Raw genomic sequence first — 72,089 nt, 5'->3', positions numbered from 1 at the left:
AAGAAATGTTCCAAAACAATGAAACATATCCTTTATTATTATTTTTCAAGGCATATCTAATAACATTTTATTATAACTACTGTCTGGAATATAAATAATACAGGATTATAAATTTGTTTTGCAGTGAAGAATATTCAGAGTGGCAGTAGATATGTTCAGCATTTGCACTCTGAAAAACTTGCTAGGTTGATATAAAGTCACTGGAGAGAGGAAAGAAAATGACACTGGAGAAAATAATAAGAAATGTCCTTGTAGAGTTATCTCAATGATATATTACAGCTGCTCTAAAAATTCAGACTGTTTTATGATGTCTGTAAACAAAATCTAGAAGTGTTGATTTTAAATTATACAAAATTGTCAAAATAACAGTAATCTTGATCAGTTAAAGGGAAAATTGGGTTAGACATTTTCACACCTGGTAGAAATGTCAAAAAGAATAGATGAAATGATAATTTGTAGAGTGTTTTATTAGAATTACACGGCTTAGACAAGCTCACTTCTGGGCTAAAGAAGTTGAAATGAAGTACATTGTCTGAGAATAAAATAACCCTATAGAATACAGACAACATTTTAATGTATATGAATATTGTGTAAGGTTTCCTAAATAACTCAGGTAGCTTGATAGGTTTAGTTGATTTTATGTATCCAAATACCTACTGTGATTTATAATTAACCAACATTAGAGAACAACGATGGCTTAGACTAGAATATTTCCTTTTCTTTATAAATATAGTACCCAGATATTAAAAAAAACAACAGCAATGATGGAAAGAAAAAAATTGACAAGTTTTGCTCATTGTGCTTCTTTTTATCACAATTCATTCTAGGACATATGTGCTTATTATATAAGTAAACCCTGAAGAGACAGAACATTAAGGTTATTTTCAAAATAATTTTTACATCAGTGTTATATACCAGCATGTTGCAGATTGTTTTATACCTTCTAATATCAGGATTTATTCAAAAATCTATCAAATTTATGTAACAGTGTAGTTGATGTCTCCCACCTTCAAATTTAGTTTTTTCTTCTATTATCAATTAATCAACATTGCTGAGTTTCTAGCTAAATTGTAAATCCTCAGCATAAAATACTACATATTAAATGGTATATACTTAATTGCAACACAGATGAATAAATTTATTGTAAAATTATTTATCAAGCACTCAATGTGCATCTCTTTAAATTGTTATGATATTGGAGTGAAAGAGGAACATCATAAATAAAGTAAGTCATGAAATTGATCACCATAGACACAAAATGAGAAAGTATTTTTATGTGTTTTATTCATATTTTATTTTATTTTTTTATTGCTCTATAAATAATACCATTCAAAATTTCCCCTTTCTCCCCTACTCCTATTTTCCTCCTCCCTCTTCCCCCTTCAGTCCTAAGGGAGGGCAGGATACCCTGCCCTGTGGAACTCCAAGGCCCTCTCCCCTCCCTCCTGGCTTAGGAATGTGTGCATCCAAATATTCTAGGATCCCAAAAAGCCAGTTCATGCAGTAGAGACAAATCCCAGTGCCATTATCTTTGGCTTCTCATTCAGCCCCAATTGTCAGCCACATTCAGAATTCACTTCGATCACATGCTCGTTCAGTCCCATTCCAGCTAGCTTCGGTGAGTTCCCATCAGATCAGGCACACTGTCTCAGTGGGTGGGCACACCCCTCTTAGTCCTGACTTCCTTGCTCATGTTCTCCCTCCTTCTGCTCTTCATCTGGACCTTGGGAGCTCAGTCTAGTGCTCCGATGTGGGTCTCTGTTTCTATCTCCATCTGTCACCGGACGAAGGGTCTATGGTGGTATTCAAGATATCCATCAGTCTGAATACAGGACAAGGCCAGTTCAGGTACTCTATCCTCTACTCCCCCAGGACCTAGCTGGGGACATTCCCATAGACACCTGGGAGCCTCTCTAGAGCCAAACCTCTTGCTAACCCTAAAATGCCTCCCTTAATTAAGATACCTTCTTCACTGCTCCCAGATCCATCCTTCCTACATCTCAATCATTCCACTCCCCCAAGATCTCCCCAATTCTCTTCTTGTGGGGGTGGAGAGGGGGAGAGAAAATATTTTTAAAGGCATGTTAGAAAACAGAGAACTTCGGGGCAATAAGTCAGTAAGATGGAAAAAATGACTCCACCCAAAAGCCTGATGCATGATAACACAGAACTATTTCAGAAACATAAACGTCTTGTTTTCCTTAGGGTTTCTATTGCTGTGATGAAACAACATGACCACAAACAAGTTGGAGAAGAAATGGTTTATTGGCCATATACTTCCAGATAACTGTTCATCATCAAAGGAAATCAGGAAAGGAACTCAAACAGCACAGGAATCTGGAGGCAGGAACTGATGCAGAGGCCAAGGAGGAGCACTGCTTATTGGCTTACTCCTCAAAGCTTGCACGACCTGTTTTCTTACAGAAGCCAAGGGACTGTACCTTCTGCAATGGGCTGGTACCACTACTAATCACTAATTAAGAAAATGCCTTACTGATGGATCTTATGGAAGCATCACTTCTTTTGAGATAAATCTAGTTTGTGTGTCAAGTTGACATAAATAAAAGCCAGCATATGTCCATACATCCACAACTTAATTATCTAAATCGTTTCTCTCCTATCAGGGCAATTGTCTTCTTGAAACTTGTTAAACTATGGAAAGTGTCTGAATGATATGATGGTACAATACTGTTTTTCCTTCCAAACTTTTAGTTTCTAACATAACTGACTGAATCTTGACTCCCAAATTTGGGACAACACAGAAATTCTAGTAATTGCTCATTAAAATATGTTAAGAAACGATTCATGTTTACAGGAAACAAAAGAAATTCTCATCATTGCAAGAGTTGCAGAGATCTTCATGAAGAAGTCCTTGAAAAGTTAGTAGAAAAAATATAGAAGGGAAAGGATCTTTAGTAGTAAGAGAACAATGTTTAGTGGGTAAAGAAGTTACTAGAAATGTGTTCGATGTATATACTATTGTAGTTAATACTGAGGTTTAAATGTTTAGGAAATGTTAGCATCCTGAGAAAATTAGGATCCTAAGTCAAGGTCAGTTCAGCTGACTTAGTACAAAAGCTGTATTGATTTTTCATGTTAGAATAAGGTATTTTAAGAGAGGAACAGACAGGAGCCAGTGTTTTAGTGTCTCAGGGATGGAATAAAATCTTCTTGGTGCCAACAGCTAAGGAAATGGTTGAGCTGCATTGTGATTCACACTAATAGGTAAGGATTTTTGCTATTAGGCCTTTGAGCAAATGATCCAAACGGTTGTTGAGAGTACAAATAATTCAGGAAACAATGGAATAAAAAAAAGAAAGGACTTAAGACTTAACTCACAATGTAAGAAAAAATATATCATAGAGTAAATAGACTGTGATTTTAAATATGCAGACACAAGCAACAAGAATTGGTATTGTATCTTCTTTGCAAGTGTATTAGTTACATTTTAATTGCTGATCTAAAAATAAGAGATGATCAAGGCAGTTTCTGTAAGAAAGAGTTTATTTGGATTTGCTTCCAGAAGACACTTCCAGAAAGTGTCTTTCTAGGAGGAGGGTTAGGATAGCAAGTGACAGACAAGGCAGCAGCATCAGGAAGCTGATATATGAATATGAATATATATTCATATACAAGTGAGAAGCAAAGAGGGTGAACTAAAAGTCTGGTATTGTGTCTACTGTCTAAGTCTGACCCTAATGGCATACTTCCTTTGATAAGAATGTACAGGCTAATCCTCCTAAAATACTATCAGCTACTGGGGACCAAGTGTTCAAATGCCTGAGTCTTTGTGGCATGTTTATCCTTCAAACCACCACAGCCAGCCAATCACAAATCTAGTGTTTTCTGTTCTCAATATTATGATTATTCTAAATATCATGATTGTTCCAAACCATAATTCTTATTTCTACATTACTTGTTTAATGTTTTCCACTTGTCCCTGAATACACCCCATAGAATGCTGTGCAAGATCCTGCCCCCATTAATGGGTCTAACATTCCCTCTAACTCCTCTGCTTCCTGAGACAGATGTAAGAGCCCTCATAGGGTTTACAACAATACAGATGTTTAGTATTTATCTCTTTCTTTTAACAGAGATCTCTTCCCTCAATTACCTATGCCTTCATGTGTCTCACCCTCCTTAATGGAGTGAGTCTCGTGAGTTGATTTTCCTATTTAAAATTTCACCCCAGTACTGACCAACATCTGTCTCCAGAATCACCATTTCAGTCATTAATTTTAAAATTCATTACTATTCAGTACTTTAAATTTTATTATTTTGTGCATTGTTCTCATACTTCCATTAAAGTGGGTGATGTCATACGTCACATGAGTCTTGCCTGTGGCATTCATTGCTGTGTGTCATTAAGTAGAACTTAACAGGTGAGAGAAGAAATATCTTTAGCGAATTAACTTTGAAAATGTTGGGGAAAGTGGTTGTGATGGTTATGGTTCACTGTCAAATTGATAAGAGTTTGAGGGTGGGCATTCATGTGGATGATAATGTTGATGAGTTGTTTGAGGTACCAGTCCTTGAGAGGGGCAGAATTTCACAAATGTCTAAGAAGTGAAAGTGAACCCAGCGCAAGCTCTTTTTTGTTACCTGCTTTCAGAATGGGATATAACTGTTCTGAAATCCTCGTTGACTTAACTTCTTTGTCTCGATGTGAGCCAAAAATGAATCCTTAGTTACAAACCAGAGTAGTTTACAATAGAAATGTTAAGTAACCACATTCATGGAAAAATTAGACATGATGATTTTCCAGAACACAAAATATAGTACATTAACTTTAGTACTGATATAATTCGTAAAGAACAAGTTGTGATCACTGAAGACATTGAAGATGAGATGATAGTCTCAGTAAAAATTAAAAATTAGCCTGCCAATAATGACTTATGGGCCACATAGCTCTAAGAAAAAGAAATGGGATTACTTGAGCTAATGGAGTTGATATGGATTATATATTTGTGCACAAAGAGTAAACAAATCAAAATTTGATTGCTAGGAAATTGAGAAATCCACCTAAGATATTAAGATGTGCTGAAGAAAGAAATCCTTGGGGTTGGTTAAATGACTTGGCAGGTAATAGTGTTTGACATCAAAACTAATTACCTGAGTTTGATTCCCAGAACCTGCACAGTCTCTGACCTCTACTTGTGCACCATGGAACATGTGTGTACACACACACACACACACACACACACACACACACACACACACACACACACCAGTGAAAGCCTGAAATATGTAATTATGTCTTTCACAAAGATTAGATGCTTTATCCTAAAAGTATATGAATTTCAATCACATGACAATGTTTATATTGGCAGTTGTTTCCACACCAGCCTTCTACTGCATGGCAGTTGCTTTATCTGGTACTGCCGTAACTTCCTTAAATTTTTCTGGCACTTCTTCATGAGTATAAGAGACAACTTACTCTACTTTGGGATTTGATTGAACAGATTATTGTTTTGGCAAACTAGTTCCTCATTTTGTTTGTTGCTGTACAAAATTCTGGTTAGGTCTGCTCTCAAATGTGTGTTCCATATTTTAAATATGTTGTTTGTATTATTAAACAATTTCAAAATCCAATTAAAAGAAAAAAGAAGCAATTAAGAAGAAAACACGTTTTGCCACATGCCGGACTCATTATTATTGCAACACAGTTACCTCTAATTAAGACAGTATTTGAAGAATCAGGAAAAAAACAGTTATTATTTCTTACCCTATCTCACAATTCTCAATATCTCCTAAAAATACCTACATGCCATTGTATCTCTGTCCACACCTTCATTGTATTATTATCATTATATCTGTACCATCATAAATATAAGATCTTTGAAATACTAAAGAACCTCTATGTTTACACCATGTTCACAAAACTATATGATCCCTTATTAAAAATTTATGTAAATTTGCTCTTGTTTTTAAAAAAACATTTTTCAAATGAATAAAGTAGGCACAATGCAGTGAAGGGTATCTGTGTAGGTACTGGATTTTTTAATGTCTACCCGTGACAGATGCAGGGTGAGCTACTTCATACTTCAAAAACTATTCCATCCTACCCAGACTCATGCTGGATATAAACAGAAATCTGCACATGGTTGCCAGAACTGGCATTTAAAAAGTACTGCTTTCACCATCAAAAATGCAATGTCAATTGATTAAAACTTTGGTTAATGGCAGCTTACTATTTTCATGACCCCACATAGGAAGGAATACAGATTTTCGAAAATGCGCTGCCTAATTAGAAGCATTTTGAACATTGAAATGGCATTTTGAAACCACATCGCTATTCCTCTCAAGGTAATAGAGGACCATATACTTTAATATTTTCTGAACTAAGTCTTTAGGAATGCATCATTACTCACATAACAGCTTTCGCCCCTGACTGATTTAAATGTGATATATGTTTCTCTTACTCTCCTAACTGAAACAGTGTATTAATTTTATTAAACTCCATTAATCCCTTTAAAGAAATAGGCTATATGGTAGTAGTAAAAATGGTGTATTAAAGACCAAAAGTAATATCAAAATCTCAGGATAAAATTATGTGAAATGAGCATAAAGTTTTTGCCTGACATATACACATATGTTGAGATATTTATAATCCCTTCAACACACTCTGATGTCCACTAAACTATTACAAAACATATGAAAGATTTAGCTTCTGTTCGAGTATCTTAAATTTTTCTTTCATTTCTCTTCATGTGCTCAATGGTGTTAAAAATAAAGAGTGTATGCTCTCCTCCCACCCCAAGCACATCCACGCCCTGGTACTTTCATGTTTCATTTAGTAAACATCTGACTACTGCCAAGTATTGCAGAGTCCAAGAAGTTTTGGTAAAATGCCCTTATCTAAACTGTGCTCACTTCAATGAAAAGAGATTAGGAAAATTGTAGATTGTTGTACTGGTCTTTGACCAAGGCTAAGATAAATAGCAGATTGCTGTACACATTTTTGAGAAAGGCTATCATAAGAATCAAATTAGGTAGTGCCGTGTCCCTTGGCACAAGGCTGAATTCAGCTTACAAGGATAAAACAGTGCTGTCAACTGTACTTTTTATTATATTGGAAGCCATGGCAGAGCAATGTCCCCAAGCATGAGCGCCAAGGAGGTTTCAGGAAATCCCCACACCACGAGAGTGACAGACACAGCTGTTATCCTCACCATAGAGACCACTTCCCTTCAACCTAATATAGTTGAGGTTCTGTCGTCACGAGTACCGGCACTGCTGCCGTAGAGCTCCTCATCCTCTTCTCATGGTTTCATATTCACCTTTCATCTTTTCACCATCACTCTGGACTCTTTTATGTCAAAATGGCAAGCACTCTTCAGATTCTCTCTTTTCATTTCCCAGCCTCCTTAAGTGTTTTCAGTCTAGTTTTGCTAAATTGCTAAACATTCTCTTCTGCACCCTCTTCCCACCTCTCAAATTTTGTTCTGGTGATCTTATTTACCATTAGGAATTTTAAGACAATTTGTGAAATGTAAATCTCCTAAAGTTCTTTCAGGAAAAACTGATCTTTCCTTCTCTGTCCCGATTTCATGTCTGTCATTCCAAGTGAATTTCTTGCAAGCATCAAAAACAGATAATAATTTTCCAAACTCCACGTTGATCCCTGTGAATTTTCATATGAAAAGGCTTTAACCTCTTTATACAGCTTCATTACTTCACCTACGCTAGTTCAGAGCACCGTGAGTCAGGCTTGAAATATTAAAATAACTTCGTTAATCATCTCCCCATTAATCATCTTTAAAACCCAGTAAGCTATTTTTGTGATTTTATTTTTACTTTTTTAAGTGTGTGTGTGTGTGTGTGTGTATGTGTATGTGTGTTTGTGTGTGTGTGTGTGAGTGTGTGTGTGTGTGTGTGTGTGTGTGTGTGTGAGTGTTGTGAAACAATGCTCATGCAAGTCAGAAAGTTGGGTGCTGTAGAGCAGGAATTATAGATGTTTGTGTAGTTATGAGAAACTGGATGTGGGTGCTGTGGGTCAAACTTGGGTTCTCTGCAAAAGCAGTACATGCTCTTAGCTACTTATCCATTTTCCCAGCCCTTGTAAATTTTAGTTTGACAGAACTCTATTAATCACCTTCCTTTACAAATATTTATTACTTTCTAGTATGTTTCAAGTAAACTTCTAATTGAATAGCAGAATCTGTAAAAGCACAAAAGACTTATACCATCACCACTTCTTAGAAAAGGTGTTTCCTTTTCCCTAGACATGACTAAAGACACCAAGCTCTCGGCTGACTTGCCGGCTTTCTTTTCCCTGGCCTGCACCCAACTGTACTCTACTTCTGTTATGCATGACTCATTTCTGCCCTTCTTTCAGAGCATATGGCAAGTGGAGGAGAGGGTGCCCCGTAGTCACTCTGTTGACTATCTTGAATATCACCATAAACCTTGGAACAAACTGGATCTTCTGAATGTGACTGACAATTGGGCCAGACGGAAGGACCAATGATAATGGCACTGGGATTTATCTCTACTGCATGTACTGACTTTTTGGGATCCTATTACCTTTGGAAACACACCTTTCTAAGCCAGGAGGGAGCAGGGAGGGCCTTGGACTTCCCACAGGGCAGGGTGCTTGTCCTCTCTTTGGACTAGAGGTGTGGGGGCAGGGTGTGTGGGAGAGCAGGAGGGAAGTGGGAAGAGGGCAGAAAGTGTGAATTTAGATTGGTATTTTTTATAAAGTAATAAAAATATTCAATAAAAGGAAAATCTAAGAAAAAAAGGTATCACCAATATCATACTTTTGGGCTGTTACATTTTAGGATTCATGGTGAAGCTTTATTTATGCATGGACTGTCTTCCCAACTAAACTGCAAATACCAGTGTGGTCAAGAATCAACTGCATTCACTTTAAGGACAATGCAATTCTAATTTTAAAATTTATACTCTTCAAGGCCGGGCGGTGGTGGCGCACGTCTTTAATCCCAGCACTTGGGAGGCAAAGGCAGGCGGATCTCTGTGAGCTCGAGGCCAGCCTGGTCTACAAGAGCTAGTTCCAAGACAGGCACCAAAAACTACAGAGAAACCCTGTCTCAAAAATCAAAAAAAAAAATTCATACTCTTCAGTTTTAATGATAAACATCATGTGATACTTTTAACATGTGCTCCCAATCACCAGAATTGCTTTACTTGGCAAGGTATTTTAGCAATACTGTTTAAGAGTGAAGACTTTATACTAATTGCTTAGAATATTGAAGAATAGAATTTTCATAGTATTTAATATATTAATGAACAAATTGAAAAGATATTTCTCAAAAATAAAAATTAGAGCTACTGGATCAGGGCTTCAAGCACTGGCTTTGAAACCTGACAAGTTCAATCTTATCCTTAGACCCCACATGGCAGAAAGAGCAAACCAATTTCCCACATTGTGTTTTCCTTTAATTTACATGAATGCATGTATGTGTGAATGAGCACTTACATAGATACACACATTTTAATAAAGAAATTTAATTTGCCATAAATTTTGACTGCAGTATACAATACTTTTTATATTAATTGTGCTTTCTTGTGTTTTAAAGCCTTTTTTTCTTTCCCTGTGAAGTTTTCCATTTTTGAAACCATATTTTCTGACTTTTGAATTTACTATAATATTTCCCAAATTATATGAACTGAATTTGCAACTTAAATGGGCTAGCATTTAGCCATGGAAAAAAGACAAAAGAGAAGTATAGCATATGCTCCACTTTGCCGGAAAGTTTTTATATATAAACTGAAGATTACAGTCTCCTCCACTAAAATCCTAAATTTCAGAGCTGATATTATTATCTCAATCAATATGAGGAAAATGATGCCTATCAATAAAAACTTGATCATCTTCTATAGTTTCTGTAAGATGACTTCAAAGGGCATCTTTCTTCCTTATTTTCAATCATTTATTTATTTATTTATTTTAGTGGTATTGTTGTGTAATTTTATTTATTTATTTATTAAAAATTTCCACTTCCTCCCCGCCTCCCTTTTCCTTTCCCCTCCCCACTTCCCCCTCCCCACCTCTCCCTCCCTTTCTAGTCCTAAGAGCAGTCAGGGTTCCCGATGGATGGAGATAGAGACAGAGACCCACATTAGAGCACTGGACTTAGCTCCCAAGGTTCAAATGAGGAGCAGAAGGAGGGAGAACATGAACAAGAAAGTCAGGACCACGAGGGGTGCGTCCACCCAATGAGACAGTGGGACTGATCTAATGGGAGCTCACCAAGGCCAATTGGACTGGGAGAGATGGAGCATGTGATCAAACTGGACACTCTGAATGTGGCTGGCAATGAGGGCTGACTGAGAAGCCATGGACAATGGCACTGGGTTTTGATTCTGTTGCATGGACTGACTTTGTGGGAGCCTGGTTTGTTTGGATGCTCACCTTCCTAGAACAGGATGGGGGAGAGGACCTTGGACTTCCCACGTGGCAGGAAACCCTTCCTCTATTTTTAGAAAATAACTTCTTTTGTTTTTCTTTCTAAAAATTTGCTTACATGATTATGTTTTGTAAGAAGTGCATTATTTATATTGACAATATATTTGGTATATCTTAGTTAGGTTTATATAGCTGTGGGAAAATAGCATGATCAAAAGCCATTTGGGAGGAAAGGGTTTATTTGGTTTAAATGTTCAGGTAACAGTCTGTCGGTAAGAGAAATCAGGGCAGGAACACGGAGGCAGGAGCTGATGAAGAGAGCAGGAAGAAATGCTGAATACTGGCTTTCTCCCCATGGCTTGCTCAGCATGCTTTATTATAGCACCTAGAACCACTAGCCCAGGGGTGTCACTATACAAAGTGAGTTGACCCTCTCTCAAATAAATCAGAAATCCAAAAATGAACCACAAGAATGCCTACAGTCAAGTTTGTGGGAGTGTTTTCTGTGTAGTTCCCCCTTCCTAAATGACTCTAAATTGTGTCAAGCTGATGTAAAACGAGCCGGCACAATTAACCCCTCGGCAAATTCACATATAAATACATTACTGTTAAGCCATAATTTTTCTTATCTTCTTGTCTCCAAGATGTCATATTGGTATCATTGTAACACTATAAAATATACTTCAAATTTTAAAAATCACAGTCTTGAAAAGTTCTGTCTCTTGGTATCTTTAACAATTGGTGTTAGTCAAACTGGGTGGGTACCTGCAGAAGAATGCAAATAAGTCTGTACTTAACACCATGCATAGAACTCAACTCCAGATGGATCAAGTACCTCAGCATAAGGCCAAACACACCGAATCTCAAAGAAGAGAAATTGAGATAATCTTGAGGTCACTGGTACAGGAAAAGCCACTCTGAACAGAACACAGGCACTAAGGACAGCAATTAATAGATGAGACCTCATGAAACAGAAAATCTTCAGAATGGTGAAGGACACTATTACTCAGAGAAGCAGCAGCCAACAGATTGGGAAAAGATTTTTTATCAACTATACATACAACAGAACGGAAATACCTAAAATACATGAAGACTCAAAAAACCCTCAATATCAAGAAAATAAGCAACCTAATTAAAAAATAGTATATAGATCTAAATTGTGAATTCCTATAAGATAAAACTAAAATGACTATGAAACACTTTTAAAAGATTAACATCCTTAATAATCAAGGAAATATAAATCAAAATAACTTTGAAACTTCCTGTTACAACAGTTAGAATGGCTACCATCAATAATACAAGTTACAACTCATGATGGTGAGGATGTGGAGCAAGAAGAGTGCTTATTCAGTGCTCTTGGGCGTGACAACTTATAACCGCAGTAAAAAGCAGTGTGATAGTTCTTTAGAAATCTAGAAATACTATTGCCTCAAGACCCAACTATACCACTCTCGGGCACATACTCAAATACTCTCTCTTCTACTGCAGAGACACTGGATCAACCATGTTCATTGCTGCTCTACTTGTAATTGATGGAAATTAAAAACAGCCTATATGTCTATCAAATGATGAATGGAAAAAGAAAATGCCATACATTTGCATATTGAAATAATACTTAGGTATTAAAATCTGAAATCATGAAATTCACAGGTAAATGAATGGAGTTGGAAAAACAATCATCCTGACCTAGGTAACACAAAACCAAAATGAGTAGCCCTGATCTACAAGGGCTAGTTCCAGGAGAGGTTCTAAAGCTAAAGAGAAATGCTGTCTCAAAAAAAAAATTGAAATAACAGATAGATCATGTATTTACTTATATGTGGATGTAAAGCATAAGTCTTCAATAAGTAGTCTATAAGTAGTCTACAGTCTGAGTAACAACAGAGCTTGGGTATAGAGTAATGAGTCAGAGTGGGAAATCTCCCTCAGAAGTGATATAAGGCTGGATAGTTATAGATAGAGTGTGGGAGAGGGTGGAATGGAGGGATCAAAATTGGACTGGAAAGGAAGAATGGGTTAAGAAAAGGTATATGTTAAGAAAACTAAAAAATGGACCATTTGAACAGTCTTATGAACACCTAAGAGATGGTTCACTCCTCCCCCCCTCTCCCCCCCCCCCTCTCAAATAGTGATTTTGCCTGAAAGATACCTTGGTGTGATAGTAACACAATGTTTGCAAAAGTAACCAACCATCTTTTTGGAATTAAGGCCCTTACAAGAGTTCGAACCTATGTCCAACACTACTTAGGGTGTCAAGATCCTGATTAGAGAGGTCAGAGACCCAGGAGAAAACTGAATGCTACTATTGTGATAAAGGAACATAGCAATAAAGTGACTCCTAACAATGTTCTGCTGTACTCAGAAACTGGTATCTTGTTCATTCATCATCAAAGAGACTGTAAATGGGAACAGACACAAATATCCAGAACAGTACAGTTAGAGAGTGAGAAGTATTAGCACACTCAGTCCTAAATGGGGTGTCTCCATCACATCCATCCCCTCTGAGCTCAGATCTGTGGGAAAGAAGAGGGATAATAATTGTATAGCCAGTAGAGGTTGAAGACACCAAAGAAACAAAACTTGTAGACACAAGATGAGTAGTGCGCATATGAGCTCACAGCTCACTGTGGCAGCCTGCATTATGATAAAGTGTGAAAAATATTTAGCAGGTTAACATTTGTAAATACAAAACTCACACTCATGATTATTTACTATACTCACAATTGTGGGTACCACTGTAGAGATTACCATTTTTATATACAATCTTCTATTACTCCGAACAAGTTCTTATTAGTTTTCCCAACTCCACTGCCTGTAGCTCTTCGCAATCTCTGCTTTGCCTCTGTATCTCTGACTCTTCTGCAGTCCTCACAGAAGCAGAATCCTACAATATCCAAATATCTTCTTTCTCATTGTCTTATTTCCTCTCCAGAAAGTAAACATTTGCTATGTAACTACATTTTGTACAGAATTATCTTTGAAATATGTATATATTGTAGAGTGGCCAAAATTGAATTGATTAAGGTATGTACCGTGTTTTTAAGTTAGTTCTAAGCGATATCAATGAAATGCTCAGTTTATCAAACTTGTATGTTATTATGTGGTAATATTATGGTACTAGTTCCTGTAGAGATTATTTTAGAAATAATCTACACTAATTACAATCAATCATGGCTTAACTCAAATGACAATTTAAAGAAATTGCTTATATTATTTTCCTCAACAATTACCCTGTTAAAGTCATTTTAATTTTTTAACCCTATCTTCATATTTTTTCCACCCCATGTCCTGGACTATAAGTCAAAGAATAAGTTTTGTCTTCTACTTTTCAAAAATAAATAGTAAATACAGTAATATTAAACTGGATTGTAATAAGTATTTCCTCAACAAGGTCTATTTATACATTTTCTTCAAATAAATTTTAGTGTGAGGGCACAAACGAAATCATGTTCAATCTCTTTGTATTGTACTGATGAAGGAATCTATAAATATTAGGCACTGGTTTCATACAACATTTTTTTTAAATTTTGAAAGTTGTGAGCATGGGGATGGGGGCAGAGGTGGGGGTGAAGTTGAGGGAAGGGGAGGGGGAGAGGGAAAGAAGAAGGGAAGAACTGGCAAGAGCTTGGGGGAGTGGGAGGGTGGAGATAGAGGAAGGGCAGATATAGGAGCAGGAAAGAAGATACCTACAGCAAGGGATCTATTTTAGGGTTGGCAAGAGACTTGGCTCTAGAGGGGATCCCAGGTGTCCATGGGGATGTTCCCAGCTAGGTCCTTGGGCAGCAGAGGAGAGGGTGCCTGAAATGTCCTTGCCCCACTATCACACTGATGATATCACCATAAAATCTTTGTCCGTAGACTGATGGAGATAAAAACAGAGACCCTCATCAGAGCAATGGACTGAGCTCCCAAGGTCCAGTTGAAGGGCAAAAGGAGGGAGAAGACAAGCAAGGAAGTCAGGACTGCGAGAGGTTGGTTCACCAACTGAGGCAGTGTGCCTGCCTCACCAGGGAGCAGGATTTGGGAACTCACCAAATCCAGCTGGACTGGGTCTTAATGAGCGTGTGATCAAACCGGACTCTCTGATTGTGGCTGACAATGGGGGCTGACTGAGAAGCCATTGATCAAGGCACTGGGACTTGTTTTTACGCATGTTCTGGCTTTTTGGGACCTTAGTCTATATGGATGCACAGCTCCCTAGGCCTGGATGTAGGGGGTAGGTCCTTGGACTTCCCACAGGGCAGGATTCCCTGCCCTCTCTCAAGCAGGGTGGGAGAGGGAGGAGGGATTTGAGGGAAAAGGAGGGGATTGGGAGGAGGGAAGGAAGTGTAAATATTTGAATGGAAAAAATTTAAAAAATAAGAAAAAAAGAATTAAAAAGGAAAATCAAGTATCTGAAATGTAGCCTGCTTTGGAAACTCCTTCAGCCAATAATAGCCTTTAAGATACTGGCCCGCCATGGGTGCCAATAGGTTGGCATACAAAAGAGTTCTACAATATCCAAGAGTGGAATATAACAAAGGTTTATTGGAGGATAATCTGTATAGTGACCCACAGTCCTGTGGATGCTCTGGAAACTGGAACCGAATCCAGCAGTCAAAGGGTCGCCAATGCTTTTCATCAGCATTTATGGTATATGAACTATGCCCAACGTGGGCCAGTATCTGAAAGGTTATTTGCTGGAGGACTTCACACAGAACCTCTATGGAGCTATTTTGTATGCTAACAGTAGTCTCACACAGTCATTAAATTACAGATTTCTTCTCATCATAGCCATTACTTGCATCAGCAAGACCACACTCTTCTTCATTGACCATATAACCAACATATAAAAGTGAGGCTCTCACACTAAACCCACGCTGTACTTTAGTGAGAAAACATTTATTGTCATGACCACCTCGACCAGCAAGGAGAATTCAACACTTGACTCTTCTTTCTGCAGTTTATTCAGGAACCTTGAGCAATCTTCTGTCCCCGGGGAAAGCCAACCCACAGCTTAAATAGCTTCTGGGTAGCCAACCCTAGCATGCCACATGGGAGATGCAGATAGGTCCAGATACGCAGAAGCAAGCCAGATCCTTAGCCTTAGCCATGTATGGAGTTATTTACAATGGAGGGCACTCATCATCAGGGAGGTGGAAGGCGGAAACCAGCGCCATCTTTAAGGCACCGCACTACGCAGCTCTTTACAATTTATATTATAAGCGAATGGTAGAGCTATGACTAAAGATCTGTTGGATCCCAGGCCTTTCCTGGCTCCTTGAGGTGCTATGCAGGATTGTTTACCCAACCAGTCTAGCTTCCTGCAAACTCCTTTGCTCCCTCTGCCAGCTAGGGGAATTAGCATAGAGAGCCTTATCCTCTATTGACATGGTAATTCAACCTGCAAAGAAAGGTTCTCCCAGTGGTGCCTGCCCTGTCTGTCACTGCAGCTAGCTCGGCACCCCCTGCCTGACAGCTCCTGCCTCTCACTCCTGGCTGGGAGGGGGTTCTTGTCCTTTGGCCCCTAAGTATATAAACCTGGAATTTCGCTGAATAAAGTTGACATTTACCTTTTGGGCAAATGATCCAGATCTCTCTGTATGTGTGTGTCTGTTTTTAACTCCTAGGACATTATTCCAAGCTCGCGGCTCAATATGGAAAGCGCACCATATCAGGGAACAGGGACTCGCAGAATTGGGTGTGACAAAGATCAGCTAATGAATGTTAATGGATAGCTTCATGAGATCGTGGAAAAAGTGGCACGGTATTTAGTGCACTGACTCAAGAAAGCAAGTTTATATTTCTCTCTCAAAATATGAAACAATGTGCTTTTTATGTGTTTGCGTATGTTAAAGAGAATTTTTAATTAAAAATCATCTTATTGCTGGAAAATGGTGGTGCACACTTTTAAACCCAGTACTTGGGAGACAGAGGCAGGTGGATCTCTGTGAGTTTGAGGCCAGCCTCGTCTACAGAGTGAGTTCCATGACAAGCTCCAAAGCTACACAGAGAAACCATGTCTTGAAAAACATACAAGAAAATAATCTTATTAATTTTATTATTCAATGTAAATAATTCCTATAAACACAATAAAGAACACAAATGATTTTAACAGGTTGTTTTCAATATATTTATCATTTTTGTCTCTGTTACTTCACAGTTTGATCAGAAACAACACAAAGATATTTTGCCCACATACTCATATTAAGAAAAGTCAAGTTAGATATTTTTAACAGTTAATATACCAACAAGTTGATATAAATATATAGTATAAATTTCTTAGTAGAACACTTATTTATAATAAAAGTCATAGTATTTGTTCTTTGTGAATTTGAATTTTTAAAATTTGAGTAGTTTTTTTTTTGTGTGTGTGAAGAAATACTCATGAGGCAGAGGCAAGTGGATCTCTGTGAATTTGAGGCCAGCCTGTTCTATAAGTGCTAGTTCCAGGAGAGCAAGGGCTGTTATACAGAGAAACATCATCTCAAAAGAAATTGTTGAAGGGTACAAGCACATTGTTCACGAAGTCACCACATCATGTATTGTATCATGGGAAATTGATAAACACATAATTTAAATAGTTACTACAAATCTTAATTTTTTAAAATAATGCAAGGTTTCATGACACTATATTCATTTATGCTAAAATAAAATATTAACAAAATTTTATTTTATATTTGAGGCTTTTTTTCATATGAAGGGAAGGTTTGGAGAAATATTACATTACTTATATATTTGTTTCTTAAATAAACAAGAATGTTTTAGCCATTTCACAGTATTCTTTATTACTTATTTTATTAGATGAGTCTACTGTAGTACAATATAATAGACAAAAAACTGAGTTTTAAATCCAAAGATATTATACCTGTATACCTTAAATGCCATGAGGTTCAGAAATCATTGTGTATTGGCTATACATTTCCCAGAAAATTAGTATTGACTTATTGTATCCATAATTGAGCATGAGGTAAATAAAGGGCTTATACTGTTGTTCCCAGAAAGTTTGAAAGATCAGGATGCATAAATTTTTAAGAAGTTAAACAAAGTCTCTAAACAACTCAGGAGAAAGAGAACCCAGTGCTCTCATTTGACCAAGAAATGATGGTTAAAATTTTAGTTTCTGCAAAGAAATATTCAACAACTAAAACCAAAAGTAACCAGGTATAGTTCTCTGAACACTTTATACTTGGCACCAAATGTTTTATAATTATCAAATAACCAACAAAAAGCTTACAAATTTTATATTTTAAAATTAAACCATAGATCATGTTGTTCTTAAAATTTGAAAGATGAGCTGAATGGTGATGAGAGCATGGATTTGAAGGAGCTAACTGTGAGTGGGAAAGAATACATTCAATATACACTGTGGGAATGCATGAAATTCTCAAAGTCTTAAAAACATACTATAATATATTTTCAATTAATTATTATTGAGGATCAGAATCAAAACAATTCACAAGGATCATTATTTATTCTCAACCATTAAAAGAGGTAAATGGGTAGCAAAACTGTACCTAACACACATGGTGAATTTAAACAACCTACTCTTTAAAATGTTTATATACCCTACCAATGGTAAAAACGTGTGTGATGCTATTTGCTAAATGTTTTTCATGTGATTTCAAACAAATTGTAATCTGCCAGCTAATTAGTAGGTGGTAGCTGGTCATTTTTTTTTTAGATGTGAATTTGCATTACTCATTCTGAAAGACTCAATTACACCTAATTTTAAAGTTCAGTTCTTTTAACATAGGGAACCAAAAGGTTCTCATGCTCTGTTCTCTCATTAATAGTTATTAAAACCTGATTCATTCATTCATGTCATCATTTTTTCTTCTTTCCTGTTGCTTATTTTTCCCTATACAATACATCCTGATTCCAGCCTCCATTCCTCCACTCCTTCCAGTTTCACCATCTCCTCTCCCTCAGCTCCACTATTCCTCCATCTCCCTTCAGAAAAGAGCAGGCTGCTCAGTGATGTCAACTGAACGTGGCATAACAAGACACAATAAGATTAAGCACAAACATTCACATCAAGGCCTGATGAGACAGCCTAGTAGGAGGACTCCTCAAAACATGACTAATTACACAGTCATAGTATACAATAAGAATGAATCAGAGAAGATCACACATAAAGACTTAAAAAGAATGATTATTATTATGTTCCAAGAAATCAACAGATGAAAATGACCTCCCAAATACACAAAACAGCTAATTGATATAAAAGTTCAAAAGGAATATAAAAGGGGAAATGTTAAAAAAAAAAAAAAAACTAAAGTAGTAGAAAAGGACATTGAGGCAACTCAAACAAATGTGCCATAAAGCCTCTCAACAACAGAATGCATGAAGGGAGGAAACAATGACAGAGTTTTGTAGAAAAGGCAGAGAAAGTAGAACACTCAGTCATTAAAATGGAATAGACATATCTCTTTAAAAGTTTTAATTTCATTGAAATTTTTATATGATTATTGTATTCATATTATTCTAACCATCTATTTACCCATATGATATCTCTATTTATGTCTTTCTCTCCACACTCCCCAGATTTAAGTGTTCCTTTTATTTTTGTGCCCTAGGACTGACCACTTGAGACTGGATAACCTATCAGTGGTCTTGATTCTGTAGAAAACTGATTCTTCTTCAGCAGTCATTTACTGTCTACACTATAGCTCTTCAACAAGGATTGGGGCTCTAAGGATTTCCCCCATTTAAGTTAGCATATGCAATGATATTTTCCTTATATTGCTTATGCTTAGGTAAGCATATTTTTGAGATTTCATGGGTATAAATTTTCTGTCACTTGTAGAAGATATTATATCATAGATAATATGCCAGTCTTCTAAATGTTAGGCTTTCTAATCCTTATTCTTTCATGAACTATAGGTATAGATCCTATAATAAGGTTTAAGTAATACTTGGGGTTTGGGTCCCCATTGTTTATTTTTACCTATGTTTAGAACAGCTTTGAATTTTTGTGTGTTTTTCACCTCCTGAGAAAAAGTCTTCGTTTGAAAGGGCACTCTTATCTATCTGTATAAGGATGAGCAGAATACAGGTAGAAGTTATACTTGCTTAGTCAAAGGATAGTTGTAGGTTCACCTAGGGAGTATAGAACTTTACAGTCATGGATATATGAATTGACTTTTATTGGGTGAGCCTTAAGCAGAGTTAGTCATTTGCTGTTTCTAGGATGTAAGTGCCATTATTTCTCCCTTGAAGATACCTTCCTATAGTAATCATTATTGTGCTGTATAGACTTTATATCTGAGTAGGATTATCAATTATTTTTCTCCTTATGCAGCTTCCATAGCACCAGATTATATGAGAGGTAGTTTTCAGGAATGAGTATTCCAGATTAGTTCAAGTTCTATCCTTCTAAATCCTGTGTTAGAAGTGAGTGCTGTCTTCAACAATAAGATCTTCTCTTGTGGTTTCTGGAATAAAGCAGGGATAGTGTGGCAAGATGTTACATAGATTTCAGGGTTTTTTGAGGAATCAGGAATTAGACAAACACTCTGGTAGGCAGAAATATGGGGAGAGCAGCCAAGTCTATGTGAGGTGGTTAACTTCCAGAACTTTCAAGAAGACTGGCATTGTCTACACCTCTGGACCTATGACAAAAGCCTAGCCACTTAAATCCAAAATCTTTTATTTCTCATGCAGCAGGATCCTCCTCATGAACTGATAGAAAAAGTCCTAAGCAGAATCAGGACTAATGTAAAACAGTTATGTATCACCCAGCACAAGAAATTTGTACCTGATACATCCCTCCCTTGCTATTTTTTTATTTTATTAATACTAGGAATTAAAATTTCCATTTCCTCCCCTCCTCCCACTTCCCTCTTGCTCCCCCACTTACCCTCCCACCTCCAGTTCAAAGAGAGGGCAGAGTACCCTGCCCTGTAGAAGTCCCCTCTCCATCCAGGCTTAGGAAGCTATGCATCCAAATAGACTAGGATTCCCAAAATCCAGTACATGCAGTAGAGACAAATCCCAGTGCCATTATCATTGGCTTCTCATTCTGCCCTAATTTTCAGCCACAGTCAGAGGGTCCAGATTGATCCCATGCTCGTTCAGTCCCATTCCAGCTGGCTTTGGTGAGTTCCCATTAGTTCAGGCACACTGTCTCAGTGGGTGAACAAACCCCTTGCGGTCCTGACTTCCTTGGTCATATTCTCTCTCCTTTTGCTCTTCAACTGGACCTTAGGAGTTTAGTTCAGTACTCCCATGTGGGTCTCTGTCTCTATCTCCATCTCTCCCCGGACGAAGGTTCTATGGTAATATTCAAGATAGTCATCAGTCTGACTATGGAACAAGGCCAGTTCAGGCACGCTCTCCTCCTTCCACTGCCCAGGGTCCTTGCTGGGGACATACCTGTGAACATCTGAGACCTCCTCTAGAGCCAAGTCTCTTGTCAGCCCCACAATGCCTTCCTTAATTGAGATATCTTCTTTCCTGCTCCCATATCTGTCCTTCCTCCATCTCAACCATCCCATTTTCCCAATTTCTTCCCAACCCTCTCCTTCTCCCTTCTCTCTCCCCCTCTCCTTATCCCCCACACCACACCCACCCCCATGTTCCCAACTTTTGCCTGGCGTTCTTGTCTGCTTCCAATTTCCAGGAGGATCTATATATGTATTTTTGTTTGGGTTCACCTTATTACTTAGGTTCTCTAGGATAGCAAACCATAGGCTCAATGTCCTATGTTTATGGCTAGAATCCACTACATAACCATATTCATATTTTTGGGTCTGGGTTATCTCACACAGGATAGTGTTTTCTACTTTTGTCGATTTGCATACAAAATTCAAGATATTGTTTTTTTTTTTTTTACCACTGAGTAGTACTCTAATGTATAGATGTGCCACACTTTTTTAAACAAGAAAAATAAAGTAGTGCCTAGGAAGAGGACAGATTAAAATGCACTGCCCTTCTGACTATTCATGTTATATAGGCAAGCAAAAAAAGAATTATAATAGTTAACAGAGAACCAAGGAAAGACAAATCCATCGTAACCATGATGGCTATTTAAAGGTTACCTGAGAGTTTCTTTAACTTTTACGCAGATCATTAACCTGATCATCGATAGTATTAGAAAAATCTGACACGTTAAAGCAGCACATACCAAGGTATTGTTGACCACCAAGATTATGTTTGAACAACAAATAATCTATAATAGAAAAATATAATTTTTGTAAAATTATGGTCCTCAATTCACCTATCTCTTGATTAATTTCTGCTAGTATTTTTTTGGACTATTAGTAGTTCTATTACTATAGGGCATTTTTGAAAACTCTCTTTATAATCCAGTAATAATTTTTGGTATTTCCAACAAAAACACAAAGATTAATAAAAATTCTTAGAATGACAAAACAACATCATACTATCTGTTACAGGTGTGTCTTTAACTTCCCTGACAAAAGATGTTTGAATTTTGCATTGATGTTTAGAAAATTAATATGTAATATGCTCAGTAATCTTTAAGGGCATAATATGGTGGTCAGTAATATTGTAGCCTTGTTGTTTTCCCTTGACAGGATAAAGTCTGGATATCTCCCCAAGTTCTCTGCTTACTCTTGGGATCTCTTCTTCTGATGAGTTTGTCACTACCATCAGAAATTTCATTTGTATGGTGGTCTCTGGATTGCTGCCCTGAGGTCTGGTGCATCAGACCTAGAACCATCCAAGACTTTGTTCACTTTCAGGCAAAGACAAAGCATAACCTGTGTCCAATGTTAGAAGAGAGTCAGGCCCTCTCTATAGATTATCATTTAGATTTTTTCAGTTAACATATACTTCAGGTATATTGCTTGGAGAGCAAATTATTTTGGTCAGAAGAAAAAGCATTAGCATTTGAAGTAAAAAGAGTTAAACATATTAAAGTTAGCATCACTAAATAAAGCATACAATGTGAAGATTTATCTGTGTGAATGTACAACATTTTATTTTAAAAATGTTCCATTTAATTATTTGACAGTGTTGTTTCATAATAGCATTATCCTGTGTATTGCAATGGATTCTAGTAACATGATTAGTATTTCATTAATTGCAAAATTCCTTAAAGGTTTTGGTAGAATAAGCAGGGCTGATAACAGTTTTTAGCTGCAATGCCAGTCCTATAAACGAAAATGTATAAAGAGTTATTTGAAAAAGTCAAGTTTCACATGTGACATTTGTCTTCTGAAAGCATGTTTTACTTATTTCAAAGAATTTGCCAGACCACCTTACAGTGTAACACCGAAACCCAAATAATGAGGGCTCAGTGGTAGATGGGAAACCTTATAGGAACTGTGTAGATTTTGCAAACTTGTTACTGTGTGTTGTGGTGTCAATGATTCCTGAGGGATGGGGGGAAGGGGTAGGGGTGAGAAGATGTGAAGGCAATGACACAGACTCCGAGAGATTTCAGTGTAGAAGCTATTTATTGTTAAAAGGTTAGGGAGTTTTATGGGTTTAGGGAAATTAGGCTTCCTCAGGAATGTTTCTGGTTGGTCATTTAGAAACTGTCAGTCACTGTTGATGTGTTGTGATTGGCTATGTGCATGCATCATTAGTTTCAGTGCTTTTGGTCTGCTGACAGGTTGTCATGGCCAAATTTGCTTACTCAATGTGAGCTTGCAGGCTTTTGCTTGTGCTATTGCCCAGGCTCAAAACTGTTAGGTGTATTTATCATTGACTCTACTTGGATTTTGCTCTTACCTCAGAACCTGGAAAACTGACACAGAATACTCTGGATCTTTTTGTTCCTCTTGCAAAAGTTATCATACAGAAAAAAATTTCCCTCAGTCTGCTTTCTACTTTTAATTCAGATATTTTAGTCGGTTATTGACAATGATTGATTAATCATTAATATTGATTAATGATTGATTAATGATTGATTAATACTTGATTTAGGGCAGAATTACCCAGAAGTTTGATAACAAATCTAAGATGTCTTTATGACTGTTATGATTCAGCCACAGCATGGCTGATTCAGCCACAACATGACTAAAACTTCGGGGTTCTAGAGCCAAGCATGTGTGGATAAGTCCTCAGGCAGAGGTGACTAATGGCCCCAGGAATCTTAAAGGGCCCCCTGTGACCCACATGCAGCATGGTTGCATCACCTATATAAGACACAGCTATGTGAGCCCTTGCATGCATGTGTGAGCTATGTCTCTGCATATGACATAGTCATGTCAAACCCCTGTGCACATACACTAGGGAGTACTTAAAAGCTGGACATGCCATCTTCATGTCCTCTCTATGCACACCAACCTCACCAGACCTGTACACTCCCTCGCCCCAACAATAAATTCCCAAGCCGGTTCGTCGCATATTCTGTGTTTCCTTTTCACTAGTGCCAGGTAATTTCATTGGTACCATGAGACTCAGGATGCTCTCCTGCACCTCTCCCGGTGTCAGGATCTGGAACTGTTTTCTTTTTTTCTTCTTTTTCCACAACAACCTTGTGTTCCAACTGTCTAAGCATGACCTCTATGCATACCACCAGCTTCAACTGGTGAGTTTACCCATTCTTGTCTGTTTAACTGTTTCTCTGAACCCAAGGAGTTGACTATTGAGCTCCTGGCAATCTTCTGGTGTTCCTAGAAATGGGGGTACAGCCTGCAACCACGACCTTCATGGCTATGGTTGAGCCCTTCACTGATATTCATCTCAGAATTGCTTCCCTTAGCTAAAACTGTGATTGGACAACAGAGAGTTGGCCTGCCTGCCTTGGGTTTTTTTTTCTTTTTCTTTTTCTTTTTCTTTTTCTTTTTCTTTTTTTTTTTTGGACCACTCATCAATGGTCCCCACTGTGAGAGACCGCTCAGAGCGACATCTAGCCTCTCTGGCTTCTGGGTCACATGAACTAGAGCCAGTCAGGCTTTAACACCCTGCCTGTAGACAGAGGATGCTCTTCTACAAGTCCTGTGGTGTTCGCCACCATTTCACTTCCCGCCTACAGAGAAGAGACGTCCCCCTGTAAGACTTGTGGTGTTGCTGTTTTCATGAGTTTTCACAGTTTCAGCTATGGGTAGCAAGCCATCGAAGAACATCAATCCAGCCTCCCCCATGGATTGCCTTTTTGAGGCTCTGAAACCCCAGGCCTTAAGGTTCTACTTAACAGATTCCCACACTTGTCCATTGTTGTTCAAATAATGACCCTGTTACAATTTAGATAACAATTTAAAGTGGCTGCCTAATGGCACCTTTGATCTCGATATTCTACAGGAGCTTTCTAACTACTGTCTGTGCTCAAGCAGATGAAAGGAATTTTCTTAAACTCAAGCCTTTTACTATCTAAGTTCTAAGACTAAGTCCTATGTCATTGTAAGTTGTTTGCCTGCTCTCATGTTCCTGGTTCTGTCATCTGAGTTGGAAGAACACTCAACTTCTGCTCCGGACCCAGCTAACAACCCTCCACCCCTTTGTCCTCAGCAGACAGATACTCCTGCTGGCTCATCGCTTGCATTGCCACTTCCCTCCTCTGGTCCCCATGTTACAAATGCTCCACTGCCCTCTTCAGTTCTCTCTCCCCGTCTTCAAATAACTACTCCATCAGCCTCACTAGATCATTCCTGTGCTCTGGTGCCAGGCCACAGCAGTCACCCAGCTCTGGAACCCACCGTTACCCCTCCTCTTACATGCTCATGTGCTGCTGTGGAACCCAACCCTGACCAAACAAAGCCAGCTACATTTCTCCCATTGTGAGAGGTGGCCAGCGTAGATGGATTGATTAGGGTTCAAATCCCTTTCTCCCTCTCAGAACTCTCCCATATAGAATAAAAACTGGGGTCCTATACATTCTACCTCTTTCATAAAGCAATTCAAATATATTGATTATAATCCAATATATATCTTATAATCTAACATTTCATGATAGCTATATGATCCTATCTAAAAACCTACTTCCTAACGAGTGCAGGAAATTTTGGGAGCAGGCCAAACTATATTACCAAACACATGCAACACACCCCCTGGGAGCAGAGGTGGTCCCCAAGCAGGAACCACACTGGGATTAAAACACTCCATGTGGAATTTTAGCTAGGGACCAGTTTTTGACTTGCCTTCTGGTCTCTGTAAAATTGGCCTCAAGCCAGTAAACTATATGAAGCTCTTAGAGGTCAGTCAAGATATGAAGGAAAATCCTTCTGCATTTTTGGAGTGCCTAACTAAAGCCCTGTTACAATATACTAACTTAGATCCAGAAACCACGGAAGAAAGACAATTACTCTTTACACACCTTTTTCTACTCCAACCCCCCAGAAACCTCCCACTTCTCAGTTCTAGATCTCAAGAATGCTTATTTCTCTATTCCTCTCAGTTCTAAATCTCAAAATATCTTTGTCTTCACCTGGACTGACCCTGACACTCACCTCTCCACACAGCTCACCCAGACCATCCTTCCCCAGGGATTCCAAGACAGCCCACACCTATTTTGGTCAGGCTTTACCTTCTGATCTACTCTCACTCTCTCCCTAAGTCTAAACTCATAACAGTACGTATATGATATTTTACTTTGCAGTGCATCCTTGGAGATCAGCAAGCTGATACCTCCACTTATTTAAAGTTCCTGTCCAAAAGGGGCTATAGAATTTCACCTGCTAATGTCCAATTGTTTACCTTTCAGGTCATTTACTTGGGATTAACTATTACTCCAACCCAAAAAGCTATTACCCTAGACAGAAAAAAAAAGCTAATTCAGTCCCTTGCAGTTCCTTCTACAAAGGAGATTTTATAGCTCTCAGGATTTACTGGCTTTCTGCATTCCTGGATTACCTCTTTTTCTTTCCTCACCTGCCCCTTATACAAGGTAGCTCTCAACTCTCTTTACGAACCCCTTTTCCATCCCATTGCTAAACCCTTCCAGAAGCTTCTGCAAGTCCTTATTCAGGCCCCAGCTCTATATCTCCCAGATTTAGCTCATCCTTTCTCCCTCTACATAAACAGAGAAGGAGGAATAAGCCCGTGGGATCCTAGGACATCAACTGGGGCATTCCTTTTCACCTGTAGCATACCTGTCAAAGAACCTGAACTTAATCACTCAGGGCTAGACACCCTGTATATGTCCTTTAGCGACCACTGAACTTTTTTATTTGTGAGTGAAAGAAAATAACCTTTGGGTCACCCACCACTGCCTTCTCCCACCATGATCTGTGTCATCTCTTAACTTATAAAAGGTTTTATACCTTACCTGCTTCCTGAGTTCTTTTCCTCCAGTTGGCACTAGTAGAAGATGCCACACTCACTTTCCAATCCTGACTCCCCCTTAATATCTCAAATTTCCTACTTCAATCTAACATTAATTATTTCCCATCTCACTCCTGCATAGAAACCTTAGAGGATCTATTGACTCACCCCACACATATGCAGGAGGGCAAACTGTCCCAGGCCATTTATACCTGGTACACAATGGTAGCTAATTTTCATGTAAAGGAACACAAAGAGTAGACTATGCCATAGTGTCAGATACTGGAGTGGTGAAGGCACAGGCACTCCTTGCCCATACCACTAACCAAGAGGCTGAATTAATAGTCCTTGCCCATGCCTTCCAGTTACCAAAGGGGCAATCAATCTTTCAATGTTTACACAGACTCCAAATATGCCTTTTATATCTTCTTGTCCCACACAACTATCTGGAAGGAATGTAGACATCTTACGATGAAAGGAGGATCCATAACCAAATCAGGTTAAATTATGGACTTGTTAAAAAGCCTCCCGTCTCCCCAAGGCTATAAGAAATATTCACTATTGGTCACATCAGACTGACACTTCCATTATTTCAAAGGGAAATAACCGGGCTGACCAAGAGGAGAACAGCAGCTTTCCAGAGCTCAAACCTACCTCAATCACCTCAGGGAGTTTATACAGTACAGTTCATATTCTAACAGACAACGCCTGACACCTGGCAAATTCTGTCCTGCCGACTTTAGCTCTTTCATCCTAATAGCAAAGCTTTGTTTCATTTTGTCAAGATTCACCTCCAACCCACCCCTGAGGACTTAGAGTTCTTAAAAGCTGTCACTGCCTCTTGTAAAAATTGTCAAAAGTGAGATCCCAAGACCAAATATTGCAGCTTCCCTTTTTCCACTCACCAGGCCAGGGGCTCCCTTCCAGGAACTGACTGGCTGCTTGATTTTTTCATATGCCCACAGTCAGATGAGTTAAATATCTCTTGGTTTTGGAGGACATCATGTCTGGGTGGATTGAAACGTTTCCCACCACTAACAAGAGGACCCAGACAGCCAGACAGTTTCCAATGTTCTTCTGAAAAAAAAAATTTTCCCTGGTTTGGAATCGCAACCTCTCTTCAGTTGGAAAATGGCCCAGAATTTACCTTCCAGATCTCTCAAACTTTATTAAGGGTTCTTAACATTCCCTGACATTTTCATCTCCCATACCATCCTCAGTCTTCAGGGAAGGTAGAACAAACTAACCATTCCTTTAAAAATGTTCTTGTTAAGATGTCACAGGAGCTTCAACTTGACTGGGCAAAACTTTTGCTTCTGGCCCTTCTTAGGATTTAGACTCTCCCCCCCCCCAGATTCCCCTTTCCATCTTGCCCTTTGAACTCATGTATGTGTGGCTGGTTTTATCTCCTGGCCTCTCACCTAAAACCTCTCCCCTTCCTGATCACTTGCTTACTCCACTGTTATCCCATATTTGCTCCCAATTATGGGATTTTACTAACTACTCATTATCCCAATTCATGCCCACCACCAATGGTGGGGTACTATTCTCTCCCCCAGACCAACACCTCTCACTCCTTTCTCCTAAATGTCAGGGGCCCCTTCAAGTAATTCTTATAACTCCCACAGCTGCCAAACTTGAGGGACTCTCTCATTGGATCCACCTCTCTCACCTTAAATGTCTTACTCTTCCAGCTCAAGATACCCCCTCATATACGGTAACTCAAACAGGGCCCTGCTCCCTTACATTCCAGAGGACACCAAGATCAGCCACTTTTTCTCCAGTTCCAGAAAAATAAAAGTTTCATCACTACACACAACCCTCCTGTGCAAAAAACCCATATACTCTCATTCATCTTCTTTCTTCTATCTGCTTTACCAACTACTCTATATCGCCCATTTCATATTTAAATTTCCAGTTAACCACTCAGCTGTTATTACAGGGACCATCATTAAACAGAGAGCTGGAGGTACAAACATTGCCAAAATCTTAGGTGGTTAGAAACAATAACGAGTTGGAAACATTTACAGCCCCAGACTCCAAAAAAACTTACAAAACAGACTTTAACATAACAGGTTTATCACTGACTGTAGCGGTGTCTCCTGAATGTTAAGGTAATACCATGATGTTAAAGAGAACAAGTGCCTTAAGATTTGCTTCAGGTAAAATACTGAGGGGTCTAATAAATACCCTTTCTAATAATTTCCCTTTTTTTGTCTTCCTCCTCCTCACTATCTTCTATTTCAACACTATACCAGTGTAATCACAAGCTTTTAATATGTCTAAAATTTATTTCCTTTCAAACATTTTTTATAAGCTCCAGGGAGTCAATTGGACCTACCTAAATGGAACAGACTCACACAGAATAAGTATCATTTAATTCTTTCCTTATCATTCCTGGTCTTGAGAACCCCTGGGAAATTTCCTCCTCCATTCCCCCTTTATCTTCCATCTTGGGACTTTCCTCCCTTAATCATCAAGATCTAAAATCTTTTCTAGACATAATTTTCTGCCTTTCCAGCATCTTGCGAGGTTCAAGGTGCCAGCCAGCTAGTTCCACAGGGATCGGAAAAAACAAAAAGATAATCAGCCATCCCAGGACGTGATCAAGCATCTCGACTCTCTGATGCCCACAAAATCAGCAAAAAGCAGTCTCAAGAGACTTGACAATGACCACAAAATCAGCAGGAAGCAGTCATGGGGGAACTTACAATGTCCCATTCCCACCCATTAAAGACTTCAAACTCCCCAAATTTTTGACCCATTTCCACCAGTTAAAGATCCCAGACACCCTAAATTTTTATAATAAACAAAAGTGAAATGTTATGATTCAGTCACAGCATGGCTGACACTTCAGGGTTTTAGGGCCACACATGTACAGTCAAGCCCTCAGGCAGATGTGTCTAATTGTCCCAGGGATCTTAAAGGGCCCTGAATGTGGCATGATTTAATCACCTATGTACGATGTAGCTACATGAGCCCTTGTGTGCATGCATGAGCTCTGTCATCTGAATATGACGTAGTGACGTCACCCCCCTGTTTGCATGCACTAAGCAGCCCTTAAAAGCTGGACGCACCATCTCCAAGCCCTCTCCCTGAACAACGCCCTCACCAGGCCTGTACAACACCCCCATAACTCCTAAGTGGGTTTGTTGCATGTTCAGCGATTCCTCCTCACTCATGCCAGGTAAATTCAATAACAAATATTTTTAATACTGACATAGGACTTGGAAGAATTAAGTTGAAATGAACCCAGAAACATCTTCCTCAAGAATTATCATTCATAGAAACCAAAGGTGTTGTGGAGGCTGCCAAAAGAGAAAGGTAATTAATAGTCCTACCCAGATATAATGCCTGTGAACCCTAATGATGACCAGCATGACAGAATATCTTTCAAGGGATCAATAGTTGTACTTATGTCTTTAGGATAGACAACAACTGTATAGTAGAAGGAATTGTTCAAGCCATGGGGGTTAAGTTCATAATGGAGAAATCGACAGAGAAAGCTGATCTGAATGCATGGGAGCACATTAACTCTGGACCAATTGCAGAGTCTGTATGGGACTGGCATAGGCCCTTTGCATCTGTGTGAGTGCTTTGTAGCTTGGTATCTTTGTAAGACTCCTAGCAGTGGATCCAAACCTGTCCCTGGCATTTAGTTGGTTTTTAGGAACCATTTGCCAATGATGAATTACCTCATCCAGCCTTAATGCAGGGGAGGAGCATGGTACTAACTCAACTTGATATGCCATGCTTTCTTCAACCCAATGGAATATTGGAGGGAGTTAGCTTGTTGGGTCCTGGCTACCCAGCAAACTTAGACCTGAAATAATTGCACAGAAACCATATTAATTAAATTACTGCTTGGCTCATCAGTTCTAGCTTCTCATTGGCTAACTCTTACATATTAATGACAGAGAAGAATTAAATTATTGGAAACAGAGAAGAAAAGAGTCACAGAAAGATACCTGAAAAATTAAAAACAATCATTCTTGCCTCTCTCAATACTTATGTTAAAGGAAATTGGAGTAAGGAGAAATTTCTAAAAGAATATGATCTATATAAATTAAACCAAAACAGAGTATTCGCTTTTAGAAGTAAACTGGATAATCTCTCATCTCATACCTAAAAATCACCTCCAGTTTTAACAAATACCTTAATGTAAGTTCTGAAGCATCAAAACTGTGCAAGAGAAACTTAGGGTAAACACTTTCGGTAGAAATATAAATCAGAACTTTCTGAATAGGACTCTACCTGTTCAAAGACAATAACAACGGTCAAGATTCTTAAGTTAAGAAGTTGCTATATGGCAAAGGAAACAAACAGTTAATCTCAAATGAAGATATGGCTTGCAAAATGGATTAAAATCTTTGCTAGTTAAGCATCTAACAGAGATTAACATCTATAATATAAATAAACTCAGAAAACTGAAAAAGATATCAAACATCAAATAAATAAATACACTAATGAAGTGAAATGAGAATTGTTTCTTTTTCATAATTTATTAAATAAATTTACTTTTTATTTTACACAACAACTCTATTTCCCTTTCCCTCCCCTTGTCAGACCCACCTCCCCTCTTCCAATACACAGTGCACTCCTTTGAGGTAGTAAAGCTTTCCATAAGGAGTCAACAAGCTCTGACATACAACATGAGGCATGGTTAAGCCCCTTCCCCTCCCTCTCCTTTTGGAAGCATTATTACAGTATGAAAAACAAGGGTGTTCTATCAACCTTTCCTTGGTAGCTCCTCCTCCTGTCCCTTGAGAAATTTCCTGATCATGGGAGATGAAATACATATACATCTGGAGTTTCAGAGCTGACGTTCACGAGGACATAGAACCAGAGACCTTGTGACATTTGTCTGTGTTGGGGTTACCTCACTCAGTTTTGCCCTTCATTTTCATTCATTTACCTACAAATTTCATAATTTAACTTTAAGTATAAATAGGCTGAATAAAGTTGAATTGTAAATATATATAGTATTTCCACTATCTAATCATTAGCTTATGGAAATCTAGAATGTATCCAATACTTATTGGATTATTAGTAACAGAAATGTGATGTACATTCATGGGAAAGTGACACTTGAGGAGGATATAAATTTCTTAGGACATATGTCCAGAAAAGGGGCACTTGGGTCTTATGGGAGACCTAGTTTACTTTTTGAAGTTCATCTCCACTAGTTTTCCAAGTGGTTGCTCCAGTTGTTATTCCCACAAAACATGAAAAAGTATACCCTTTCTCAACATCCATGTCACCATTGTTTCCATAATCTCAGCCATTCTGAATGGGGTAAGATGAAATCTTTAAATTGATTTAATTTGCATTTCATGATTACTAGGAATTTTGAGAACTTGTAAATATATTTTATAACTATGTGTATTTTTCATTCAAAAGTACATTGTTCAGTTCTTAGATCATTCTTTAGTTGCATTGTGTGTCTTCATGATATTTAGTTTGTGCTGAATTCTTTGTATACAGCAGACTTTAACTCAATTTCAGTCATGTAGCTGTCAAAAAGGGATTTTTTTTGTTTTTTGTTTTTTTTTACAATTTTGAGGCTATTTTTTCACTCAATTGATCGTTCCTTTTGCTGAAAAGAAGCTTTTTTTAGAGAGATTATGTAATAACATACTTTCTTAGATAAGAACTGATAATTTATATACCATGTCCTGAGAGGAATATGTTGTTCTTACCATTTGCAATATAAGCATTTCAATTTTCTAAACTTGAGCTACAGACAACCAAATAGTAAATACAGCTTTATAGCAGGTAATTATTAGCATTTAAAAACAATACCTCTTTTTAGAAGAAAATTACCATTATGTAGAACCCAACTATGATAAGATTAATAGAGACCTGAGTCTCTGAAGTTTTCCCTAAGACAATACCTGATTACAAGAAAGACCATCAACTGAAACTATCCAGGCATCACTCAGGAACTGACAATCCGAAGAAAATTCTAACTTTTCAACCACTGTAGTTAGGATCACCTGCCAGCACACACCCATGGCTTTTCACCAGGACACCCTTAGACAAATATCAGCCAATCATGATTGAACCTGTCACCCTCAAACCCCTAATATAACTTTTCTGGTTTATGTCTTTAAATAGTGCTGTCTACATTCATGGGATACCTCCTCTCACTGCTGCTCTGACAAGTTTACTGCTGGCTTGTACTCATGCATGATAATAAAACTTGCTTTTGCATTTAGGTGACTTGGTCTCCCTGACGGTCTTTTTAGGTTCCCATGGACTGGGCACAGAAGTTATTTTAATTATGGTCATGTCTGTGTCTGTATTTTCATGTGAATGCAGGTTCATAAGGAAACAAGAAGCAATGAATTCTCTGAAACAGGAGTCAGAAACACACATGAGTGCAGGGAACCAGGCTCAGTTCCTCTGCGAGGGAGAGTACTCACTTTAAACTGCTAAGACACATTTCCAGCCTCATAAGTGGTATTTCTTAGTTACTGTTATATACCTAACAATAGCCATACAGGGAGTAAACTATAATTTTACAGTGTTATACTAATTTTATTACCTATGAAGATATTTTTTTACACAGGTTCTCATTACATAGTCCAGGCTGATCTTGAACTTAATGCAATCCTGTTATCTCTACCTATTGAGTACTGGAACTACAGGCATACATCCCAATGCATAGATAAAACACAATAGTAACAAATACCAACATACAGTCTGTTAACCCACAAATCTACAGAAGTACTTGTTCATTTGTAATTTTACTTTGTGTTCTCTGACGGAAAACTGCCTTGTTTGATTTGTTTTTATATTCACACCAGGAATCTGCAACTTTTATTCTAAAATTTAAAAATTATTTTCTTATAAATTGAATTCTCTGATTTTCTTGATAACCTATTGTAAGAATATCTACCTGTTCAGCCCATACCAAAGAGCCCATACTAACTCAAATATCTGAGTAGGAAATGAAACTGATCATTCTGGGCAAGGTATGATTGAACAGCCAAGACAAAAGGGTAATTGAAAAGATGATCTCATATTCTGAGCACCCCAGTCTGGTTGATGAGAGGTCAGCTGATAACTGGATATCCAGAATTAACAGGCATCATGGAGCCCAAATCACTGTATCTGTCTGCTGCTGCCACAAATACAACAGAAATGCTGTCCCCTTCATATTCTGTTTTAAACCTTCAAGTTTCATCTGGTTCTTTGTGAGAATTCTCAGTCAAGGTTCACATGGGCTTCAATATTTCCAAAAAGCCTTATTGATTTTCTTTTCATAGTGACCAAGATATGAAGCTGAACTCATCAATACTATGACCATACAATGGCTTATTTTAGAAGATTTTCTCTCTCTGCAACCTATCCAAAGTTTAACTTTATCATCTGGAGCCCCTTCAGTCTCCCTTTTTTGAGGTCCTGATAAAACTGATTGTCCTTCTGCTGGCTCAAATTTGTCAAGCAGAGTCTCTAGGCATCATTATCAATAACTTCAACGAGAACAATCTCTTTGGTAGTAGCTATATCAACACCAAACTTAATCTTCATACCAACCAATGTACATTTCTGGAGTGGTCAGGCTTTCTCCAATATTTCAAAAATCTTGGTCAGAATGACTCATCTTTCCCATACCACTGTGGGTCATTCTTGGCATCTTCCTAAAAGAACATCTCTACTTTCACTGAGTAAAATTTACATCCTTTTTAGAAGCAAGATATCTTTCAAGAACCAACTGAATTCTTTGGCACACCCATTCAGTTAGAATCATTTCATAATAGGGTGCAACAATAGCTTCCTCTCTTCATTTTCTGGTGAAAGCAGTTTAGACACATGCTCCCAGCAACAACTGAAAGATACAGCTGATATGTTTATTGGAGTTGGCAACGCTACCTTCCAGGTGGTTCTTTCCATATGCATTTCCTGCTATAATTCTGTCCTTGGACTGCAAGAGGATTCTTTCTGGATTATCTAATGATTCATATACTTCTGTTTTACTCTCAGAGCTTTCTATGTTCAATAACTCATCTGTAGCATTGCCTTAAGTAGACAGAGAGTGTAGATAGAGCAGGAAAGAAAGATTGTTACCCTTGGCTACAGAGGCTTTTGAGTTTAAAGAGTGCTAATTTGTCAGTTGTTGGTCTTACTCAATGTAATATTTGGTTCCTAGTCGGAAAATCATTACCTGTGCTAAAAGTTGAGTTGTACTCAATTTTTTTTCTTCAAGAAATTTCAGTAAATTGGGTCCAATGTACAATGACCTTGATTCACTTAGAGTTAAGTTTAATATAGAGTGAGAGATAAGGATCTAGTTTCATTATTCTGCATGTTAGTTAGGCTGTCTTGCCAGCAAAACTTGGGGATGCTATCCTTTCTTCAATCTCTCTTTTTAGAAAGTCTGGAGGCTATAGGAATGGAGGCTTGCATTTGAGTAATCAATTCTATTCCATTTATCAAAGTGTCTGTTTTAATTTTGGCATCATGTGTTTTTATTACTGTATTGTGATTAAATCACATACAGTGTAAAAATAAATGGGGAGCAGTCATAGATGATTGTAGTTGAAGCTAGGACATGTGGATGAGGAGATGAGGGAACAAAACAGGTAAGAAGTGTGTTACCAAATAGCACACCTTATACAAACCCACTGGTTAGTAAGCTAATTTCATTTTTTTAAAAGATGGAAATTAAAATAAATGTACCCTGCATAGTTGAACAGAACTGATTTCAGAAGAAATGAGTGATTAAAGGAAAATCACTGGGCCATGCACAGTATACAGGTTAATACAACAGAACTAGCTATGACCAATAAAATTAAATTTTCTTAAAATTTGTATATAATATGTCAAATTTGTGACATTTAAAAACATTGTCAATTCTAGATAAAATAGTAATACTCGTGATTCATTAAAAGTTCTGGTAAGAACTCTTGTCAGCAGGCGAAGGAAATAGATTTGATTGGTTTATTCACTGAAACTATAGTAAGTGGGATTTTTCCTCATGGAAATTCTAATGCTTCTAGTTAACACATGAATCACAGGGAAAGAATATGTCATTAATTGGCCTTGTCTAAATTTACAAAGTTAGCAGCTGAAGCTAACATTAAGTGATGGGCATTCATAATTTAATTGTGATCTTTCCTACCATTTGATAAATGGTAAAAAATAAAAGAGGGGGGACAAAAAGCAAAAATCAGTAGCATCAGAGTTTATTATTTTCCTGATGGGATGTCCCTTTTACTGATAATTTTAAGAGCATCTCTTTCAACTTGTCAAAACCCAGATTTTTACTCACTGGGAGTTCTGTATGAAAAGAGTTTTCTGTAACACACAATAGCTATTCAGGAAAAAAATCTTGAAACTTTGATCTTCAAAGATCCATGGGAAGATCTAGTCCAGTATCTCTAGTTTGCAGTTGATGAAATTAAATTCAGAAAGAAAGAGAATTTTCCAAATATTGTCTCTCTCTTCCTAATTTCATCAGGTTAATGGGATTTATCCATTGCTTAAATATACACCTCACTGCTAATAAAAGTACAATCCCAAATTTTATGACTTTTTGTAAATAATGGGACTTTCTGAGGGCAAAACTTTGAAGAGATAAATCTCATGGCAGTTTTCAACATTTAGGAAATAAATGCTTATAAAGGCATAAATAAATTTCATTGAAAAAAATATACAATTGATTTCACTTTATTTTCCCTTTGTTCCAAGATGCATCAAAATGAGGTGGTTTATATAATGCAATATATCTTAATCAGTTGCAAAGAAATTTTTTGATCTTATAAAACCTCACAGAGATTATACAGTGTACCAGTGACTGGTTAATGGACCAATGAGTTTCAAAGAGAGAGAGAGAGAGAGAGAGAGAGAGAGAGAGAGAGAGAGAGAGAGAGAGAGAGAGAGAGAGAGAGAGAGAGAGAGAGAGAGAGAGAGAGAGAGAGAAATAGTAGCAAAAGACTTCTAGAAATGGACAATATAACATTGTGATGTTAAATGCAATCCTAAGAAAAACCTTACAGCACAAAGTACCTACATTTAAAAAGTCAGAGGAAACATAGGTAGATGAGTTAAATGTGATCCTCCAGAGTTTGAAAACATAAGAACAAACCAAACTTAAAAGCAGCAGATATAAAGAATTTCTAAAGCAACAGAAATCAATGTTTTCAAAACAAAATATTGAAATAATACAAAGATTCAATGAAACTAGGAGCTTATTTTTTCAAAATATAGAAAATATTGACAAATCCTTAGTTCAGTTATACCTCCAAAAACGAAAAAGATGGCCTAAATTCATAAAACTAGATATGTATAAGTAACCATTACAATAGACAACAAAAATTCAGAAAATTATAAGGTAAACTTTAGAAACTTTAAATTCTCTAAAATTGAAAATTCAAAGGGAGTGGTTGAAGTCCTAAACAGATCTCAACCACCAAAGTTACATTAAGGAAAGTTCTACTTTTATTGTTTTTATTGCACTATACACTTTTTTCTCCACTTCCCTCCTTCCTTCCCTTCTTTCCTTCTATCTTCTCCTGTGACTCCAACACTCTCAATTACTCAGGAGATCTTGTCATTTTCTCCTTTCTGTTTAGATCCATATGTCTCTCTTAGGGTCATCTTTGCTGTCTAAGTTTTCTGGGGTTGTGGATTATAGGCTGTTATTTCTTTGTTTTATGTCTAGATGCCACTTATGAGTAAGTACATATTATATTTGTCTTTCTGTCTGGGTTACTTCACTCAATATTGTTTCTTTTTTTTCTAAATCCATCCATTTGCCTGCAAATTTCAAGATGTCATTATTTTTTACCACTGCATAGTACTTCATTGTGGAAATGTATCATAATTCCATTATTTCATTCAGGGGCATCTAGGTTGATCTTCTGTAGTCCCATAAGAATTAAGAAGATTAAAACAGTAATAAAAGACTTCTAACTTAAGTGGGTGACAACATTCTCAACAAAATATTTGCAAACCACACTGAATACAGGCATTCATCAAACACTTCTGTCATGATCAAGTTGACATTGTTATGGAGATTCAAGGACGTTTCAGCATAGGTAAAACCAGTAACACAATATATCATATAAATTGACTCAAAGTAAAAATCACAGGATCATCATAATAGATGCTGAAAAAATGTTTGTCATCATGATAAAGGTCCTATAGAGAATATGACTTGACAAAACACGCGGTAAGGTAATAAAGGTTATACATAACAAATACTCCACTAATATTATTCTAAATAGACAAAACCTAGAAACAATTCCATTAAAATCAATACTATGACAGGGCTGTTCACTTTGTTCCTTCTTTTTCAATAATAACTAGGCCCTAATTAGAGCAGTAAGACAAGAGAAGGGAGTCAAATGAATACAAGTAGAAAAGAAGTCAAATTATGTCTCTTTGCAGATATCTTACTATTACATGCATAGAGATTACAAAGACTACAAAGAATTTTCAACAAATGGCAGCATACCAAATTAATTTTGAGAAAGGATTAGTTCTTTTATACGCCAATAACAAGACTGTTTACAAAAACCATGGAAGCACTTCCATTCAATAGGCTCAGAAGATATAGAAAAGAATATCTCAATATTTCAACCACTGTCTGAATGATAATTTCATAGAAAACCCTAAATCCCTAGTGAAAGAATGTCAGGAAAAGGCAGTTTCTACAAATTGGGCAGCCTTGTGATTGGCTGGGTCATTCCTCTATTCAGAGTCAAAAGGTCAAGTTTTCTTTCATTCTCTCTCTCTCTCTCTCTTTCTCTCTCTCTCTCCTCTCTCTCTTTCTGTGTGTGTTCCTCCCTCCCTCCCTCTCTCCCTCCCTTCTATGCTTCCTCCTTCTTTCCTTCCTTCCTTTCTTTCCTCCCTCCCTCCCTCCCTCCCGTCTTTGCTTCCTCCTTCCTTCCTTCCTTCCTTCCTTCCTTTCTTCCTTCCTTCCTTCCTTTCCTCCTTCCCTCCCTCCCTTCTTTATTTCTTTCTTTCATTCATTCTTTCTTTCTCTTTCTCTTTTCTCCAAAAGCTTTAGATAGTTTGAGATTCATTAATTTTTCATTAAACCTTCCCTCATTAACTGGCTGTTCAACATTCATCCTTATTGTCAACCTAAATGACATACCCCATCCCCACTTTCCCCCCAACACTCCCCTCCTTCATGAAACTGCTGACATTCATGATTTACCTGTCCTGGAGTGTATCATTTTTAAAATTTCACAAAATAGGTAACAGTTCCTTTGAGAAAATTCTTAAATTACTTTATTAGTAAGACTAAAATCCATAATCAGGTCCTTGATTTTTCCAGTCTCAGTGAAAACACATATGGGACACACTCATAGATTCTGTTAACATATTTGGTGACCCCTCAGGGGATATTTCAGAAGTCTCTGAAGACAAAACAGATAACTACTTTTATCTTTCTTGCCTTGGAATTATGCCCTGCTTGCAGGGAACTTTGCTTTCCTCAAAAAAAAAAAAAAAAAAAACAAAAAACAAAAAAACAAACAAACAAAAAAAAAACCTTCTTTCTTACAATGGTTCCCTTTCTTGGGTTCTTTTCCCATTCATCTCATGTTGACTGATCCATGTGATAAAGAGCTAAATGACACTATGTTGAACTCTCTGCTTTCTGTGGACATTATTCTCACTTATTTCCATTCCTGCTGGTTTTCCTTCAGAAAAAGGAGGGCTGGATCAGATTTAGGGGAAGTGAGGGAAACAGAGAGGCTTGGTGTGATTAGGTTCTAGCTTACATTGGATCAAATCAGTTGTTTTTGTATCTGATTAAAAGCACTACTCAAGGCTGCTAGGGTTTTGAATCAGTTTTAACTATTTCTAATGAGTTTATCTCTATGGGACTAAAGTATCTGACAACATGGAGAGTCACTGACCTGTCTGATCATGGTCCACAGCATTGCTCAGGTCTGACAAATTGCCTCAGTCACTCTCCTTCCCAGTGACGTACTCTCATAGCAATAGCATTGGGGTACTGGACACCCCAATGGATTCATTCTGTTTTGTTCATGGGTTTCTTTTGAAGAAAGCATAGAATTTGGAGATGAGGAGGAAGAGCTACCTAAGATCCAAATCCCTCATTTAGTGTTCACAGTCACAGTTTGCGATACAATATATGGGATCTCCTTCCTTTATTTGAGATCATGGAATTTCTTGTTTCTTTGGTTTGATATATTGGAGCAACTTAATTGCAGAAAAGATTTCTTACTATATCCATCATAACTTAACGTCTGCGCTGTGTTGTTATTGTTGTAAACAACATTTAATCTATGTCATGTGCAGATCTCACAGGGACTCGTGTTCTGATAGGGAATGGGGTGACTTTATCGTGGAGTTGAGCACACCACAGGCAGAAAGTAACCTTGGGACTTTTTCATCATTTGTCTGGTGACCTCATCAAAATAGAAGCAGATGTGTAACTTGGCTTTCATAAAGCTAATGAAGTCCTTAATATGGCCATAGTCACATGATTGGTCACAATCTTGATTAGTAACATCTTAAAAATAGCAGTAACCATGTAAATTCACCACTATATTTGCTAATATAACCACAGCACTTAAGCATACATTATCTTACCTTTAAAACTTCTCAATTATACTGAGTCTTCAAGGGTCACAGAAGGAGGGGGTTTCCTGCACCACAAACATTAAGTCACAAATACAAATTCTCTTCTCCTCTCTCATACCCATTTTCCCCCACCTCTCTGGATACACCTACCGAGACTTTCTCTTTGATTGTGGGTCAGGTACAGACATAATGAGATAAATTAGGCTAGATACAGAACAATTAATTTATGTTACTACATATTAGTCATCTAGAGTCAAATTGGTCAGATCAAATATTCTAATACATTCTCTTTCTTAAGTTGGTAATGAAGCAGGACAAGCCCTAGGGAACCCAGGTCTCTGGAGAAGATAGACTAGTGTCCCAGACCTCTCTTTTCTTCATGGTTCATTTCAAGGGAAGGAGGAAGAAATGAGACAAATACCATATGATGCTCTGGAAAAGAAGACAATAAATTTGGGAGACATTCCAAAAACACTTTCTTTTATTTTTAAGAAAGACAGCAAGATATTCCTAGTCTGTAACTGTTTAACCCAGATCTCAAAACAAAAAAACAACAAAAAATGCCCAATGTTATTCTGCACTTAAGCATAGCCTACAATTAGATCAGAAGATAAAAAATAACCTCTAATGGGGGAAAATTGGGGTTTGGTTTCTTTATAGAAGCAAAGATTCTTAATGAGTTTTTCAGTTTTAAGTACAGGCTCCCAAGCAATTGGGCACACAAAGTCTAGATAGGAAAAATAGCCGATTCGAAACCTGAAAGACAGAGTCTTCTGTCTGCTTGATCTTCTGTAATAATAGATGCTGATTGTTTCTCATCTAGTGCCTTATAAAATTTAAATATATCAGAGGGTTACTCTTCAAAATTAAGTGTTTTGTTTCACTCAGGAAATAGAGACTTTCTCTCTCTTATTAATCCCCAGAAGATTAACAAGACTCATCTGCCCACATATGCAGGTAATGAGGATAGGTGCTTGCATTCCAACCTGGGAACATTGGACTCAATACTAAGTCTCCTGTCCAGTGTACAGCACTTGGACTTCCCTCTTTTTCAGTCATTTAGAAAAAAAAAAACAGCTGTTATCCTCAGTGGCACAGAGTAGCAAATAACTCTTGTGTGTACATTATACTGGCAAATAGACATGTGGGTTTTGAAATTACTACTTCTCTCTATTTACTAATCTCCTTCCTACATTCATTCAAAAGTAAGAACATGGTTATGGCAGTAGATATTTTACACTGTATTTTCCAAAACAAAATGAAGTTGACTGCTTTTTAAAAATAATGTTTAATTGTAACTTATAAAAACTCACAGTTAACAGTATGTATATACGTGGCATGAGTTAATCACCTTATCCTATCTGTACTTTGGGTTGGACTTGCTTTTAATGATATGGTGTTGTACAGTATTATCCTTCAAGCTAAACAAGTCCCAACTTCATGCTATCAACTGTGTCTGTTTACAAATGTTCACCACAGGTGGGCGTGCTATTATCAGTCACTTATATAAAGAATGGTTGACAGGATCACTGGACCCTTCCCTGAGTATCCAAACACTCGTATCAGACACTTATGTACCGATTTGCTCTAGCCACTTGTGGTCTTGTGATCTTGGGGAGGAGCTGAAGTACATATTCTGGAGAAGAGTGGGGAGAACAGGCTCAGTCAGTGTAGCTGTGCAGAAGCCAGTATTCGTAGTGATATTTCATTTGCATATTAATAAATAAAGCTTGCCGGAAATTCAGAGAGTAAAACAGTCACACTGATCAGCCTTACAATTTCCAGGCAGTGGTGACATACCTTTAAACCCAGTAACCACACTAGCTTTCTGTAGAAACCAGGCAGTAATGATGCATGCCTTTAATTCCAGCCCTAGAGAGGAATTTAAGATTGTTGGAGACAACTCTCATACACAGTTTCTTTCTGAGATTCCTGGAGGTAGGATCACCATTTCAGATTGATTAAGAGATAAGAGACATTGACTAATTGTTTTGTTTTTCTGAACTTCAGGTTGAGCCCTAATATCTTTCTCTGGGTTTTTATTAAGCATGCTACAAGTATTCATTCTGAAGGATTTTCCAGTGTGCCTGCTTTTTAATCACCTATGCTCTTTTCAATAAAACCTTGCGCATGGTCTATAAGTAAGAGAAATGAAATCCTTGGTTTCCCAGTGTGTAACTTTGGTAAAATTAAACTTTGTTTTGTTATGGGACTTTATGAGGAGGGGAACAGTCCTTAGATTACCATTGGGAAACAATTCTCACAATAGATGGTAATATTTTAAATATTACTATGGCTAATAGTATTAATAAAAGTGAACTTGGAATTAGGGTAAGAAATGTTAGAAGTAAAATGGGCATGTTTGTAGTTAAGAAGGATTTGTGTATGAGGACTAAGGTGGCCAAATAAAGTTTCAAAATGAGAAGGAAAGGTGGATAGACTAAACAAGGTACTACGGTCTGAGTAGTTCATAAAAGATGAACTTAGAGATAGGTTAAAAATTTTAAGGTCAAAGTTCAAGCTATCAATATTAAACCTTTACTAAAAACAACTGAGTTGTTGCTTTGCTCCTCATCACAATTACAAGGAAGGAATTAAAGAAAAAAATGGATGACAAACTGAGGCTTATATGAAAGTGCTTGATTTTGGCCCAGGCTTTCTTTAAATATGACACAGTAGTTAAAAGCATCACACTGATGTAACTGACCATAAGGGCATTTAATAGCCATTATTGAGGGCTTATACTAATGTTGTTAGAATAAATAAATGGTCAATATTTTTCCCATGCAGTCTAAATATAACAACTACATAATTAATTCTAAAAAGTTCCTGTGGCTTTGACAGGTCACCTGTTCCCGTGTTCAAAGAGAAGCTGGAGGGCCCATTAGGTGAACTCGAAGCAGAAGCCGCTTTACAAAGTAGAATGTCAGCAAAGCAGTGAAAGGTCCTCAGTTGTTCCAAAGGAAATAATGGACAAATCCGGCATTACTTATTCTCAGAATCTGAAATAACTGGCGAAAGAAAGGCTAGAGGAACCACAGATTCTTTTGAAGCTCAAGAGACTCCTGAGGAGACCAGATCCTCAACAAGCCATTACAGTATAATAGAAACTGATTAATTTTAGTTATCTGCCTTCTATTAAACACTCAACAAGAAAGTTCAAACAAAAATGAAATAATTGCTATATTTCTTTAATATCGATAAAATTGCATCCCACAGACAATAGTGAGACTATTAAGGCAGTTATTTCTCACTAGTAATTTTCTTCTTGATAGGGCAAATTTTGCACAGATATAGGACATCATGTCTTTGGCTTGGTTTGATATCACAGTACTGCATGAATCTGAAAGAGATAGGTTTATCAATATTTCAATCTCAAACCTGAATAATGTTAAATTTCTTCTCTCTCTCTCTCTCTTTAGAACCCATCTTGAAGAGACCCCCACACTTTGACTTTATCAACTTCAACAACTGTAAAAATTGCCTAAAATATACTGTCAGCAGATATAATGTCCAACTGCCTTGTACAACGTTATGCTTAAACACACAGATAAATGCAGCTTGCACCCCTCACTAAATAAGCTTCTTTATTTGGTAGTAGGTCGAGGCTACTATAGAGAACCACAACTGGTCAAAGGTGCAGAAAATCAATGATTATGGGATGTTCATTCCTAAATTGGATATCTATAACTAAACTCCCATCCTCAAGGCTCAGAGGACACCTCATAAATGGACTTAATATTTGTAAGAACAAGATGATTAAGAGGACTTCTACCTAATTGTGTCTTATAAAAATGATAGGTATATTTGCTCCCATGAATGAGTCTGTATATCAGCAACACATCATCTTGGGTGGTCTTCCTAACCAGTATCAGTACCATGGCCATTGTCTTCTTCACCATTGTTTATTTCTTCAGTATCAAGGATATTATGCACTCAAAAAATTACTGTGTCTACTGCAATACTTTTCTACTGTGGTTTGACAATTTGTACTTGCGTGCATAAGCAAAAGAAACACTGAACCATCTTCTCAATAACATCACCATCCTTGAGAGTACCATGAGCAGTGAGCAGTCTAAAGTGTCCATTCACCTAAACTTCTAATTGGGGTAAACAGCAACATTAGCAAAAGGTGGGGGAAAATGTTGTTCACGGGGCACAAACGTATCTCAAGCTGGCAGCTGAAATTAGCAGTGTTATCCATGAGACACTGATTCATGAGCAGTGTGATCACTGAATTTTCCTTTATACGTTTGGAGAGAGACACTGAATTCAAGCAATATGTTACATCTGCTTCTGAAAGATTATTGCATGAGGTTTTGGAAGTTAAGTCTGGTTTGGTTAGAAACCCCAAGTTGTTTGAGATGCCAGAAGTGTGAGATATCTGATAAGGAAAACTTCAAACAAGGAGTGGAACAAATCCTAAAGGCAAACCTCATTGAGCTGAACTGTTTTAGTAGGACAAAATGAGTGTTTTTTTTTTAATTACTTCATAGTAAAATTTTTAGGAAAGCCTGGGACAGGCTTGATTGGGACTACCGAGGGTCCAGCTTCATTATCAGCTGCTGGGTTCTCAGCATTTCCAGGATGCAAAGACCACTGTGCTATATAACCCCTAAGATACAAAATAGTCATCCTACTTTAGTGATTCTGATAAAGTAGATACTAAGAACTTAATTGAGTTTCTCTACAATGCAAATGTTGATAAGCAAACCCTAGGGTCACAGAGTGAATGTGTTTGAAAACATGAACATTGGAGAAATAATAAAGGCTAGATAAAGTCAAGTAATCCTGGGGCTTTGAAAAGAAAAGGAGTTATCAAAGAGACAATGCAGAGACAGAGCCCAACCTGTTAACCTGGGATACACTGGCATGAAGAGATGACTATGTGATACAGACACATGGTCAGCTTTAGGCCAAGGAGAGAATATTCAGAAAAAGCATCCCACCAATTCCTTGTTATTCGAACTAGAAACTGAGCACACCCAAATGTTCCTCTATCTACTCTGCAGTGTTTCACTGTGACAGCGTCAGCAGTAGAGGCAGGAGAGTAAGGTAAGGTAAATAGGCTTCTCTGCAAATATTCTTTGTGATTCCTTTGAGGAATTTCTGTCATATATTTTCCAAACTACACCATGAGCTCTATTTTCCCCCATAGATCATTCTGCAGACCTCATGTTTCAAGGCAATCTTTATAAATGTTGCCAATTCACTCCAGCTCCTTTCATAAATACCCCATAAACGTAACGGTTTAAGTGACGGTGAAGTGTTTCTCACCATTCTGGATCTTAAGAGTCCCAATAAACTATGACACAGTTTATCTTTGTGTAGCATTTTTTTTTCTGGAGTGCAGCTTGCTGTCTTCTTGCTGTGTGCTGTGTACTCAGTTGAAAGCATATAGTTCAGGATCAACATCATATACTGCATCATTTGTTTCTCCATTATCTGTATTTCAATTTCTTTCATAAGGAATTAGGACCATGACTCAAGCTCGTATATTAACTATGATTTTCTTTGGTTTTTATAATTATTACTACAAACTCATTAGAGAACCCTAACATTTCCTTCCAATTGGTCTCCTATTCCGTCTCTCCAAAAGGTCATTCCCATCATCTGTGTGATATCTTGCCTCCCTTCATATCCTCTTGATATAAACTATGGCAGAATCCTGGTTTATCAGGAAGACCCAGAAGGAAGCAAAAGGTCCTGTTTAACATTTCATATAATTAAATTCCAAAGAAAAAGGAAATTGTTATTGTCTGGTAATTAGGTTCAGAATATAAAAATCACTACAGTTGGGAAAAATTCACTCTTCCCACTGTTCTTTAGGAAGAGTGTGACATTAATTTCCTATTGCTCTGATATATTACTGCAAATAATTCTAACAATTTCCCCCATTTTGGGGGTGATTTTAAAATAACAAACACTCATTATCAATAAACTAGGTATTCAGAAGCTGCATAACTGATGAGATAGCTTCAGCAATTTTTAGGATTTATTCTTGATCTGGTCAAAGCTGCAGACTTTGAAGGATTGTAGAGGATTGGAGGATCTGACTCTGAACCCACTCACAATTCTGTAGGATGGATATTTTGCTACATATTGGCCATTATATTCCTTTTCATTTCATAAAGTTTATTTATTTATTTATTTAAGGCAGGATTTCTCTGTGTCACACTGTCTGTCCTATAACTTTCTCTGTTGAACAACCTGGCTAAGATCTCAGAGATCTGCCTACCTCACCTCTTACTAGCTGAGATTAAAGGCATGCACCACATTGTCCACAGTTTAGACACAAGGAGACTGGGACTAATGGGCCATCTTGGATGGGGCCCTATGAAATAACTTACCATGACTATTGACATGTTATCCTTCTTGTTCTTCGGTGTTTGCCTTGTTTTTAAACATAACCTTCTGTTCAGAATCTTTGCTCCATGATTTAAGAACATTGTCACATTTTTTTAGTATTTTAAATAATTTCAAAAGCAAATTTACTATGAAACCAATTTGCTTTTACATGGGTAGGAAATAAAGTGAGTGATAAGCAGACACAATCACTGTGCTATTTGTCTGATTCTACTCAGTGTTTACATGGTTAATTTATGGCAGAAAGGCTTCCATATTTTAAAATACAGAACAGAAAATGAACAATAAAGTTATGGATCAGACAATATATTAAATGCTACTTGAGACAATTAAAATAATGAAAAAGGGTAATTGACTGTCTCTGAGGAGAGTACTGCCTAAGATTTACAACGATTGGAACTATGGCGTGTCAAGCTCAGTTATCACAGAACTCAGTTCTTATCTCTATTGTGCTTCATCACACATGACACTGCTTGAGCAAAATGCTCAGCTATCCTTTGTTTTCCATTCCCTCATAAGCAATTTTCCAGCAAATTCGGTTCTTACTTTTCCAAATTATGTGACAAACTTGTCTGGTTTTGTCAATGAGATCTGTTCCATCAGTTTTCTCTCCCAGACATATGCAAATGCATATGCTTACTGTTTTCTACTCTGATTCTGTCTTCAGTTAGGAATCATCATTTAAAGTGGAATTGCATGGGAGAATCTATTAAGGGTTTACATTGTGTTAAAGTTAATAGTCAAATATCAACTGTGGCCAGTAATACTCTAGAAGATATTAGCATGCTATTCTGGCCACTTTGTTTACTGAAATTCTCACTCTCTCAAAGGTGCTATGTGTGTATGTGTGTATCCTTTATGCATTCACACACACACACACACACACACACACACACACACACACACTGCTATCTCTAATACAATTTTATAACTGCTTCTTTTTTATAAATTTGTTGATACTTATGCTTCAAGTTTTGCTCAGAGCTTAAGAGCACTGTCTATACTTCCAGAGGTTCTGAGTTCAATTCCCAGCAACCACATGATGGCTCACAGCCACCTGTAACAAGATCTGGCGCCTTCTTCTGGCAGGCAGGAATACATGCAAACAGGACACTGTATACATCACTAATAAATAATTTTTTTTTAAAAAATGTCAAGTTTTAATTGAAATACAGTAATTCTAGGTAATATGCTCTTGAAGTTGTTTTTCTTGATATAATGATGAAAATTCTTTTTCTCCAATCAATCATTTAGAAACATGCTATTGTCTAATATAGCAACTCTACCATGTAGCCTTTTCTACTATTACCAATTCTAGGAACTTTCATTCCCAATCACCTCATAGTCTCCATTATTAACACAATGCCTTGTGTATATTGAATAAACATTTCAATTAATAAATACACAGTTAAATTTCATTAAAAATAATTGATCAAGTTGAATAATGGGTAAAGTTTCTACTCTGCAGCTTATTCCAGAGTCCAGGCATGTGGTCTAATCTAATTCTATGGCTAATTTACAAACCAAAATCTGTCCATATCTCATCCCATTTCAGTCCAACTGCTACTATCATACCAAACTCAGATTTTCAACATAGAACATAGCACTCAAAACATCTACATTATTTCATGTACTCGAAATATTTTATTACAAGTCAAATATTTTATTAACGATTTAGAACAAAAAATAAAATAGAAATTAAATAGTTTAGTGACAAAACTGTTTCATGCTGTATGGAAGTCAGATATTATTCCTAGAATATATTCTGGACCTTGATCTAATGTGACACTTGAGCTACTAAAAGATAACAGAGAGGCAACAGAGAGGCAACAGAGAGGCCAGACAATGAAAGCCAGCAAAATATAATAAAATAGCCTATCATTAGTGACAGACTTTAAAAGGCTTTAAAGTCTTTAATACTTCATAGTAGGTCCCAAATCACAAGCTTTCATATCTTAAGAACAGCACTTCCAGCAAGAGGAAGGAAAGGGGACTTTGCTGGTGATTTTAGGAATCTTGGGGCAAGGCCATTCTCAAACAACTATTTCCAGGTTTAAACAAAAGTTTAACACATTGGAATTGTGCTTGTGTTAAACAAATTTAACGCAGAAAACTCCCAAATCAGAAACTTGAGGTGTTTTAAAGTACTTCTAGTACATTTGTGTTAATCTTTATAAAACAATAATGATTTTATTTAAGAATATGGGTACATTTTGTATTATCTAGGCCTATACCTTACTTAAAACTTCACATGAATGTTTATTTGCTCATTCTTCTTTTAGTCAGATATATAATTACTATTGTTTTCCAAATTATAACTTCAAATAACAAATGCATATCTTGTATCACCACAAACATTACTAGATATAATTATTACATCAAATGTTAGTTATTCAGTCAAAAGCATGGCCTTATTGCCAGTCAGTCAAAGCCATAGATGTTTTATTGTTTTTTATGCATCTGACACTTTGTTAAACTCACTGTGGAATCCAGGCAGAAAGTCTTATCTATCTATCTATCTATCTATCTATCTATCTATCTATCTATCTATCTATCTATCTATTTATTTATTTGTTTGGCTCCTAAGAGTAAATCAAACAAGGAGAAGTCATAGCACCTCAAGGCCTCCCAGCCTTTGCTCATCTGATCCTGAAGCCTTTTGCTTCCTTAGGACATGGTGTTACTTGCTGAGTTCTGTCCACAGACAACATAGATCAAATGCGTGCTCTCATCTCTGTGATTCTACAGTTTATTTTGCACAATGGAAGGTGTGTCAGGGTTGCCTTGAAAAGACATCTATTGTGACTCTGATTTAGAGAGCAGTCTTTGCAGCCGGTGGTTGCGGCTTCCACTAGACTACTTTGTATGAAAAAAATTGACTGTTGATTATAAAAGTATTGATTGAAATATATAGCAACAAATTGAACTCATGTTAAATAAAAGTGAACCAATGTTACTCTAACATTGTCCTAAGTAAACTAAGCATAATGAATAAAGTATAATCCACAAATAGTAAACTAGGAATTCTTTGCTACTAAAAACACATATATCACCATGGTAAGATGCCTCTGTGGGTAAAGTCACCTGTCACAAAGCCTAGTAAACTGATTTCAAACCCTATAACCCACATGGTAGAATTAAAGAAGAGACCTGAATGCTGAAAGTTGTTCTTGAGCTTTCGGTGTAAGCCACAATACCTGGATAGGTGAGCATGCTTGCAGGCATACCCACGCACACATGTGCATGCACACACACACACACCATTCTCTTTCCTTCCTCACTCTCACTCTAAGTATACAAATAAAAATTTAAGAATAAAAAGTATTACCATGTTTATGAAGAAAGCTGACACACATAGCAGACATTAGTTTAAATGGGATACTTCAGATCAGTTTATAAATATGTCTCATTATCTCAACAGGTTACATGAACAGAAAAGATTCCAGTGCTTTATGAGATAAAATCCTCCAATGCAATGAGGTTCTGTTAAACCCATTTTTTAGATTGAGGGATTTCCTTTCTTCCATACCAGAAATTAGAAAAAAGAACTTTGCCTATTTATAAAAAGAAAAGAAAAATTAAAGAAAGCTCTTCGGTCTTAGCTTCATTTCTCTTAGAGGCTTATTAAAGACAGCAACAGAAGTGTTTGTTTACAAGGGAAACACTGGTAGCATTATGAAACACACACCAGAGGATACAGTCAGTCCAGAAGCATCTTGCACAACAAATCTCTGAGGGACTATCTAACAGTGCTGTGAGTTTTCCTGATTTCTCTGGTGCCTAGAAATAGAAGAGAAGCTGTCGAGAAGACATCATCTGATTATCATGGAATCCTGAGTATACTTCCTAGGTCCACAAATCTGCTGATCACAGCCTCCACTGTTTTCCTTCTGTAAGGAACTTCAAACAAGAAGAATTAAGTCACTTGATTATTCTTTTGAAATGAGTTTCTTAGTGACACAACCTCTATATGGTTTACAGTGTGTTAAAAATATATGCAGGGTAAAGGTTAAAGGTAAAGGTTAAAGTCATTAAAAATAAAAAAGAAAGAAAGGGAGAAATAGGGTGTGGTGGTACACACCTTTAATCCCAATGCCTGGGAGGCAGAGACAGACAGATCTCTGAGTTCAAGGTGTGGTAGCACACACCTTTAATCCTAGCACTGGGGAAGCAGAGACACGTGGATCTCTGTGAGTTCAAGTTGTGGTAGCAAACTTCTTTGAGCCCAGTACTGGGGAGGCAGAGACAGAAGGATCTCTGTGAGTTCAAGGACAGCCTGGTCTACAGTGTTATTCCAGGACAAAGATATATAGAGAACCTGTCTCAAAAAGTAAAAGTAAAAATAAAAGAAATAGAGGTTAAAGTAAAGTCACACAAAGATGGAAAATATACAGAGAATCTTGATACTGTATGCTATTATGCTCTCTTTGAATTGTTTGAATGCTGAGGAAGGAGCAACAGCTGCTAAAGGTCTGTTGTTTATAAATACTGCTGAACTAACCCAAGATAGGTATTTTGAAAATACCTTGGCTTCAAAACTGAAGTCAAAAGGTTTGTTACTTTGGAGAAGAGATTTTGCTTTTGTTTCCACAGAAAATGAGAGGTTGTGGATTCATTCTGAGTTAAGAAAAATCCAGTATAATCAAGGAAGGCCACCTGAGAAATCTCCGACAGGAACAGATGGCCCAGATGTCTGAGTTCTTCATCCAGAACAGGTTCAAGACTGCTGCCTGAGATGATCAAGGCTCACAGGATACTCCAGTCAGGACTTGATGATAATTCTAAATTTTCTTTAGGTCCCCATAAGATTATCAGCGCCTCCAACCAGCAGGAAGTAGCCTGAAATACTACGCCCACATTCCCAACAAATGGACTATGGGTATTTTCTTTTGTTTAAAAAAAAAGAGGGAAATGATGAGGGAGAATAGTCTGTATTCTGTCAATCATATTTTAATAAAATGCTGATTGGCCAGGCAGGCAGTATAGGCAGGAAAACCAGACAGGAAGTAGAGGTGATGCAATGAGAACAGGAGAATTCTGGGAAGCAGGGAGGTTCCTCTGCCACTCCTGCGAAGACCACCGAAAAGGCAGCATGTAACTTGCCCCGCTGGAAAAGGTACCAAGCCATATGACTAACATAGATTAGAATAATGGGGTAACATAAGTTATAAGAACTAAGAAGTAGCCTGACCTAATGGACCAACCATTTTATAACTTATAGAGTTCTCTGTGTGATTGATTCTCTCTGGGACTTGCCGGTTGTGGTGTACCAGGCGGGAACAGATACCCCAACAAGTCGGTCCTTCACACTACAACGTCTTTCATCTTAACTCTTCTGAGATGTGTATCTCAGCTCTGTTTTGATTTTGATTTCCCTGAAGGCACAAGATATTCACAAATTCCTTAAATGTATTTCAGCCATTTGAGATTCATCTGTTGAGAGTTCTCTGCTTAGATCAATACCCCATTTTTAATTTGATTATCTGAAATTTTGATGTCATTTCTTGAGTTCATTATATACTTTGGAGATTAGCATTCTGTCAGATGCCGGGTGGGTGAAAAATTTTCCCATTTTGTGGGTAGCCATTTTGTCTTATTTACAGTTTCCTTTGCCTTACAGAAGCTTTTCAATTTTGTGAGGTCCCATTTATTGATTGTCTATGTCAGTGTTTATCCCCCTGGTATTTTATTTAGAAAGTTTCCCCCTTGCCAATGAATTCAAGGCTACTTGCTACATTCTCTGTGACATCATTAAATTTTCAGGCAAAAGGATAGAACACCCATTGGTTGGGAGTATGAGTAAAGAAGAGGCTGAGGGAGGAAACAGAACAAGAGAAGGGAGGGGAAAATATGGTAAGAAAAATGAAAATTTTAATTAATAAAAAGAAAAAAATTAAAAAAGTAAATCCTGAATATATTCAAAGTAACAATTTATGATATGTTAATTCAATTCTAATTTTATTTCTGGGCTCTCATTAAATTCTCTTGAAATATCAGTTCAAGAAATAAGGTGTAGAGAAAAGAAATTTACTTTGAAGAAAATCAACTAATCCATTCAAAGAAATGCTAATCTATGTCCTGGCCCTTCATTTTGTTTTTCAAAGTTCCCTACTCTTTGTTTCTGAGACTGAGTCTCTTTAATTTTGATTTAATGAAATAATGCTTCTGAAAACATAGCAAAATACTTATCAACATTTACATCATCATTATAGCTTTCAGAAGTCATTCGAAGACTTTTGAGGCTCTCTATCCCATTGAATTAGTATACATAAGAAGAATTTGATCTTTCAAATGAAATAATTAGTTCATTGTATCTTATAATCAGTGCAAAATGTTTATTTATTTTTTGTTTATTTTAAACCAGGTCAATTTTTTTTAAAAAAAAATAAATGGTGTCTAATTATGTAGCATATTTTTAGAAATATTTAATCCCTAATAAATATTTCCAATTGCCCTATATTTACCAGATACACATTCTATTTAAGCTGTTTGTTTTGGTAACATGTAGACTGTCATTCATTCATTTATACATCCATTCATTAACTGCTCATTTTCGCATTCAATATACACCAAGCCTTCATATATTTTTGTGAAGTTAAATTAGTCATCCAGAAATATTTTCTATGTTTCTACTATACTTTGAAAGTAATGAAAATGATTACCTTGTATATAAGTATAATTTGAAAAATGGAATATAGATAATGGGATGACAGGTATATGGTTTTAAATAATTGGCAGATTTTTTTATTTTGCTTTTTCATGACAGGGCTTCTCTGAGCATTGGAAGAAACTTTTATAAAACAGGAACATAAAGAGATTTCCTTCAAGGGAAACTACAACTTGTTAAGTAAGCTAGGAAGTTCTTTCTTTTTCTGTTTTTATTTTATTTTTATTTTTATTTTTAAACAGCAGAACAAAGTAACTGTTCCAATGTATAGAAGTCAACAATAGCATGGCTTGGTTCTTTAAAGAATGGGATTATTGTTGGAATTGGGAAATCTGCTAAGCCATTCAGTTGTGAACTATAGTATCTAAACAATAGTCTACATTGGAGAAAAGAAAATAATTACTGTCTTATTTTTTTTTTCAGTGGTGCTTCAACTTCAATCATGTTAAGCATGTATTCTACCATTGAGGTATACTCCTAGTCCAGTTTGACCATATTAATAACATCTTTGTTATATTAAGATGTTCAATATGCAGATGTTAGTCATATTATACAACTATAGTTTTATTTCATAAATTTATACTACAATCATAATTTTAAAAATTAGCATTACAGAGTCTTTTGCTAGTAAAAATATTTTGGACTAAAATGACAAATATATTTATATATAATAAATATTTGATATTATATTAAAATTTTGGGGTTAGTGAGAAATGGAAACACAAGTGGAACTTAAGATGATTCAGTTCTTCAAAGAGTACTGAAACAAGTCATTTTCACATTGATTTAGTTCTTCTCTTGTGAAACTACTTTAGTCTTATAACCCAGGGTTCTGGAAATTCAGAAAAAGTGTCTTGAAGATAACAAATGGATGTTAGTGCTACATAAGTGACTAGAATGGAGAAAAGAACATAGAACAAAATATGGGACACCTAAAGGATGGTTGTCTGTAAGCAGAGACTGTACTTTTATTTTCCCACTGCCCAGACCCAAATAATCACACAAAAACTTTAGTAATTACAACATTGTTTGGCCAATGGCTTAGGCATATTTCAAGCTAGCTCTTACATCTTAAATTAACCCATTCCTATTAATCTATATACCAGCCTGAGGCTGTGACCTACTGGTAAGTTCCTGACCATGTTGTTCTCTTTTGTTGTCTCTATATGTTATCTGCTTGACTCTGCCTTCTTTTTCCCTGTGTTCGGTTTAGTTTTCCCACCTATCTGGCCTGTGAAAGGCCAAGGCAGCTTTTTAATTAACCAATGGTAATAAAATATATTCAAAACATACTTCGGGGAATCCCACTTCAACTGTCAAACATCTGTGTGCAAATTCCATTTAAGCATGAGGGACGTTAATTGTTCTGTTGAATCTGCACATCATTGGCCTATGTTTTATGATTACTAATTATTGGCAGAAAACTTCAGTTACAATTTATATGAGACTAGTTTTATGAAGTGCCTGGACTGACAAAAATTAATCCCCTTTAGAGCAAATACAAAATATTCATATCGTCCACAGAAACTAGTATATACTTAAAATGATTGATAATAAAAAAATAACTGAAAAAGGAAAATCTGTAGTGGTGAAAATTTGTAGCTGATGGATATAGAGCAGAACCTGTATTGATTAATTTCATTCTGACTAAAAGTCATGAGCCTTCAGCTAATAGGAAAGCCAGAACAGATAAACTCAATTCAAAGAAAGTATTTCCCAGTGATATGTATCACTGATATTCACAGAAATTACATAATTGTACTTGGCATCAATGTTTCAATTAAGTGTTGGAGCTGTTTTGTTTCTCTTGAAATTTTTTCAAGAGATTTGGAAACAAATCTATGCCTCAGTTTAAAGCAGTAACAAGGACAAGATAAGTAAGTATTCTGTTTAAAAACTGAATGCTGGTTTATAATGGCAACAGAAACTGAAATACTTAACAATTAGTTAAAATAATTTTCTTGTCTATTACTTGCTGTATATCAATTAATTGTTAAGAAAATCTGTGTGTTCTTAGAAAAGGGTTTTCAATTAAAATAAAATAACTGTTTTGTTTATTCTTCTAGAATTTCAATTAATTTATTTGAGTCTTTTTTTTTCTTCTCCCAAATCCACTCAATTTTTTCACAACTTCCTATACTCCCAACTCCATGATCATTTTTTCAAACAATAAAAAAAAATTGTCAGGGTGCAAACTGTGCTGATTTATTTCTCCTGCTCTGGTGTATGGCTACACTGTCATTCCCAGTAAAGAAAGCCAATCCCTCCCCCACCCTCTTTCAGCAGATATCAATTGCAAAAAACTTCTTGGTTAGGGGTGAAAAATAACCCCTACTCTGTCTCCATGCTGGGATTTCATCCAGTCCAAGTTTTGTGCACATCTTATAGATACTGGCACTGTCTCTGTTAATTTATACATGAATCTGCCCCATTATATCTGGAAAATATTCTTTTTCTGGACATTATTTTGCATCACCTCTAGCTGCTTTAAAACTATTTCTGTCTCTTTTTCCATATCCATAGACCCTGAGGAGAAGAATGTTATTAGATAGACCTTCCACTTAGTACTAAGCAGTTCAAGTCTCTTATTTTCTGGGTGTTGGCCTTTTGTGACTTTCTAGGTTAATTATTATCTACTACAAGAAACTTGACTGATGAGGGTTGAGCCAAGTATTAATATACATATATAGAAATATGTTATTAGGAAACATTTTACAGCTATGCTTGTATAGTGGAATAACAGTAGCAGATTTTCTCGTAGAACCCATGACATATTGAACCTCACATTTTGTCATCACTGAAAGTGGCAAGTATGGAGTTCCATTTTGTGCAACAGACATCAAATAAAAAATTAGTGGTTACTTCTGTAGGCAGACTTTTCCTGTCCTGACCACCTGCTATCAAATAACCAGCTGCCACTTCCAAAATACATGGCTCAGAGACTTTACATAAATTATAAATGTTTGGTCAATAGGTAAGGCTTGCTACTAGCTAACTCTTATATTTAAATTAACCCATATTTCTTATCTTGACTTTGCCATGTGCCTTGTGGCTTGTTACCTCATTGTCTACAGGTCCTTCTTTCTCAGAGGCCGACTGGCCTCTGCTCTGACTCTACCCTTCTTCTTCCCATCATTTTCTCAGTTTGGTTGTCCTGCCTATAATTCCAGCTTAGCTACTGGTCAATCAACATTTATTAAACCAATCTTAGTGACATATCTTCACAGTGTACAAAAGGATTATTCCGCTTCCATTAACACTCATGCCACTGTTGTACCAGTAAGCACATATTGAAGGCAAGTCCTTATTGTAGTTCACAGTGTTCATATCAATGTGAAATTAATAATTATTTAATCTCTCTTTGCCTGTCTACTACTTTGCAAACACAGACTAGAGGGTAAATTTCCAGTTTAGTAACAGCTAAATTTCTCCAAGTTCTATTTTTCTATTTTAATATTGTATTGCTGCCTTCAACAATAGGTTCATAGTGTCAAGTTATGGTAGAAATCCAATAGGCTTGGAAATACCATGTTATGCTTGTACTCTCTGTGAGAAACCTATTAGCCAACTATACAAAAAGATGTAACTCATTTATAATAAGAAGAATTTTATTTGGTAGCATATGATGTCTATTTGGGGCATTTTCTCTCCACAGTGCCAAAATAGAAACAAGAAAAAATGAGACAAAACTGAGAAAAGCAGATTGGATTCTTCATTTTAGCATCAGGAATATTATCATTTGACAATTCATTTTCTGGGTTTCTGATTCCATCATTCTCTATTTTGACTTATGTGAATACTTAATTACAAAGGCAGCAAATTATATAAGAACTCTTAGAAGTAGTTCCAATCCAAATGCCTTCAGCAGAGCCTGGATATCATTTTATACTGCCTTTTATTGATTACATCCTGTCTCTTTTTGTAGTAGCAATAGCTTGCAATTTTACCATTTATTTTAAATATGTTTTATAGTCAATATCCTCAAAATAATCCTGTTTTAAAAGCAGTACTATAAAATCTTGAATGTTATTCTGTAATCAAATATCAAAATTCTGATGATCTTTATAGTTCTCTCTACAGTTTAGATATACCTTCTAACAATTCTTATTCTTCAGAATAATTACATATCTTACACTCACAATGTATTTATAGCTATTTTTATCATAAGCAATTTAAGAAGATTCTTATATACTTTGAACAGCATATTTTAGTGAAATTAAAATGCCATTGAAATTGTATACACCTTCATTAAGAAGTGTTGTTTTATTATTATCTATGTTTATGTGCTTTAAATGTATTTTGATGAAATAGCTTTCCCTATGCCTTTAGGGAGCACCTGTCTCTCTTGTGTTACACACAAATGTATTAATATATTAAAGTTTCACTTTTGGAGGATTAATTATGTACAGTGTAGAAATTCTTAGATCTTTAAAGTCTTGTATTGTTCTACATGGGGTTGAGAAACAGTGATAAATTAATAACATCATTAAATGATGTGGCATTGCACATGGAAACTTTAATGTTAGTGCTTTACTCAATGGGCTTTATATTATTCTGTAGCTGTATTTACAAGGAATGGCATATTTTTTTCACTTTAAATTTTAGCTAGAAATGATGAAGCTGTGTCAAAATAAATCACAAATCATCTTTATGGTTTTTCTGCAATGAAAATTTTAATTGCAAAAGAGATTTGGTATTTATTTCTAAACATTTCCTAAGAGACGACTCAAACAGCCATCATAATAGTATTATGATCATCTATATTTTTTAAACTGAAGCTGATCTAATAAAATTTTATTTTAAACTCTGAAAGAAACAGTTGTGAGAATCAAAAGGAAATTGCTTTATTCTAAATAATTGAAATTTAACACAAACTTACAATTCTATGAGAAATTAAAATGCCATGTTTTCTTAGAGGATGGACAGTTGTCAGCACAGGTACTATGTTTGTAATGGGATATTTCCTTGTCCATCACTTTGAGCACTGCAATGATGGGATTATTCTGCAGTCAGAAGCTTCCCACTTTCCCCAGTACCTACAAAAAATGGCCTGCTTTGTAATGTGAGAGCTAAGTTATCAAAGGCGATAGCCATCCTCTCTTGTGTGGTATCATGATGAGGTACATATTCCCAAATGTGACATACAGGAGTGGTCATGGACTTTTGTGTGAATTGTTCTCTGTCTATGGCTTCTGCTCAGCATTCCTACTATTAATACCTGCAGGTTGGACTGCACTGGTTCTTGTAATAATTTTGTTCACCTCTAAGATTGCTTCTTGTTTGGATGATATCTTTTTATTAGTAGGCAAATTCCATTCAAAAACTTGCCTTCAACAAAGAACATCTCTCAAATGTTAATTTGCTGTTCTTTCTGTGTGTATCTTTTTGCTATATGCCAAATTACATGGAGCTCGGCTTAGTTTGTGAGGCTGTTGTTAGCATATGTGCACTTGCCTTGTAAACCATTTGGGAAATAAAAGTAGTTACAAACAAAATACAGCAAAATTTACTTTTCTATGTGTTCATGTATTAATTTAGTAGATATATCCGTGTCAAACATATTTGATCATTATCTAATATCATTTAATTTCAATATGGCAGATTACTTTGGGAATTTTTGGTTAAATCTATAGCAACCAAGTATCTTTGGGGTATGTTTACATATGATTATAGAATATTTTCTTTATAGAAAGAATACTTGTCAGTAGATAAGCCATTCTTTGTTAAATGTTGATATCCTTTTAATAATTTTTTATTACTTGTCCACAAATTCTGGTTTCCACTATTGCTCCTGAGAAATAAGCTGTTAATATTACTGCAGATAATTTATTATGATACACCATTTCTCTTTTCCTGCTTTTAGGATTCAGTATGTCAACAATTTTAACAAGTTAGTAATAATGTATTTTTGTGAAACTCTCTAAGTTTAATTTACCTAGACCTTGATGAGCCTCTTAGCTGTATATTCTTGTGCATTTCGTATACCATTTTTTATGACTTCATTCATATGTATTCAGTATTCTTTACACACTTTTCTTTTAATTCTGGAAGTCTCATCCATTTTTGTCCATTCTGGGCTTCCTTAGATTTTTTTGCTATCTCAGAACACAGGAGATAGAGGAACTTTTTTATATGCTTGAGGCTAATATCCTCTGTGTAGTAAGTTCCAGTAAAACATGGCTATTGTGATGAAAAACATACACATATTGGTCCTCATAATTATTTATCAGAGATTTTTTTCAATTCTATTAAATTTCAGTTGTATTAATATATTTTTGTCATATATTACTTTCTATTCATTAGGTAAGGATATTTTGGCTCTGTTATCTTTAAATTCATAAATTCCTTGTTCTACCTGTTCAAATCTACTAATTACTTACTCTAATAAAATTTTCATTTATTTTTATTTTATTATTATTTTATTTTTACATATTCATTATTTTATTTAATATCCTACCATTCAACTATAAAATATGTTTCCTTTTCGTGCTTTTGTTATATTTTTGTTTGCAATTTTTGACACAGAGTCATTTTATGGATCCCAAGCAGAACTTGTACTCATTGTGAAGCCCAAGCTGGCCTCAAACTCTATCGGGAATAGACTCCAAAACCCTGCTCATGCACTTGGGATAGATCCTCGTTCCACTGCCAGCAACCCTTTAAATGTACCAAGCTACACAGCTCTTGCCCACATGGAGAGGACCTAGTTCAGTTCGCTGTAGGCTCCTCAGCTGTAGGTCTAGAGTTTTTGAGTTCCCATGAGCGCTGGTTAGCTGTCTCTGTGGATTTCGCCATGATCTTGAGAACCCTTCCCACCTGCCACTCCTTATTCATGTATTCTCTCTTTTCTATTTTTAACTGGACTCCCGGAGTTCAACCTGGTGCTTGGCAGTGGAACTCTGCATCTACTTTCATCAATTACTGAATGAATGCTCTGTGATGAAATTAGGGTATTCTCTAACCTGATTACAGGGAAAGACCAGCTCAGGTACCCTTTCCACTGTTGCTAGGAGTTTTAGCTGGAGTCATCCTTGTGGGTTTCCGGGGATTTCCTCAGCTCCAGGTTTCTTATGAACGCTATAGTGGCTCACTCTATCAAAACAGGGTAAAGTGGGAGAGCGATGACAGTATGTATGCTTTCATACTGGGGGTTCCAGAACTGCTGTCTTCATTAAGAGAGCTCTCACCCTGTGGTGCCGGCATTTGTTTCTGGGAAACTCCACATCTTGATCTCCACATTTCATGCATCTATGTAGAATCATCATATTTTAATTATCTCATAGAATACATCCCAACTGAAGTTTTACCTCCCTCTACTTCTCCCAGTTTTCCTCAACCTTCTCTCTTCCCCAACTCTTTCTCCATTTTCCTTCAGAAAATAGCAGGCTTTCGGGGATATCAAATATGAATATGGCACAACACGTGATAATAAGGCAAGGTACAAACCATTATATAAAAAGTGGACAAGGTACCCCAGGAGGAAAGGGTTTCCAAGAGCAGGCGAAAGAGTTGGAGACAACTCCACTAACAGTTGGAAATCCCACAAGAACACCAAGCTGCACAACTGTAACATACACACAGAGGACCTAGTAAACAGACTTATGCAGGCCCTGTGATTGTCATTTTAGACTCTGAGAGCCCCCATGAGCTCTGCTTAGTTGATTCTACGGGCCATGTTCTCCTGACAAGGCTTCCAATGATGGGCATGGGCCACCGATGTAGTCACAAACCCTTCGACCTCTAATACGCCCTGCCTGCAATAAGTGTTGGGGTAATGGTAGTGCAGATTTTGTGTAAATGGTCAATCAATGACTGATGTAATTTAAGGCTCAAAAGTGGGAGTGAGTTCATGAACCACAAGGAAGTGGACGCTGGAACAGGAGTTCAGTGACCAAGGATAGAACAAAATGTAATACTACTGGCAAAAACAGTCAATGAAATCATTCTTAATGATATTCTGTTATGGTCTTAGATTGGTGACTGGCCTACTCATCATCAGAGAGCAACTAATAGAAGCATATGCAGAAACCCACAGTCAGACATTATGGTGCTCTCAGGGAACGCCGCAGAAGAGGAGGAGGAAGGATTGTAGTAGGAGTCAGAGGGTTCATGACATGGACCATGTAGAACGTTTTAATAGAACAGGTGTCTGAGCCACACAATTTATGTAGGATTTTGTCTGTTGGTTAACAGAAAAAAAGGACTATGGTTGGCTCCTGATTTCAGTAATGATTTAGAAGAGTTTCTCAATGAGATTCTGATAAATAATAATAAAGATTTTCCCAGACTGTCACGCTGGACACATATGCTGGGTACAATAGTGCAGTTTTCCCTAAATATCTTTTAACCAATAAATGGTCTCCATAATACTACTTGCTTTTAATATGTAGTGAATCTGGAGTTCTAAACCCAAGGTAAAATAACTAGATACCTCTAGCTAACCTTGATAGGAAATAAATACAAAGATTATATACTCTGTATAATTTGGTTTAGCAGAAACATACTTTGTATCTTACTTGTCTCATAAGCATTGCTATTTTTTCCTAGAATGTACTTTAAACTAATTTTGTGGTTAATTATTCTCTTCTTTGTATGTTAGCAACCACTGTGTATGACAGATTTCACTACATTGCAAAGTTTTTGGTGACCTTTTAACTCATCCAAAGCAATATGATGCCCTCTGTGGAAGTCAGTCATATTTCTGAATTGCTTGATTATTTTTTCAAGATGAGATAATGTTTATGAGATATGCATTTTTGCTGAATGGAAAATTTTCTGTAGCAAAAATACTATTTTGTTGTTCGGGTTCTTATAAATGTTCTGCACTGCTATCTATATATATCAAAATTAAATTTCTAATATCAAATGTGACTATTTTATCTTTGATTTAATTGCTGTACCCCTCAAATACCATGGTTATGGAGTATAATTACCCATCTGGTGATACCAAAATAAAAAGAAAGCAAATGAGACATTATGTTGGTGGGGAAAGTTATTCCAGTTATAATTGTGGAAATAGTTTAACAAATATGATTATGGAAATCTCAGAAACACAAACATTGCATATTTTCTTTAGAAGTTTCTTCTCCTGAAGTTTAAACTTTACTTTTTGCTTTAGTTATGTGTTTCTTGTCTTTTCTTTTTTTTCTCTTTTCTTTCTTTCTTTTTTTTTTTTCAAGACAGGGTTCCTCTATAACTTTGGAGCCTATCCTGGAACTAACTCTTATAGACCAAGCTTTCAGAAATCTGACTGTTTCTGCCTCCTGAGTGCTGAGATTAAAGGCATGCTCCAGTGCCCAGAAGCTGTGTATTTCTTTTCCATCTGTAACAACTCTTTATCAGTAGGTCCCATGGACATCCAGGACCTCCTCCATTCATCCTCACTGACAAAATCTTCAAATTGTTTCTCTTTGAATAAAGTTTGAGTGAGCTTGTTTGGAGGTTCTAGCAGGGGAGCGCAGCTACTCGTATACCCTTGACCGAGGACCGGTCCTCCTCTATTCGGGGAAGGTCCTCCTCTTCCACCGAGCGCGCAGCTTCGGGAGGGACACACATGGAGCGGTGAGGGAGGAAGGGGACACCCGCCTAGCCAGCCAGATCAGCCGAATCAACCCTGGCGATCAATGGGGTTTCTTTTCCTTCCTGGGATCTCAGTCTTGTGGGGAGTATTTGGAAGGCTTTTTATGTTAGTTTCGTAATGTTTGTCCATGTGTTCTTCAGTAGAAAAATCTAAGACAGAGATGCTTCTTGGTGCTGTGATGAAATACCCTCACACATACATCGTAAGGGAAAAAGCTTTATTTTGGCCCACAGGTCAAGGGTTCAGTTCTTCTCTGGGGAAGTCCAGGTAGCAAGGACTTGAGGTATTTGGTCTTGCTGGATCATGCATAAAGTAGAGAATGGTAAGTGGTTGTACCCAGTTCACTTTCTTTCTTTACTCAAGTTTGGAATCCTGTCCCATGGACTGGTGCTAACCACAGTGGCTTGGTCTTCTGGACTCAGTTAACCTAATCATCTTAGCTAGATACTCTCTCATTAGTGTGCCCAGGAGTTGTCTCCTGGGTGATTCTGTATCTCATCAAGTTGACAGTTAGTACTAACCGTCACAAGTTCTGTTCTTTTAATTATCAAGATATATACATTCATATATATATATATATGTGTGTGTGTGTGTGTGTGTTTGTGTGTGTCTGTGTGTGTGTCTGTGTGTGTCTGTGTCTGTTTGTGTGTGTGTGTGGAAATTGCAGATCATAATGAGATAAACTCAAGTAAAAACAGTTTTAGAAGTAGAGATCAGTTGTCTCAAGTGCTAATGAGAGACAGAGTATGTTGAGAATTTGTCATTCATCATTAACTTTCTCGCTACCGTTCATCATCATTCAGGATACAGCCTTCCTTCCACTGTGTACCATGCATGGCACAGAGTGAATCATAATTAAACATTCATTAGCTACACTCATTGTGATTTCCCACGCATTGCCTTCTGGTTTCTCTTGTGGAGGCTGTTTTCAGATTAAAAGTGATGTGTATTTAACAAGTTTATAGAATGAGATTTTATTTAGTATTGAGGAATTCAGAACACCTGAATTTGATGACCTGCTAAAGTATGCCAAAGGTAGAAGCTCTCTTAGAAAACATGTTACCATTCCCTTATTCTACTGATGGAAAATCAGAGACACCAGTAAGAAAAGTGGGTTGTTTAACATAGCTTCGAATTGTAGAATTGGTACTAGAGTAATCCTAACTGTGGCTAGAGTACCAGAACTCATGGGGCAAGAAATAGGTCTGAAATATGTTTGTTCCATCTTCCTTTCTAAAACCTAGTTTCTCTTCAGTCTCGAGAACTTTTCTGTCCTAATGAAAACATTCTGTAAAGACTGGTGTTTAAGTTGGTTTGCATGTAAACTCTTTGAGAGGGAGCAGCATCTAGCTGAGAGGAGAAAGGGTAATTAGGAGATAAGTCACATCACATGGCAGTCAAGACAATGACTTTATTGCTGACAGAAAAGACCAACACCACCTGAGTGATAGTTCCGAAGCCACCTGCTGCTTTATGGGCTTCACTAAGTTACACTTTACTTAACCTTGTGTGTAATCAAAGGCAGTGTTACAGATCCTAATGATGAGTGGTGAGGATTGAAAATACCATCTGAAATGTTCAGCTATGTTTGATAGGTATACTCTACTTTTAATTTGATACTTTAAATTATTTCTGCTGCTGGTACTGTGGTGTTTCTTTTTAGTAATAGACCTCAACTCAATCCTGTACTGTAATCATCTCACTGTAGAATGCTAGAATTCTTCCCTTCTGCCTAATCTGCTTTGGTTATACAACCAAAGCCATTATACAACCACTCTTTATCCATCGTACCTTACCCCTACCTTGTGATTTTTCCAAATCTGTATAGTCCACTGAAATATGTTCTGATAATCTATTTAACTTCATACAATATTCACATATTAGAAAAAACATTTTTCTTTGACTAAATTATTTAATTTAACTTACCTTCTGGTTCTATCCATTCTGTTGTAAATAATAGGTTAACATACTTTTAGAGCTGATTAATATTCATATATATGTGTGTATACATGTATAATTACATTTTCCATATCTGTTCATGTTGATGTGCATTTGTGTTGATCTTATATCCTACCTCTTATGAATAATGTAGCACTAAACATAGGCATGAAAACACACACACATAAAAAAAAAGTTTGAGTGAGACTTTCTCATCCTAGGAGAATCTTTTGAGGATATAGATGAACCTCTGGAGTGTCTTTTCTTAAATATCATAAATTGATTCATTTTGATATTACTTAATAAATGTCTTGGAGAGGTCCATCATATTGTAATCTCTTTTGAGTTACACTCGTCTTTTCATATCTTTCTTTGTTGCAACAGTAGCCTGAGCAAGTAGCAGGCCTTCAGAGGTGCTGCCAATCTTTGATCCATTGATCAAAGATACACTTGTGTTAGAAACAGCACTTTGATACTGAGATGGTAACAACTGTACAAAGCAGAAGTTAAGAAACTGCAGAAAATCTAAGGGACAACTTGAAAGATATCCTTTACCAAATCGTATTGTCAAGATTCACTAACCTAATAGTTTAGGAAAGTGACTGGGAAGAAGAGCTACACATGATTTCTTGTTGCTCCTACAGGGCACTGCCAGTTTATGTTTGCTGTTATGCTTGAAATTTTGTATTTCTCTCTGTACCAGGTCTTCTATTTGTAGTTGAAGCATTGATCACAAAGAAAACAACTATCCTGTCCTTAACACCTTGAAATTTGCCATTGACTTGGTCTCTTTAAGAAGGAAAACATTTTAAGGCATCAGTGTCCACAAAAGATGGAATTCTTCTACGTTTAGAGTAGTTCTTGAAAGTGATTTTGCCCCTCATATATACTGATTGGAGTTTCTTCAATCTCTGTCACATCAGCATTTCAAATTCACAGCATTTTACATTATGTGATAATTAAGATCATCTATAGTTTTATTTCACACAGAAGGAACAGTAAAGTCACAAACATGCAACCATTTTGCCTGAGTCATGCGTGTCACCGTAGTGAGAGAGATCCTTATTTTGACTTCAGGCCCACTCAATGGAACATACATCACACACACATACACACACACACACACACACACACACATATATATACTTCTAGAAGTGTTTGCCTTCTCACCTTCAGTGAAACTGATCTTTGGTTCTTGGTTTTCAGAATGGTAGCTTTTGCAAGATGTGTCATGCCTCACTCACCAGCAATAATCATAATTTTTCCACCTTCATTGTCTTTAATCCCTTTTCATTTAATTTGTAGGTCAGTTATTTGGAGTGATAATGGTAATATTAGCAGTGCAATTTTGTAATTAGAAGTTATGCTAACACAACAGCTGGGATTAGTTAATACACAAAAGGAAATAATAAAATCATAGAATGTGATAACCATGAGATGTTAGAGGACTCTGTGGCATAGTGCAACACTATGCCATATACTTGTATAAGTACAATTCTACTCAAACATAATAAAAGAATACTGTAGCAAATCAGGGACATCCTGCTTATTGTTTTCATCAAGTACTGCTTAATATACCTTTTATAGAACAGGTAGTGAAGGTGTGCGTAGATATAGAAGAAATAACTATACAAAATTATCTGTATAATTTCTAGTCTGATAATAAATGATATTTATGTTCAATTCATCTGAGAAAAGTCAATTCACATTATATCTGATATACTGCCATTGGAAAATAATAAAATATTTTTCAGATGCACTATTCATATATTTCAATACCCTTCTATATAAATCACTATTTCCATTATAGTTATCATTTCCAATACCATATGAAATGAGTTCTTTTTATTCATGTTATCCATAAATATACAATATATCAGAATATTTAACTCACCACTAGAAACAAGAATATGTAGAAAACGTCATTCAAAAAATTTTGCATTAATCCAATGAGAATGTAAAGGAAATATACATACAAGTATAAGGAGAAGATACTAGCAAAATAATTTCAATTACTTAATCAGATTCAGTTTAAAAATCTAGTTATATAGATTTTTACTATATCTTTTTCAGACATCTTTTAAGATTATAAAATAAAACAAATAAATTGCTTTGATTGATTTAAAATCATCTTAATGTTTTTAAGCATTGCGTCAAAAGATGGTGAATGAAATATATTCTATAGATGTCATATATTCTTGGTTAATTCTCTGCAGAGCTAACCACCACAAGTGTAAAATGCCTAGAGACAAAACAGAAGCAAACATATCTATAACTGTACAGAATTTATTTATCAGGGACAGAGGCATTGTAAAGGGAAGAGGTGAGATGAATGGGTTTTCAAAATACAACAAGGGACGGGGAATATGCAGCGCTTCAGACAAAGATAGTTTAATCCATATTCCTGTGATCCTGGTCTCTATTAGCCTAGTATCAAAGCTTTAATATGTATTTCTAGTGTTGATAGAACTTGGCTGTAGTCCTGAAGTCCCATGCACAACTGTAGTTTTCATCATTTTGGCCAGGAAAATATGTGGGAAAAATACACTGAGGTAACTCCATGATGATTATAGTTGTTATGTATCAAGATGATATAGTCAGACCAAAATCTATCTCAGTCATGTCAAGATTAAAGTGACAAGAAGATACAGAGGGACACTGAAGAGCACACACCCTTTGAAATGTCAGATCTGTCAATGGTAGCTCCTATGTTGAGCACTGTGAAACAATTTAATTGGTGATTTGGTGCCCCATTCCCTAGAAAGTGTCATATGAGAGATAAAACATGAGAGGTTCAGACCTGTGGGTTCAGTGACACGAAAAGTTCTGAGGTTTGCACTTAGAAAGGCAAAGTGAAGATGCTTGATATGGTAATATATAAAGAAACACAGAACTGCTGCCTGATGCTGCCAACAATTAGAGTTTCTTACAGTAACTATTAAAAATCACTTTATTCTTCTGTTTTCACTTAAAGGGCTCACTAATGTAATAATTTACATGAATAGCAATAATTAAATTTCAAAAAAATGGTAGAAGAGTAAATATAAAAAACACAATTATTTGGAAAGACAACTAATACTTGGACAAACTAGTAATTTTGATGAACAAAGAACTCATTAATAACAACTAATGAGGTACACTATTAAAAAGAAAAAAAATTGTGGTGTTAGGATTGTACAAGATAGGTCTCCAGCACTTTAATATTAAATGGCAATCACTTGCAATAAATTTATCAGCAAAAAGAAAAGAGAAATTTTATAGACAGTTTTTAGGAAGTTTTATTCCTGGAGAAATAAGAAATGTGTAACCACCATGAAAATTTAACAAGAGTGAAAAACCTGGTCATGAAAATGAATTAAATACAATATGATTTTTGTCAGGGATTAACACCGAATTTTCAAGAGACAAAAAGAAAGACTTATTAAGAAACTTTTTCCTGTTAAAATAATACTAAGAAGTCTATCTTAAATGCATCTTATGAGGCTGAACTAATTTTGTTTTTCCAGTCCCTTGGTGGCTTCCAAAAAGCAGAAGAAGGAGTAGCACATATCTTCTAACCCAGAGGTTCTCACACTTCCTAATGCTGTGACACTTTTGTAGTGACACACCAAATGTTAAATTATTTTCATTGCTACTTCATAACTATAGCTCTGTTACTGTTATGAATCAGAATGTAAATATATTTGGAGATAGAGGTTTGTCAAAGTGTCTGGGACACACAGTTTGAGAACCACTGCTCTGTACTGCCAAGTCATCAATGATTTAATTTTACTCCTTAAGTCTTTACCTGTTACAGAATCCAACCATTATCATTGTTGGCTAGAGACCAAGATTTTAATATTTGGGTCTTTAGAGGAGTTTCAAGAGCTTATAATAGTAGAAGGGACAGAAGAAACTTTAAAAATAAAAACTATGCTTCACAGTTTTAGTGAGTACACAATTAAGACTAAATATCAAAATTTTAATTGTGATTTTTCCATGATGAATAATTTTATGTGTCACTTTGCTGGGACACAGATTATCCATCCAATTAAATAGTATTTCATGTATGTCTGTAAAAACTATAGCAGCAATAATAAAACTCAGAAACAGATATTGTGTTTCAAGTTGAAGATCAGAAAAGCAAAAGGCCAAGTCACCAGAGAAGCCTTACCTCTACCAAGACTGAACAACTGCAGACTGAGCCCTTAGCCTCTGTCTCCTCCCATATTATATTCCCCTTTAATGCTGGGATTAAGGGTGTGTAACACCACTAACTCACCTCTAGTGGCTTAGTTTTACCCTCTGATCTACAGGCAAGCTTTATTTATTAAAACATGAACAAAATAGCATTAAAGAAAACTGTTGAAGGAAAACGTTGAGATTTAAATTGGTGGACTTGCATAAACACATTACTTTCTTAGATGTGAGCAGGCATCTTGGGAGGTGCATTATATAGAACATTATATAAAACAGAAGGCAGAGCAGAAGATGGAGTACACAATGTCCACCCAAATGTTTGAGCTAAGACATTAGTTTCTTCTCATCCCTGCTGCTCTGCACCCCAGCCATGCAGACAGGCACCTATACCATGAACTCATAAGGTCACAGGCTTTTCAATTACACGACTAATGTTTCTGTTTGCTGCATATGTCAGGTTTCTTAGCTTCCCTAACTCTTTACATTTATGATCCATCATAAATCTCCATTTCATAGACCTTCTTTAGACTCTGAAGAACCTTAGACTCCACACTTTCACATTAATAATAATTACTGAGTAAATATGAAAATATTGCTTAGCATTCAGTAGAATGATATATGTTGACTCTCAAAATCTTTCCCCAAAACAGATATGTATCATTTTTAGTAGTATAATTTAACATTTCAGTAAAAGAAATGAAAAAAATATTCAGTTAAATGAAAACAAATTTTCTGGATAGAATATTCAATCCTATAGAGAAGTCAATTTACCACGATTAATTCACATTGGCAATATTTTTTTAAATTATACTTCAAACAAAGTCCATCACAAATGTTATTTGTCTTTGTTGTTGTTTTTTGTTTTGTTTGTTTGTTTGACTGATTGGTTGGTTGGTTGGTTTTTCAAGTCACTGTTTCTTTGTGTAGCTCTGGCTGTCCCGGAACTTGCTCTAAAGAGCAGTCTGGCCTCAAATTCAAAGATCTACTTCTCTCTGCTCCCCAAGTGCTAAGATTAAATGTGTGCCACTACTACCTGTCAAGCAATTTGATTTTTTAATTAATAAAAATAATATGAATACAGCTTACTTAATTCGAAAGTGCATTTTAAAATTGTGATGAAATTGTCTTACAGACCTCCCAATTATAAAGTGCACAAGGTGCTTTCGTAGATATGCAGAAATGTACAATAACATGAAACCATGCCACTGCCATGGGTTATGCTCATATGCACATGAAAACTGGGTTTTTATCAGGAGATGTAAGTAGGATAGACAAATAAATGCATGCACAAACTGCAAAACAAATAATGCTTATAAACTTTATTATACTTACATCAATACATTGGACCTTTAGACTGTGCAGAAAATGAGTTTCACATGGGAAGAAGCGTCTGAAATCTATATAAGTTGGAAGTAGAGATTTGTGATCAATTTCAGATGACACAGAAATTTTCATTATAGCTAGTTAATTGTTTTTTTATGTAGATGGTAGGTAGTTTGCCTGCATGCATGACTGTGCAGCATGTGCATGCAATGCCTGCACAGTCCAGATTTCCTGGAACTGGAGTTACAGGTGGTTGTTGGCTGCCATGTAGGGTGCTCAGAATTGAACCAGAGTCCTCTGGGTTTCTAATCACTAAATTATCTTTCCAGCAGCCCCATTGTTGTATTTTCACTGAAATGTAGTGTATCACTTACATTTTAGTACATAAAATACTGCTGTACTATTGACATATAGTAAGAAATATTTTTATTATTAGTTTGACTTGCAGAAACTATGCACATGCTTGTCTTTGACTGAGCATCTTCCTGCATTTGTTGGAAGCTGGCAGCAGTGTTAGGGCTCACCAGTTTAGAACCATCTTGGATAGATGAATGTGTTCTGCCCATAAAATTGTCCACCATCTTTATGTATCCAAGATTTTATACTCATTGCAAAGGTGGAGTTTCTTAGTCTTTCAAAGCCTATTATAGCAAATGACACACTGTTGTTTCTCCAGAGTGCCTTGTACAAAACAAGTCAAAAGATAGTCAGGTGTGTCCAACCTATCTCCCAGAGGAGCATGAAGCCAAACACAAACAGTAAGCTTACATAAAATATTATGGGATTATTTTTGTGATATTTTCTTTCAACTATTTGTGCAGTATTCAATCACAAATTTTGTGGGTGACAATGAGACATGAAGTGATTTTGGAGTTAGAAGCACGTGGACGAGATTTAAATTGAAATCCAATATAAGATATTGAGTAGAAAGGTAAAAATACTGAAACTGGAACATTCAGAGAAAGATGAGAGTTCAATTCTGTAACTATTTTGTTAGTGATGGTAATTGGTATTCATTTACTTTCATCATGTTTACATTTATTAACGTTTACTTTAAAGTAATTTCTAAGTATGGTATCTTTTGTCTTTTCAATATTAGGCAGTGATTTCATGTTCTACTTTACTAAAAATCTTATGACCTTCTAGACTAGAAATTCTCATTGGATCATCACACATTTTCACCTTAAAGAAATATTCGTCATATGTCATTTACTATGATCAAAACTAAAATGTAACAGTAACATTTTTGTTTATTTTATTAATAATTGATTTTTCCCATAAAACACATTCTGATTATGGTTACTCCCCCATGTACTATTCCCAGTTCCCTTCTTTGTCCCATTGCATCCAGATCTATTCCCTTTCAGTGTCTAGACAAGAAATAAACAAGTATCTAAGGACTAATAGTAAAAATATAATAAGCTAAAACAAAACCAAACAAATTGGGATTGGACAAACTAAGCAGAAACAAATAGATTCCAAGAATCACTCATTAGCACACTCAGGAATCCCATAAATAAACAGAAACCACAAGATATACACAAAACCTGTGGCATAATTTAAATTAAAAAGATAGAAAACTCATACATGATATTGTGAGACAAGGAACCTCCAGAATGCCATTGAGTTAATTTTCTGTTAGCCATCTACAGCTCAGTAAGCTGCCTACCTTTAAGATTAAATTCATTGCACTCTGAAAATGTCTTGGAGAAAGCTATATTTAATTTATATGTGGTTGTCAACTGGAGATAGCCTCTGGGTTAGGGACAGGAGCATGTGTTTCTTTCTCCTTTCAACTCTAGGACCCCATGTGGTATAGAACCCCACAGACCCTGTGCATGCTTCCACTTTTAATTCGCAAGTGCTTTGTTCCTGCTGTCTTTAGAGGGCCTTCTTTCCTTAGGGCTTTTTCGTCACTAGAGATTTTTTACTCTTCTTTC

At 36.5% G+C, this 72,089-nt stretch overlaps 1 pseudogene; it reads right to left on the bottom strand.

Annotated features, from left to right (window-relative positions):
- Positions 1 to 33,490: 33,490 nt before the first annotated feature.
- On the bottom strand, positions 33,491 to 62,684 carry LOC125388154 (bifunctional phosphoribosylaminoimidazole carboxylase/phosphoribosylaminoimidazole succinocarboxamide synthetase pseudogene; annotated as a pseudogene).
- Between the last annotated feature and the right edge of the window lie 9,405 nt (positions 62,685 to 72,089).

This window comes from Myodes glareolus, chromosome 6 (assembly GCF_982192425.1).
Source record: "Myodes glareolus chromosome 6, mMyoGla1.1, whole genome shotgun sequence".
In the NCBI taxonomy this organism is placed as follows: Eukaryota; Metazoa; Chordata; class Mammalia; order Rodentia; family Cricetidae; genus Myodes; species Myodes glareolus.
The sequence above is the reverse complement of the archived record's forward strand: the minus strand, read 5'-3'. Positions and strand labels throughout refer to the sequence as shown.